Raw genomic sequence first — 72089 nt, 5'->3', positions numbered from 1 at the left:
GCCGCGGGCAGCACGAATAGTTTCGGCACTGGCCGGACTGGTGACAGCGAGAAGAGTCGCACTGGCCAACCGAGAGTTCGTGATCTTCCAACCAAAAGAAACTTACATGCACAATTTACCCGAACGGCTGACTCGCGCACTAGCGCGGATCACAGACCGATCAAGGGGGAGATGATGAGCCCTAATAAGACACGGACTAGGGACGAGGTCCCGAGAGAGAATGATCCGCGGAGGGGCTTGGAACAGCATAGAGAACATGATCTGAGGAGCAAGCTGATTGAACAGCAGAGGCAGAGAGGTAGTTCTCAGGGCAAGACCTGGGACAGTAAGGGAAAAGACAATGTTCATTCGTCACACTCACAATGTCAGGATCATGCAAGGTGGACTGATGGGGCGTCTGGTTCATGTAGTCGTGGCTCCGAAGAAAGGACTAGAGGTACGTACAGAAGGAAGCCAAGGAAAGAGTACAAGCCCACACATCAGATGCAACCCAAAATACGTTTTGAGCAGGAAAAGAAGGACCAAGTAGATGTGGGTGGCGAAGGATGATCCGGATAGGCAGACTAAGCATGAGGCGTTCTTTCACAAACGAGATGTAAAAAGTCTATTGTGTTTGAGCGCATCTCTGAAAATAATCATTCATCGGCGGACCCCGACGTGCGGGGCCGCCGGTCACCATAAATTTCTTGGCCTGGAACTGTCGAGGGTTGGGGTTGGACTCGAAAGTTGACGAATTACGGGACCTGATATGGTCATACAACCCAGCGATCGTGTTCCTTTCAGAAACGCGAGAGCGATGGAGAGACTCAAGAGGAGCCTTGGTTTTAGAAGTGGAGTGGTTGTGGATTGTCAAGATTGAGCCGCGGTCTTGCTTTGTGGTGGAGGGAAAATGTGTAGGTGAAGATCAGGCCTTGGTGCCAATATTTCATCGACGCGGAGATGGTTTGGGAGGGCAAGACCTATAGATTCACTGGATTCTATGGGGAGCCAAGGACCGAATTACAGAAGAAATCATGGGATGTGATCCGGTACCTAAGAGCAGAGGACAACCTCTTTGTGGATCTGTGTTGGCAATTATAATGAGGCTCTCTTCCAAACTGATCAGCTAGGAGGCAACCCGAGGCCATTTGCACAAATGAAAAACTTTCATGATTGTTTGGCGGATTGTGGCCTCATGGATCTAGGCTTTTTCTGAGTACCCATACACATGGGATAACAAACATGATGGTGCGGCAGGTATCCAAGTGCGCTTAGATCGTGCTACATGCACAGACAACTTCTTGGAATTATTTCCTGAGACTTGTGTAGAGCATCTTGTAACTGAAGAATCTGACCATTAGGCCATTCTTGTTCGTGCGTTGGAGATAGCTCCACGTATGGACAGCAAGGGAACAAGCCCGTTTCAGTTTGAGGAAGCGTGGACGAGACATGATCAATACGATGTTATGGTCCAGGAAGCATGGGATGCGGCAGGCTCGGGAGAAAATTCTTTGACCGCGGTTTGGAACCGGCTTAATTAGCAACATGAAGGGAAGCATGCAAAGGTGGACTCATGAGGCATTTGGCTCCATTAGGCACCAGATTGCCAAGTTAAAAACCCAACTGGTAGATGCTCATTGAAAGTGCAACTATCCCTAGGTGGTTTTGGTAATTCCAAACAACATATAGCTCATTGAGCTAATGCTATTTCAAGATAAATATTTCAGGAAAAGCTCAATGAATGGCATGGCATGGATGAGAAAAGTGGACTCCTCAAAATACTAAGGATAAAAGGATTGGCTCAAGCTCAAAGCTCAAGACTCTACATTTTATATTTCAGTGATCCAAGATCACATTGAGTCTATAGGAAAAGCCAATACTATCAAGGAGGGATGACGTGTTGCTTAATGAGGTTCTTGCTACATAGTGCTTAGTGATATGCTCCAAAACCCTCAACTACTTTCCCACATCCACATATGACCTAAACCAAAAGTCAAACTCGGCCCCACCGATTTTTTCTATCCGGCGCCACCGAGTTCAGATGTCATAGCCACTGCCACAAACCCTAGGAAAATCGGTCTCACCGATAGGGATCTCGGTCTCACCGAGATGGGATTGTAATCTTTCTGTTTCCCTTCGTAACGTTTCGGTACCACCGAGATGAGCGATCAGTCCCACCGAGATAGCAATGTAAACTCCCTGTTTCCTTTTCGTAACATTTCGGTCCCATCGAAATGAGCGAACCGGTCCCACCGACTTTACCTGACCAACTCTCTGGTTAGCTTATTACCAAAATTGGTCCCACCAAGTTTGTGTAATCGGTCTCACCGAGATTACATTATGCCCTAACCCTAACCATATCGGTCCTACCGAGTTGCATGTCGGTCCCACCGAAATCCTAACGGTCACTAGATTTGCTGAATTGGTCTGACCGAGTTTCTCAATTCGGTCCCACCGAGTTTGGCAAGTTGTGTGTAACGGTCAGATTTTGTATGGAGGCTATATATACCCCTCCACTTCCTCTTCATTTGTGGAGAGAGCCATCAGAACGAACCTATACTTCCAACTTGCTATTTCTGAGAGAGAACCACCTACTCATGTGTTGAGGCCAAGATATTCCATTCCTACCATATGAATCTTGATCTCTAGCCTTCCCCAAGTTGCTTTCCACTCAAATCTTCTTTCCACCAAATCCAAATCCTGTGAGAGAGAGTTGAGTGTTGGGAGACTATCATTTGAAGCACAAGAGCAAGAAGTTCATCATCAACACACCATTTGTTACTTCTTGGAGAGTGGTGTCTCCTAGATTGGCTAGGTGTCACTTGGGAGCCTCCGACAAGATTGTGGAGTTGAACCAAGGAGTTTGTAAGGGCAAGGAGATCGCCTACTTCGTGAAGATCTACCGCTAGTGAGGCAAGTCCTTCGTGGGCGACGGCCATGATGGGATAGACAAGGTTGCTTCTTCGTGGACCCTTTGTGGGTGGAGCCCTCCGTGGACTCGCGCAACCGTTAGCCTTCGTGGGTTGAAGTCTCCATCAATTTGGATGTACGATAGCACCACCTATCGGAACCACGACAAAAACATCCATGTCTCCAATTGCGTTTGAATTCTCCAAACCCTTCCCTTTACATTCTTGCAAGTTGCATGCTTTACTTTCTGCTGCTCATATACTCTTTGCATGCTTGCTTGAATTGTGCTAAGTTAGCTAAAATCTGCCAAAGACTAAAATTGGGAAAATGATAAGTTTTTATTTGGTCAAGTAGTCTAATCACCCCCCCTCTAGATATACTTTCGATCCTACAAGTGGTATCAGAGCTTAGGTCTTCATTTGCTTTGATTTCCATAGCGTTTGGTGGTCATAGCCTTGGTTTCACAACCTAGGAGAGTATGGCGTCTAGCAAGGGAAATTATCACCATAGAGGTCCTTACTTTGATGGTACTAATTTTGCTAGTTGGAAGCATAAGATGAAAATGCATATTCTTGGACATAACCCCGCCGTTTGGGCTATTGTGTGTATTGGCTTGCAAGGTGATTTTTGATGGGAGAGAACCGAACCGTGAAGCTAGCGCGGAAGAGTTGAAGATGCTGCAATACAACGCTCAAGCTTGTGATATCCTCTTCAGCGGATTGTGCCTCGAAGAATTTAACAAAACCAGCCGTCTTGAGAATGCAAAGGAAATTTGGGATACTTTGATTGATATGCATGAAGGTACCGACTCCGTCAAGGAATCCAAGTTGGACGTGCTTCAAAGTCAACTTGGCAAGTTCAAAATGAAGGATGGTGAAGGTGTCGCTGAAATGTACTCTAGGCTTGCTCTTATCACAAATGAGATTGCCGGCTTAGGAAGTGAAGAGATGACCGACAAATTCATCATCAAGAAGATCCTAAGAGCTTTGGATGGACAATATGATACCGTGTGCACATTGATCCAAATGATGCCCAATTACAAAGATCTCAAGCCAACGGAAGTCATTGGAAGAATTGTTGCTCATGATATGTCACTCAAGGATAAGGAGGAACTTCACAACAAGTCAAGTGGTTCTTACAAAGCCTCATGTGAAGCCCCCACATCATCAAGTGAGAAACAAACCTTCAATGAAGAATTGAGCTTAATGGTGAAGAACTTCAACAAATTCTACAAGAGTAGAAGCAAAGAGAGAAGCTCCAAGTCAAGGTCCTACAATGACAAAAGATCTTCTAGTCGAGAGCGCAATTGCTACAATTGTGGAAGACCCGGACACTATTCCAATGAGTGTACGACACCCTACAAAAGAAGAGAAGAATCACCCAAGAGGAGAAGTAGAAGAGAAGAATCACCACCAAGAGAGAGGAGGAGTAGAGATGATCGTTATGAATGAAGAACATCCCGGAGAAGCAAGGATTCGGAAAGGAAGGACAAATCATCAAGGAGCTACACAAAACAAAGACATCAAGCTCATGTTGGTGAATGGGTATCCGGCTCCGACTCCGACAATCACTCCGAGAGAAGCTGTAACTCCGACTCCGAATATACTCAAGATGAAGGTGTTGCCGGTCTAGCACTTGTGTCAACCAACTCCTACGACATATTTGATTCACCAAATGAAGGACTTGGAAGATGCTTCATGGCTAAAGGCCCAAAGGTAACACACCCCAAGTATGTTGATTTCAATAGTGATGAAGATGACTTGTTAGGTGATGATGATTTACTTGTTGACAACTCTAGTGATGAATACTATGATGAAATGTCAATTAATCATGCTAATCAAGATAAAACGAATGACAATGATAAGGAGAAGATTGAGCTTCTAACTAAAGAACTAAACACTCTTAAGTTAGCTCATGAAACTATCTTAGAAGATCATCGAGAACTTTTAAGGACTCATGAGAAGTTACGCTTTGAAAAGCTCAACCTTGAGCAAGAGCATGAGTTCTTAAAGGCAATCAATGATGATCTTCGTAAGAAAAGTTCTTCTTACATTGCCAAGCGTCTACTCTTATCTACTTGCATGCCTCAAGTCAAGTCTAGTAACAAGAACAAGAAGGATTCTTCCTCTAGTAGTAACAATAATCATGCTATGATGTTTCTTCTAGTAGTTCTCTTGATTCCACTAATGATTCTCTTAGCCAAGTTACACTTGAGCAAGAAAATAGCTTATTGAAGGGAATTATAGAGAAATGTGTTTACAAGAGCCTTGCCGGGAGTAAGCAATTTGAGGAAATAGTACGCAAGCAAGGAAGGCACCGGAAGAACCAAGGTGTTGGTTTTGAACAAAAGCTCAATGTCAATGGAGTTGAGTGGGAAGAAGATCAATACCCCAAGACGAAGTTTGTTCCTCAACAAGAGAAGTATGATCTTACTTCCTTCAAAGGGACACAAGCTCAAGATGATCTTCCACCACAAGACCACAAGCAAAAAGGCAAGGATAAGCTTCAAGAGGAGATTGATGCATTTGAAGAAGCTCCTAAGGCCTTGGTCAAGTGGGTTCCCAAGACTACGTCAAGTTCTACTTCATCAAGTACGACTACAACTCCAAGGATTCCCATCAAGATGATGTGGATCCCGAAGAAGAAGAACTAGAGAGTTCTTGAGGGTGACTCCGCCAACATATTTCACTCATATCATTTTGGCAACAACAAGTGCAATCAACTTCCACACCTTGCACTAGTTCGAGGAGTCACAAACCCACTTGTTGGTAAGACAAGGGACAAGGTAACCTAATGCTCTCATAGACATCATCTTGTGTGTGCATCACTCTATGTCTATGGATATCCTTGTTTGTTCCTTGTGGGACTAACCCGTGTAGGTATTGAAAGTGCAACTCACTCCAAAGGATTGCTCCAAATGATCTACATCAACGTTGAGCATCCACATCTTCAACACCTACATGAAGTCATCATTGACAAAACCCAAGGTTAGTTCATCCCTCTTAGGGGGGATCTCACATCTAGGGGGAGCTTTACTCTAAGAATTGAGTCAAAGCAACTCTAATGGTGTGAACACATCAATGCATTACGTAAAAGTGGTAACCCCACTTGAGCGTAAACGATGAGTATGACCTATGATCAAATGTTCTCATTTGACTCCTAAGTCAGTATACTCATATATAGATGACCTAGTCATCGCCAATTGCTTGATAGATGCTAGAATTGGTTGTGTTGGAAATATGCCCTAGAGGCAATAATAAATAAGTTATTATTATATTTCCTTGTTCATGATAATCGTTTATTATCCATGCTATAATTGTACTGATAGGAAACTCAGATACATGTGTGGATACATAGACAACACCATGTCCCTAGTAAGCCTCTAATTGACTAGCTCGTTGATCAATAGATGATTACGGTTTCCTGACCATGGACATTGGATGTCGTTGATAACGGGATCACATCATTAGGAGAATGATGTGATGGACAAGACCCAATCCTAAGCCTAGCACAAAGATCGTAGTTCGTATGCTAAAGCTTTTCTAATGTCAAGTATCATTTCCTTAGACCATGAGATTGTGCAACTCCCGGATACCGTAGGAATGCTTTGGGTGTACCAAACGTCACAACGTAACTGGGTGGCTATAAAGGTGCACTACAGGTATCTCCGAAAGTGTCTGTTGGGTTGGCACGAATCGAGACTGGGATTTGTCACTCCGGTAAACGGAGAGGTATCTCTGGGCCCACTCGGTAGGACATCATCATAATGTGCACAATGTGACCAAGGGGTTGATCACGGGATGATGTGTTACAGAACGAGTAAAGAGACTTGCCGGTAACGAGATTGAACAAGGTATCGGTATACCGACGATCGAATCTCGGGCAAGTACAATACCGCTAGACAAAGGGAATTGTATACGGGATCGATTGAGTCCTTGACATCGTGGTTCATCCGATGAGATCATCGTGGAACATGTGGGAGCCAACATGGGTATCCAGATCCCGCTATTGGTTATTGGCCGGAGAACGTCTCGGTCATGTCTGCATGGTTCCCGAACCCGTAGGGTCTACACACTTAAGGTTCGATGATGCTAGGGTTATAAAGGAAGATTGTATGTTGTTACCGAATGTTGTTCGGAGTCCCAGATGAGATCCCGGATATCACGAGGAGTTCCGGAATGGTCCGGAGGTAAAGATTTATATATGGAAAGTTGTTGTTCGGGTTCCGAGAAAAGTTCGGGTTTTTCCAGTATTGTATCGGGAAGCTTCCAGAAGGTTCCGGAGGATTCCGGAGGGCTCCGAAGGTCCGGAAATTGTTCCAGCACGTCCAATACAATAGCATGGGCTGTAGGGGGTGCCCTAGCCGTAATGGGCCAGGGGCACTAGCCCCCCCAAGGCCCATGCACATGGGAAGGGGGAAACCCTAAGGGGGAGGGCCTCCACTTGACTTGGGAGGCACTCCTCCCCCCTTGGCCGCCGCCCCAACCCTAGATGGGATCTAGGGGGGGCGGTCCCCTCTTCCCCCCTTATAAATAGTGGAGAGGTGGGAGGGCAGCCGCACCCCAAGTTCTGGCGCAGCCCTCCCCCTCTCCCAAGTACTCCTCCTCTCTCGCGGTGCTTGGCGAAGCCCTGGAGGATTTCCACGCTCCTCCACCACCACCACCATGCTGTTGTGCTGCTGCTGGATGGAGTCTTCCTCAACCTCTCCCTCTATCCTTGCTGGATCAAGGCATGGGAGACGTTACCGGGCTGTACGTGTGATGAACGCGGAGGTGCCGTCCGTTCGGCACTAGGATCTCCGGTGATTTGGATCACGACGAGTACGACTCCTTCAACCCTGTTCTCTTGAACGCTTCCACTTAGCGATCTAGAAGGGTATGTAGATGCACTCTCCTTCCCCTTGTTGCTAGTTTCTCCATAGATAGATCTTGGTGACACGTAGGAAATTTTTGAATTTCTGCTACGTTCCCCAACAGTGGCATCATGAGCTAGGTCTATTGCGTAGATTCTTTGCACGAGTAGAACACAAAGTAGTTGTGGGCGTTGATTTTGTTCAATATGCTTACCGTTACTAGTCCAATCTTGTTTCGACGGTATTGTGGGATGAAGCGGCCCGGACCGACCTTACACGTACACTTACGTGAGACAGGTTCCACCGACTGACATGCACTTGGTGCATAAGGTGGCTAGCGGGTGCCAGTCTCTCCCACTTTAGTCGGAACGGATTCGATGAAAAGGGTCCTTATGAAGGGTAAATAGCAATTGGCATATCACGTTGTGGTTTTGCGTAGGTAAGAAACGTTCTTGCTAGAAACCCATAGCAGCCACGTAAAACATGCAAACAACAATTAGAGGACGTCTAACTTGTTTTTGCAGGGTATGCTATGTGATGTGATATGGCCAAGAAGAATGTGATGAATGATATGTGATGTATGAGATTGATCATGTTCTTGTAATAGGAATCACGACTTGCATGTCGATGAGTATGACAACCGGCAGGAGCCATAGGAGTTGTCTTATTTATTGTATGACCTGCGTGTCATTGAACAACGCCATGTAATTACTTTACTTTATTGCTAACCGGTAGCCATAGTAGTAGAAGTAATAAGTTGGCGAGACAACTTCATGGAGACACGATGATGGAGATCATGATGATGGAGATCATGGTGTCATGCCGGTGACGATGATGATCATGGAGCCCCGAAGATGGAGATCAAAAGGAGCAAAATGATATTGGCCATATCATGTCACTTTTTGATTGCATGTGATGTTTATCATGTTTATGCATCTTATTTGCTTAGAATGATGGTAGTAAATAAGATGATCCCTCATTAAAATTTCAAGAAAGTGTTCCCCCTAACTGTGCACCGTTGCGAAAGTTCGTCGTTTCGAAGCACCACGTGATGATCGGGTGTGATAGATTCTAACGTTCACATACAACGGGTGTAAACCAGATTTACACACGCGAAACACTTAGGTTGACTTGACGAGCCTAGCATGTACAAACATGGCCTCGGAACACAAGAGACCGAAAGGTCGAGCATGAGTCGTATAGTAGATACGATCAACATGAAGATGTTCACCGATGATGACTAGTCCGTCTCACGTGATGATCGGACACGGCCTAGTTGACTCGGATCACGTAATCACTTAGATGACTAGAGGGATGTCTATCTGAGTGGGAGTTCATAAGATGAACTTAATTATCCTGAACATAGTCAAAAGATTCTTGCAAATTATGTCATAGCTCGCGCTTAAGTTCTACTATTTTAGATATGTTCCTAGAGAAAACTTAGTTGAAAGTTGATAGTAGCAATTATGCAGACTAGGTCTGTATACTGAGGATTGTCCTTGTTGCTTCGTAGAAGGCTTATGTCCTTAATGCACCGCTCAGTGTGCTGAACCCCAAACGTCCTTTGTGGATGTTGCGAACATCGGACATACACGTTTTGATAACTACGTGATAGTTCAGTTAAACGGTTTAGAGTTGAGGCACCAAAGACGTTTTCGAAACGTCGGGGAACATACGAGATGTTTTTGAGGGCTGAAATTGGGATTTCAGGCTCGTGCCCACGTCAAGAGGTATAAGACCTCCGACAATTTTCTTAGCCTGCAAACTAAGGGAGAAAAGCTCAATCGTTGAGCTTGTGCTCAGATTGTCTGGGTGCAACAATCACTTGAATCGAGTGGGAGTTGATCTTCCAGATGAGATAGTGATGTTTCTCCAAAGTCATTGCCACCAAGCTGCTAGAGCTTCATGATGAACTATAACATATCAGGGATAGATATGATGATCCTTGAGGTATTCACGATATTTGACACCGCGAAAGTAGAAATCAAGAAGGAGAATCAATTGTTGATGGTTGGTGAAACCACTAGTTTCAAGAAGGGCAAGGGCAAGAAGGGATACTTCATGAAACGGCAAATCAGCTGCTGCTCCAGTGAAGAAACCCAAGGTTGAACCCAAACCCGAGACTAAGTGCTTCTGTGATAAGGGGAATAGTCACTAGAGCGGAATTACCCTAGATACTTGGTAGATGAGAAGGCTGGCAAGGTCGATAGAAGTATATTGGATATACATTATGTTAATGTGTACTTTACTAGTACTCCTAGTAGCACCAGGGTATTAGATACCGGTTCGGTTGCTAAGTGTTAGTAACTCGAAATAAAAGAGCTACGGAATAAACGGAGACTAGCTAAAGGTGAGCTGACGATATGTGTTGGAAGTGTTTCCAAGTTTGATGTGATCAAACATCGCACGCTCCCTCTACCATCAAGATTAGTATTAAACCTGAATAATTGTCATTTGGTGTTTGCGTTGAGCATAGACATGATTGGATTATGTCTATCGCAATACGGTTATTCATTTAAGGAGAATAATGGTTACTCTATTTATTTGAATAATACCTTCAATGGTCTTGCACCTAAAGGAATGGTTTATTGAATCTCGATCGTAGTGATACACATTTTCATGCCAAAAGATATAAGATAGTAATGATAGTACCACTTACTTGTGGCACTGCCATGTAAGTCATATTGGTATAAAACGCATGAAGAAGCTCCATGTTGATGGATCTTTGGACTCACTCGTTTTTGAAAAGTTTGAGACATGCGAACCATGTCTATTGGTGTATACGCATGAAGAAACTCCATGCAGATGGATCGTTTGGACTCACTTGATTTTGAATCACTTGAGATATGCAAATCATACCACATGGGCAAGATGACTGAAAAGCCTCGTTTTCAGTAAGATGGAACAAGATAGCAACTTGTTGGAAGTAACACATTTTGATGTGTGCAGTCCAATGAGTGCTGAGGCATGCAGTGAATATCGTTATGTTCTTACTTCACAGATGATTCGAGTAGATGTTGAGTATATTTACTTGATGAAACACAAGTCTGAATTATTGAATGGTTCAAGTAATTTCAGAGTGAAGTTGAAGATCATTGTGACAAGAGGATAAAATGTCTATGATATGATCATAGAGATGAGTATCTGAGTTACAAGCTTTGGCACGCAATTAAGACATTGTGGAAATTGTTTCACAATTAATACCGCCTGGAACACCATAGTGTGATGGTGTGTCCGAACATCATAGTTGCACCCTATTGGATATGGTGCGTACCATGATGTCTCTTATCGAATTACCACTATCGTTCATGGGTTAGGCATTAGAGACAACCGCACTCACTTTAATAGGGCACCACGTAATTCCGTTGAGACGACACCGTTTGAACTGTGGTTTGGAGAAACCTAAGTTGTCGTTTCTTAAAAGTTTGGGGCTGCGACGCTTATGTGAAAAAGTTTCAGGTTGATAAGCTCGAACCCAAAGCGGATAAAATGCATCTTCATAGGACACCCAAAACAGTTGGGTATACCTCCTAATTCAGATCCGAAAGCAATAGGGATTGTTTCTTGAATCCGGGTCCTTTCTCGAGGAAAAGTTTGTCTCGAAAAGTTGAGTGGGAGGATGGTGGAGACTTGATATGGTTATTGAACCATCACTACAACTAGTGTGTAGCAGGGCACAGGAAGTTGTTCCTGTGGCACCTACACCAATTGAAGTAGAAGCTTATGATAGTGATCATGAAACTTCGGATCAAGTCACTACCGTACCTCGTAGGGTGACAAGGATGCGTACTGCTTCAGAGTGGTACAGTAATCCTGTCTTGAAGGTCATGTTGCTAGACAACAATGAACCTACAAGCTATGGAGAAGCAATGGTGGGCCCAAATTCCGACAAATGGTTAGAAGCCATGAAATCCGAGATAGGATCCATGTATCAGAACAAAGCATGGACTTTGGTGGACTTGCCCAATGATTGGCAAGCCATTGAGATAAATAGATCTTTAAGAAGAAGACGGACGTGGATGGTAATGTCACCATCTATGAAGCTCGACTTGTGGCGAAGAGTTTTTCACAAGTTCAAGGAGTTGACTATGATGAGATTTTCTCATCCGTAGTGATGCTTAAAGTCCGTCGGAATCATGTTAGCATTAGCTGCATTTATGAAATCTGGCAGATAGATGTCAAAACGAGTTTCCTTACCAGTTTAAGTAAGGATAGGTTGTATGTGATACAATCAGAAAGGTTTTGTCGATCCTTAGGATGCTAAAAGGTATGCTAGCTCCAGCGATCCTTCCATGGACTGGAGTAAGCATCTCGGAGTTGGAATATGCACTTTGATAAGATGATCAAAGATTTTGGGTTTATACAAAGTTTATGAGAAACTTGTATTTCCAAAGAAGTGAGTGGGAGCACTATAGAATTTCTGATGAGTATATGTTGTTGACATATTGTTGATCAGAAATGATGTAGAATTTCTGGAAAGCATATAGGGTTATTTGAAAAGTGTTTTTCAATAGAAAACCTGGATTAAGCTGCTTGAACATTGAGCATCAAGATCTATGAGGATAGATCAAAAACGCTTAATAGTACTTTCAAATGAGCACATACCTTGACATGATCTTGAAGGTGTTCAAGATGGATCAGTCAAAGAAGGAGTTCTTGCCTGAGTAGTAAGGTACTGAAGTTAAGACTTAAAGCTCGACCACGGCAGAAAAGAGAGAAAGGACGAAGGTCGTCCCCTATGCTTTAGACGTAGGCTCTACAGTATGCTATGCTAAGTACCGCACCTGATGTGTGCCTTGCCACATGTCTGGCAAGAGGGTACAAAGGTGATCAAGGAGTGGATCACCAGATAGCGGTCAAAATTATCCTTAGAGGAATAAGGATATGTTTCTCGGTTATGGAGGTGATAAAGAGTTCGACGTAAAGAGTTACGTCGATGCAAGCTTTAACACCTATCCGAATGACTCTGAGTAGCAAACCGGATACGTATAGTGGAGCAACCATTTGGAATAGCTCCAAGTGGAGCGTGGAAGCAGCATTTACAATATGACCTAGAGATTTGCGAAGTACATACGGATCTGAATGTTGCAGACCCGTTGACTAAAACCTCTCTCACAAGCAAAACATGATCAAACCCCAGAACTCATTGAGTCTTAATCACATGATGATGTGAACTAGTTTAGTGACACTAGTAAACTCTTTGGATGTTGGTCACATGGCGATGTGACCTGTGAGTGTTAATCACATGGCGATGTGAACTAGATTATTGACTCTAGTGCAAGTGGGAGACTGTTGGAAATATGCCCTAGAGGCAATAATAAATTAGTTATTATTATATTTCCTTGTTCATGATAATCGTTTATTATCCATGCTATAATTGTATTGATAGGAAACTCAGATACATGTGTGGATACATAGACAACACCATGTCCCTAGTAAGCCTCTAGTTGACTAGCTCGTTGATCAATAGATGGTTACGGTTTCCTGACCATGGACATTGGATGTCGTTGATAACGGGATCACATCATTAGGAGAATGATGTGATGGACAAGACCCAATCCTAAGCCTAGCACAAAGATCGTAGTTCGTATGCTAAAGCTTTTCTAATGTCAAGTATCATTTCCTTAGACCATGAGATTGTGCAACTCCCGGATACCGTAGGAATGCTTTGGGTGTACCAAACGTCACAACGTAACTGGGTGGCTATAAAGGTGCACTACAGGTATCTCCGAAAGTGTCTGTTGGGTTGGCACGAATCGAGACTGGGATTTGTCACTCCGTGTAAACGGAGAGGTATCTCTGGGCCCACTCGGTAGGACATCATCATAATGTGCACAATGTGACCAAGGGGTTGATCACGGGATGATGTGTTACGGAACGAGTAAAGAGACTTGCCGGTAACGAGATTGAACAAGGTATCGGTATACCGACGATCGAATCTCGGGCAAGTACAATACCGCTAGACAAAGGGAATTGTATACGGGATCGATTGAGTCCTTGACATCGTGGTTCATCCGATGAGATCATCGTGGAACATGTGGGAGCCAACATGGGTATCCAGATCCCGCTGTTGGTTATTGGCCGGAGAACGTCTCGGTCATGTCTGCATGGTTCCCGAACCCGTAGGGTCTACACACTTAAGGTTCGATGACGCTAGGGTTATAAAGGAAGTTTGTATGTGGTTACCGAATGTTGTTCGGAGTCCCGGATGAGATCCCGGACGTCACGAGGAGTTCCGGAATGGTCCGGAGGTAAAGATTTATATATGGAAAGTTGTTGTTCGGGTTCCGGGAAAAGTTCGGGTTTTTCCGGTATTGTACCGGGAAGCTTCCAGAAGGTTCCGGAGGATTCCGGAGGGGTCCGGAGGTCCGGAAATTGTTCCACCACGTCCAATACAGCAGCATGGGCTGTAGGGGGGCGCCCTAGCCTTAATGGGCCAGGGGCACCAGCCCCCCAAGGCCCATGCGCATGGGAAGGGGGAAACCCTAAGGGGGAGGGCCTCCACTTGACTTGGGAGGCACTCCTCCCCCCTTGGCCGCCGCCCCCAACCCTAGATGGGATCTAGGGGGGCCGGCCCCCTCTTCCCCCCACCTATAAATAGTGGAGGGGTGGGAGGGCAGCCGCACCCCAAGTTCTGGCGCAGCCCTCCCCCTCTCCCAAGTACTCCTCCTCTCTTGCGGTGCTTGGCGAAGCCCTGCAGGATTGCCACGCTCCTCCACCACCACCACGCCGTTGTGCTGCTGCTGGATGGAGTCTTCCTCAACCTCTCCCTCTCTCCTTGCTGGATCAAGGCATGGGAGACGTCACCGGGCTGTACGTGTGTTGAACGCGGAGGTGCCGTCCGTTCGGCACTAGGATCTCCGGTGATTTGGATCACGACGAGTACGACTCCTTCAACCCCGTTCTCTTGAACGCTTCCGCTTAGCGATCTACAAGGGTATGTAGATGCACTCTCCTTCCCCTCGTTGCTGGTTTCTCCATAGATAGATCTTGGTGACACGTAGGAAATTTTGAATTTCTGCTACGTTCCCCAACAGTGGCATCATGAGCTAGGTCTATTGCGTAGATTCTTTGCATGAGTAGAACACAAAGTAGTTGTGGGCGTTGATTTTGTTCAATATGCTTACCGTTACTAGTCCAATCTTGTTTCGACGGTATTGTGGGATGAAGCGGCCCGGACCGACCTTACACGTACACTTACGTGAGACAGGTTCCACCGACTGACATGCACTTGGTGCATAAGGTGGCTAGCGGGTGCCAGTCTCTCCCACTTTAGTCGGAACGGATTCGATGAAAAGGGTCCTTATGAAGGGTAAATAGCAATTGGCATATCACGTTGTGGTTTTGCGTAGGTAAGAAACGTTCTTGCTAGAAACCCATAGCAGCCACGTAAAACATGCAAACAACAATTAGAGGACGTCTAACTTGTTTTTGCAGGGTATGCTATGTGATGTGATATGGCCAAGAAGAATGTGATGAATGATATGTGATGTATGAGATTGATCATGTTCTTGTAATAGGAATCACGACTTGCATGTCGATGAGTATGACAACCGGCAGGAGCCATAGGAGTTGTCTTTATTTATTGTATGACCTGCGTGTCATTGAACAACGCCATGTAATTACTTTACTTTATTGCTAACCGGTAGCCATAGTAGTAGAAGTAATAAGTTGGCGAGACAACTTCATGGAGACACGATGATGGAGATCATGATGATGGAGATCATGGTGTCATGCCGGTGACGATGATGATCATGGAGCCCCGAAGATGGAGATCAAAAGGAGCAAAATGATATTGGCCATATCATGTCACTATTTGATTGCATGTGATGTTTATCATGTTTATGCATCTTATTTGCTTAGAACGACGGTAGTAAATAAGATGATCCCTCATTAAAATTTCAAGAAAGTGTTCCCCCTAACTGTGCACCGTTGCGAAAGTTCGTCGTTTCGAAGCACCACGTGATGATCGGGTGTGATAGATTCTTACGTTCACATACAACGGGTGTAAGCCAGATTTACACACGCGAAACACTTAGGTTGACTTGACGAGCCTAGCATGTACAGACATGGCCTCGGAACACAAGAGACCGAAAGGTCGAGCATGAGTCGTATAGTAGATACGATCAACATGAAGATGTTCACCGATGATGACTAGTCCGTCTCACGTGATGATCGGACACGGCCTAGTTGACTCAGATCATGTAATCACTTAGATGACTAGAGGGATGTCTATCTGAGTGGGAGTTCATAAGATGAACTTAATTATCCTGAACATAGTCAAAAGATTTTTGCAAATTATGTCATAAGCTCGCGCTTTAGTTCTACTGTTTAGATATGTTCCTAGAGAAAATTAGTTGAAAGTTGATAGTAGCAATTATGCAGACTAGGTCTGTATACTGAGGATTGTCCTCGTTGCTTCATAGAAGGCTTATGTCCTTAATGCACCGCTCAGTGTGCTGAACCCCAAACGTCGTTTGTGGATGTTGCGAACATCGGACGTACACGTTTTGATAACTACGTGATAGTTCAGTTAAACGGTTTAGAGTTGAGGCACCAAAGACGTTTTCGAAACGTCGCAAAACATATGAGATGTTTTTGAGGGCTGAAATTGGGATTTCAGGCTCGTGCCCACGTCAAGAGGTATAAGACCTCCGACAATTTTCTTAGCCAGCAAACTAAGGGAGGAAAGCTCAATCGTTGAGCTTGTGCTCAGATTGTTTGAGTGCAACAATCACTTGAATCAAGTGGGAGTTGATCTTCCAGATGAGATAGTGATGTTTCTCCAAAGTCATTGCCACCAAGCTGCTAGAGCTTCGTGATGAACTATAACATATCAGGGATAGATATGATGATCCTTGAGGTATTCACGATGTTTGACACTGCGAAAGTAGAAATCAAGAAGGAGAATAAATTGTTGATGGTTGGTGAAACCACTAGTTTCAAGAAGGGCAAGGGCAAGAAGGGATACTTCATGAAACGGAACATCAGCTGCTGCTCCAGTGAAGAAACCCAAGGTTGAACCCAAACCCGAGACTAAGTGCTTCTGTGATAAGGGGAATAGTCACTAGAGCGGAATTACCCTAGATACTTGGTAGATGAGACGGCTGGCAAGGTCGATAGAAGTATATTGGATATACATTATGTTAATGTGTACTTTACTAGTACTCCTAGTAGCACTAGGGTATTAGATACCAGTTCGGTTGCTAAATGTTAGTAACTCGAAATAAAAGAGCTACGGAATAAACGGAGACTAGCTAAAGGTGAGCTGACGATATGTGTTGGAAGTGTTTCCAAGTTTGATGTGATCAAACATCGCACGCTCCCTCTACCATCAAGATTAGTATTAAACCTGAATAATTGTCATTTGGTGTTTGCGTTGAGCATAGACATGATTGGATTATGTCTATCGCAATACGGTTATTCATTTAAGGAGAATAATGGTTACTCTATTTATTTGAATAATACCTTCAATGGTCTTGCACCTAAAGGAATGGTTTATTGAATCTCGATCGTAGTGATACACATTTTCATGCCAAAAGATATAAGATAGTAATGATAGTACCACTTACTTGTGGCACTGCCATGTAAGTCATATTGGTATAAAACGCATGAAGAAGCTCCATGTTGATGGATCTTTGGACTCACTCGTTTTTGAAAAGTTTGAGACATGCGAACCATGTCTATTGGTGTATACGCATGAAGAAACTCCATGCAGATGGATCGTTTGGACTCACTTGATTTTGAATCACTTGAGATATGCAAATCATACCACATGGGCAAGATGACTGAAAAGCCTCGTTTTCAGTAAGATGGAACAAGATAGCAACTTGTTGGAAGTAACACATTTTGATGTGTGCAGTCCAATGAGTGCTGAGGCATGCAGTGAATATCGTTATGTTCTTACTTCACAGATGATTCGAGTAGATGTTGAGTATATTTACTTGATGAAACACAAGTCTGAATTATTGAATGGTTCAAGTAATTTCAGAGTGAAGTTGAAGATCATCGTGACAAGAGGATAAAATGTCTATGATATGATCATAGAGATGAGTATCTGAGTTACGAGCTTTGGCACGCAATTAAGACATTGTGGAAATTGTTTCACAATTAATACCGCCTGGAACACCATAGTGTGATGGTGTGTCCGAACATCATAGTTGCACCCTATTGGATATGGTGCGTACCATGATGTCTCTTATCGAATTACCACTATCGTTCATGGGTTAGGCATTAGAGACAACCGCACTCACTTTAATAGGGCACCACGTAATTCCGTTGAGACGACACCGTTTGAACTATGGTTTGGAGAAACCTAAGTTGTCGTTTCTTAAAAGTTTGGGGCTGCGACGCTTATGTGAAAAAGTTTCAGGTTGATAAGCTCGAACCCAAAGCGGATAAAATGCATCTTCATAGGACACCCAAAACAGTTGGGTATACCTCCTAATTCAGATCCGAAAGCAATAGGGATTGTTTCTTGAATCGGGTCCTTTCTCGAGGAAAAGTTTGTCTCGAAAAGTTGAGTGGGAGGATGGTGGAGACTTGATATGGTTATTGAACCATCACTACAACTAGTGTGTAGCAGGGCACAGAAAGTTGTTCCTGTGGCACCTACACCAATTGAAGTAGAAGCTTATGATAGTGATCATGAAACTTCGGATCAAGTCACTACCGTACCTCGTAGGGTGACAAGGATGCGTACTGCTTCAGAGTGGTACAGTAATCCTGTCTTGAAGGTCATGTTGCTAGACAACAATGAACCTACGAGCTATGGAGAAGCGATGGTGGGCCCAAATTCCGACAAATGGTTAGAAGCCATGAAATCCGAGATAGGATCCATGTATCAGAACAAAGCATGGACTTTGGTGGACTTGCCCAATGATCGGCAAGCCATTGAGATAAATGGATCTTTAAGAAGAAGACGGACGTGGATGGTAATGTCACCATCTATGAAGCTCGACTTGTGGCGAAGAGTTTTTCACAAGTTCAAGGAGTTGACTACGATGAGATTTTCTCATCCGTAGCGATGCTTAAGTCCGTCGGAATCATGTTAGCATTAGCTGCATTTATGAAATCTGGCAGATGGATGTCAAAACGAGTTTCCTTACCAGTTTTCGTAAGGAAAGGTTGTATGTGATACAATCAGAAAGGTTTTGTCGATCCTAAGGATGCTAAAAGGTATGCTAGCTCCAGCGATCCTTCCATGGACTGGAGTAAGCATATCGGAGTTGGAATATGCACTTTGATAAGATGATCAAAGATTTTGGTTTATACAAAGTTTATGAGAAACTTGTATTTCCAAAGAAGTGAGTGGGAGCACTATAGAATTTCTGATGAGTATATGTTGTTGACATATTGTTGATCAGAAATGATGTAGAATTTCTAGAAAGCATATAGGGTTATTTGAAAAGTGTTTTTAAATAGAAAACCTGGATTAAGCTGCTTGAACATTGAGCATCAAGATCTATGAGGATAGATCAAAAACCGCTCAATAGTACTTTCAAATGAGCACATACCTTAACATGATCTTGAAGGTGTTCAAGATGGATCAGTCAAAGAATGAGTTCTTGCCTGAGTAGTAAGGTACGGAGTTAAGACTTAAAGCTCAACCATGGCAGAAAAGGGAGAAAGGACGACGGTCGTCCCCTATGCTTTAGACGTAGGCTCTACAGTATGCTATGCTAAGTACCGCACCTGATGTGTGCCTTGCCACATGTCTGGCAAGAGGGTACAAAGGTGATCAAGGAGTGGCTCACCAGATGGCGGTCAAAATTATCCTTAGAGGAATAAGGATATGTTTCTCGGTTATGGAGGTGATAAAGAGTTCGGCGTAAAGAGTTACGTCGATGCAAGCTTTAACACCTATCCGAATGACTCTGAGTAGCAAACCAGATACATATAGTGGAGCAACCATTTTGAATAGCTCCAAGTGGAGCGTGGAAGCAGCATTTACAATATGACCTAGAGATTTGCGAAGTACATACGGATCTGAATGTTGCAGACCCGTTGACTAAAACCTCTCTTACAAGCAAAACATGATCAAACCCCAGAACTCATTGAGTCTTAATCACATGATGATGTGAACTAGTTTAGTGACACTAGTAAACTCTTTGGATGTTGGTCACATGGCGATGTGACCTGTGAGTGTTAATCACATGGCGATGTGAACAAGATTATTGACTCTAGTGCAAGTGGGAGACTGTTGGAAATATGCCCTAGAGGCAATAATAAATAAGTTATTATTATATTTCCTTGTTCATGATAATCGTTTATTATCCATGCTATAATTGTATTGATAGGAAACTCAGATACATGTGTGGATACATAGACAACACCATGTCCCTAGTAAGCCTCTAGTTGACTAGCTCGTTGATCAATAGATGGTTACGGTTTCCTGACCATGGACATTGGATGTCGTTGATAACGGGATCACATCATTAGGAGAATGATGTGATGGACAAGACCCAATCCTAAGCCTAGCACAAAGATCGTAGTTCGTATGCTAAAGCTTTTCTAATGTCAAGTATCATTTCCTTAGACCATGAGATTGTGCAACTCCCGGATACCGTAGGAATGCTTTGGGTGTACCAAACGTCACAACGTAACTGGGTGGCTATAAAGGTGCACTACAGGTATCTCCGAAAGTGTCTGTTGGGTTGGCACGAATCGAGACTGGGATTTGTCACTCCGTGTAACGGAGAGGTATCTCTGGGCCCACTCGGTAGGACATCATCATAATGTGCACAATGTGACCAAGGGGTTGATCACGGGATGATGTGTTACGGAACGAGTAAAGAGACTTGCCGGTAACGAGATTGAACAAGGTATCGGTATACCGACGATCGAATCTCGGGCAAGTACAATACCGCTAGACAAAGGGAATTGTATACGGGATCGATTGAGTCCTTGACATCGTGGTTCATCCGATGAGATCATCGTGGAACATGTGGGAGCCAACATGGGTATCCAGATCCCGCTGTTGGTTATTGACCGGAGAACGTCTCGGTCATGTCTGCATGGTTCCCGAACCCGTAGGGTCTACACACTTAAGGTTCGATGACGCTAGGGTTATAAAGGAAGTTTGTATGTGGTTACCGAATGTTGTTCGGAGTCCCGGATGAGATCCCGGACGTCACGAGGAGTTCCGGAATGGTCCGGAGGTAAAGATTTATATATGGAAAGTTGTTGTTCGGGTTCCGGGAAAAGTTCGGGTTTTTCCGGTATTGTACCGGGAAGCTTCCAGAAGGTTCCGGAGGATTCTGGAGGGGTCCGGAGGTCCGGAAATTGTTCCACCACGTCCAATACAGCAGCATGGGCTGTAGGGGGGCGCCCTAGCCTTAATGGGCCAGGGGCACCAGCCCCCCCAAGGCCCATGCGCATGGGAAGGGGGAAACCCTAAGGGGGAGGGCCTCCACTTGACTTGGGAGGCACTCCTCCCCCCTTGGCCGCCGCCCCCAACCCTAGATGGGATCTAGGGGGGCCGGCCCCCTCTTCCCCCCCTATAAATAGTGGAGGGGTGGGAGGGCAGCCGCACCCCAAGTTCTGGCGCAGCCCTCCCCCTCTCCCAAGTACTCCTCCTCTCTCGCGGTGCTTGGCGAAGCCCTGCAGGATTGCCACGCTCCTCCACCACCACCACGCCGTTGTGCTGCTGCTGGATGGAGTCTTCCTCAACCTCTCCCTCTCTCCTTGCTGGATCAAGGCATGGGAGACGTCACCGGGCTGTACGTGTGTTGAACACGGAGGTGCCGTCCGTTCGGCACTAGGATCTCCGGTGATTTGGATCACGACGATTATGACTCCTTCAACCCCGTTCTCTTGAACGCTTCCGCTTAGTGATCTACAAGGGTATGTAGATGCACTCTCCTTCCCCTCGTTGCTGGTTTATCCATAGATAGATCTTGGTGACACGTAGGAAAATTTTGAATTTCTGCTACGTTCCCCAACAGGTTGTGCATGCTTTGCCACATATTTCATTTGCCATTTTATTGTGTGAGCATGTTGGTTGCATATTTCACTCATTCGAGGAAATCCACTTGTTGTTTTGATTGATTGGTTTCTTTTTCTTTTGCCAAGTGGATGGAAAAGAATGCCTAAGAACCTTTTCTAGCTATCTATGCTTTTCTTGTCTCAAACTCTATTCATGCTACATCACAAAATTTGATCAAGTCAGATTCGAACCACTCCGTGTGAGGAGCACTCGGAGTCCCCGATTCGTCATAGACTTAAACTTCCAAAACTTCTTTGTGCGTTTCGGTCTGACTGATTCTTCCATTTCGGTCATACCGAGATCACTAAGTCAATCTAGGTTTTCAATCTCGGTGCAACCGATTTGAACTTTTCGGTCACACCAAGTTGTTGTAACTGTCAGAAGTTATGCATCTCGGTGCCACCGAGTTGTTCCACTCGGTCACACCGACAGGGTCGGGCTATATATACCCACGGGCAAAATTTTGGAATTTTTCTCCGAACTCATTCGCCCGCGCTTAGCCCGCTCTGCCTCCAGGGTCTCCGGATCGTCCTCCTCGTCGCCAGCTGCCTCCAGTTGCTGGTCTCCGCCGCCGTCAACGGAAATCATCCCCGCCGTTTCTGCCGTAGTGAGTTCATCCGCGAACTAGGGTATGGACTCGATCACTGTGCTATCCCTATCTGATTCCTAGCACATTGTGTTTGCCATGAATCTTGCCACGATTGAAACTATCCTATCTAGTCAAAACACACCGTAGATTAGAGATGAATTGAAAATTTATGGTTAGGTTTCCGCCGAAACCATCTCGGAACCACTGAGTTGTAAAACTCGGTTCCACCAATTCGGCTAAGGCCATTGCACATGTGATTCTCGGTCTGACCAAGAATTGCAAATCGGTGTGACCGAGTTCAGGACTTTGTGAAACCCTAGCGGTCTCGGTGCCACCGAACTGTGACTCGGTCTGACCGAGTTCACTAGTTTAGGTTCCAAAAGCTGCTTCGGTATCATCGAGTTTACAAATCGGGAGATCCGAAATGCTTTCTGTGGAAAACTAAAACTAAGTTTTTAACTCATTCTTTTGCAAAAACCTCTGTATTTTGTGATGCTCATCCACTCTATCTCGTCTATATCTATTCATAGGGTCTGCTGTCAGTGTTTGCAATATGTCCGATCAGAGTGACAGCCAGAACAAGTCAGAGGATCAGGTTCAAGTGAGTGAGGGCACTAGTCCCTCTATCAGCTCTGATGAGGGTAGCAGGAGCACCCCAAGCAACTTACCCAAAGCTTCCACCAGGGCAAGAAAGAAGAGAACCTCGGAATCTGAGGATGAAGACTATGTGGCAGTTGAGGATGAGGCCACTTCCAAGAAGAAGGTGCTCAAGAAAGAATATGGCTCAGCTGCAGCCACTAAGCCTGGTATGAAGACCAAAGCACCTGCAAAGAGAATTCCCATGTCTAAAGCCAGAGCCTCCACTCAAGTACCTTTGGAATCTAAACCCAAAGAGGCACCTGCAAGAAGGATTCCCACTTCCAAACCTAGGAAGGTTGCCACTGGGGAAACCATGAAGTTTACCATTGAGTCAGAAGATGAAGCTGTTGGCCAAGACAAGAAGAAAAAGAGAGTCAGAACCACTACTGCCAAGGTTCTTGGAAATCTGTAGGACCTTGAAGTATGTCTAGAGGGGGGGGGGTGATTAGACTACTTGACCAATAAAAACTTAACCTTTTCCCAATTTTAGAGTTTGGCAGATTTTAGCTACTTTAGGACAAGTCAAGCAATCATCACACAATTCAAGCAAGCATGCAAAGAGTATATAGGCAGCGGAAATTAAAGCATGCAACTTGCAAGAAAGTAAAGGGAAGGGTTTGGAGGATTCAAACGCAATTGGAGACATGGATGTTTTTGGCGTGGTTCCGATAGGTGGTGCTATCGTACATCCACGTTGATGGAGACTTCAACCCACGAAGGGTAACGGCTGCGCGAGTCCATAGAGGGCTCCACCCAAGAAGGGTCCACGAAGAAGCAACCTTGTCTATCCACCATGACCGTCGCCCACGAAGGACTTGCCTCACTAGCGGTAGATCTTCACGAAGTAGGCGATCTCCTTGCCCTTACAAACTCCTTGGTTCAACTCCACAATCTTGTCGGAGGCTCCCAAGTGACACCTAGCCAATCTAGGAGACACCACTCTCCAAGAAGTAACAAATGGTGCGTTGATGATGAACTCCTTGCTCTTGTGCTTCAAATGATAGTCTCCCCAACACTCAACTCTCTCTCATAGGTTTTGGATCTGGTGGAAAGAAGATTTGAGTGGAAAGCAACTTGGGGAAGGCTAGAGATCAAGATTCATATGGTAGGAATGGAATATCTTGGTCTCAACACATGAGTAGGTGGTTCTCTCTCAGAAATGGTAAGTTGGAAGTGTAGGTTCGTTCTGATGGCTCTCTCCACGAATGAAGAGGAGGTGGAGGGGTATATATAGCCTCCACACAAAATCTAACCGTTACACACAATTTACCAAACTCGGTGGGACCGAATCGTTAAACTCGGTCGGACCGATTTAGTAAACCTAGTGACCGTTAGTGATTTTCGGTGGGACTGACATGCATCTCGGTGAGACCGATTCGGTTAGGGTTAGGGCATAACGTAATCTCGGTAAGACCGATTACACAAACTCGGTGAGACCGATTTGGTAATAAGCTTTCCAGAGAGTTGGTCAGGTAAACTCGGTGGGACCGATTTGCTCTTTTCGGTGAGACCGAAATGTTACAAAAAGGAAACAGAGAGTTTACATTGCAATCTCGGTGGGACCGATCGCTCACTTCGGTTAGACCGAAACATTACGAAGGGAAACAGAGAGATTACAACCCCATCTCGGTGAGACCGAGATCCCTATCGGTAAGACCGATTTGCTTAGGGTTTGTGGCAGTGGCTATGACTTTTGGAATCGGTGGCGCCGGATAGGAAGAATCGGTGTGACCGATTTTGGCTTTGGGTTTAGGTCATTTGTGGATGTGGGAAAGTAGTTGAGGGTTTTGGAGCATATCACAAAGCACATGAAGCAAGAGGATCATTAAGCAACACCTCATCCCTCCTTGATAGTATTGGCTTTTCCTATAGACTCAATGTAATCTTGGATTACTAAAATATAAAATGAAGAGTCTTGAGCTTTTGAGCTTGAGCCAATCCTTTGTCCTTAGTATTTTGAGGGATCCACTTTCATCATCCATGCCATGCCATTCATTGAGCTTTCCTGAAATAATAGTCTTGGAATAGCATTAGCTCAATGAGCTATATGTTGTTATGAATTACCAAAACCACCTAGGGATAGTTGCACTTTCAATCTCCCCTTTTTGGTAATTGATGACAACATATAGATCAAAGCTTCGACAAATGATAATAAGATTGAATAACATCGTCGCTTTGAGAAGTATGTGATAAGCAAGAGCTCCCCCTAAATTTGTGCATAGTTTAAGATTTGCTTTGGACTGCAAATGCACAATGAATTAGGCTCATGGGTCACTCTTCCATGTCACATACATCTTGGTGGAGCGCTCAAAATAATAAACATTGAATACATGCACTCATCACCAAGCATAGTGAATGATCACATAAGATAGATAGGATAATATCAAACATGCATAAGTGTAGCTTATGATCAAACACATGATCATCAATGTCTCACAAGCATAGTATCTCAACCAAAAGCAAACAAAGTTTGAAAAACCACTAAATAAAGCAAGAGAGAATAAAAGCAACACACTCTCTCTCTCGAAGCCTATGATCTATACATTTTTCTCCCCCTTTGGCAACAAGTTACCAAAAAGTTCATAGAAAATGCATAGTGCTAGATCGTCTCTCAGGCTTGATCTTCTGGTGGTGGTGTCCTGATAACTCCAAGGATGAAGGCTTCAGTTGAAGTAGAGGGTGCTGGAGTGGATGCTGGAGCTGGTTGCACTGGAACTGTAGGTGCTGTGGCTGGTGCTGAAGTTGTTGCTCTAGTGTCTGTCACTGGCACTGCAACTGACCTCTGGGATCTGGGCACTCTGGCAAACACATTTGTGGTAGACTTGCCCTGCCTCTCCTGCATATCATCCTGCAGCTGCTCTACAACTGACTGAATCTCAGTTACTTTAACATCAAGGTCATGAAACTTGAGTTCCATGATTCTCTCAAGGCTCTCCTGATTCTGAGTGAGGGTGGCCAGTCCCTTCTCAATCCTCAGTGTAGATGCTATCAAGTAACCAAGCTGCTCTTGTTTGGTCTTCAAGAAATATTCAGATGCCTCCTCTTGAGTTGGCATCTTGGCAGCCTTCTCCTTCTTTGCCTTCTCCTTCTTCTCCTGAGCTTGAACTGATTGTGGATCATTTTCATTCATGACAACCTCATTGTCCTCAAAGTCTGGATAAAGTGGAAAATGTTCCTTATCCAACTGATATCTCCCTGTGCTCATCTTTGAGTTGATCAATTCCCGAATCTGAGGTGCATATCCACAGCTCCTCTTCTGATCTGCTGCAGTCCTCTTGATTGTTTCAATCATAAGGCTCATGACTTTGAACTTCTGTGGCACATCAAACACATGCAGCATGTTGATGGCATGCCCTCTAATCATGTTATGGTCACCAGACTTGGGCAACAAAGTGTGCCTCAGGATCCAATTGATGGTTGGCAACCCTGACAGCAGAAAGTGAACTGATCCAAACTTGTGAGTCTCTACTGCCTTGTCTGGGATCTCCTTGTACATGTGAGCCATTGAATTATGACCCAACTTCTTCTTTGCATAAATGTCCAGGTCATCCTCATTTTCTTTGGGGGCATTTATCAGACTTGCCCATTCTTCAACAGTGGATTGGTACCTTGTACCTTCAGACATCCAAACAATTCTACCATCTGGGTAAAAATGTGCTGTGGAGTAGAACTGCATGATAAGCTCATCATTCCAGTGGGTGAACTTCTGTCCAACATAATCAGCAACTCCACAAGCAATAAAGCTCTCTTGCACTCCAAGATAGTGCTGTTCATTTTCCTTGATGTAGGTCCAGTCGACCCACCTCATGTCACAAACTATGGGCTTCTTGTCCAACAGAATTGTTTCATAGAAGTCCTGCTGTTCCTTTGTATGGAACCTGTAGTCAACAACAATTCTTCTTCTTGAAGCATATGGATCTTCCATCCTCCACAGTCTCAGCCCTGAATCCTTCCTGATTCTCATGTCCTCAGCCACAGGATGGGCATCATTGTGGTCTGGTATCTTGGGCTTGACCTTTCTTAAGACTTGACCTTCTTCATCTTCTTTTCAGCAACATTGGGCATTGGGGCCTTGTTCTTCTCAGTAGCTGGAATACTCCTAGTATTCCTCTTTGGAACTTGCTTGGCCTTGGAGGCAGCTTTGGGCGCATCCTTGGGCTTAGATGTTGCAGCCCCTGATCTGATTGCATCACCCATAAGCTTAGGTGCCTTGGGTGCTGGTGCAGCATCCTCTTCCTCTTCTTCAGAATCTCTTCTCATTGAGGGCTTTCCAAGGACCTTGGCAATTGTGGTTCTAGCTCTCTTCTTTTTCTTGTCTTGAGCCCCATCATCCTCTGACTCAATTGTGAATTTCATAGTCTCTCCAGTAGGAACTTTCCGAGGTTTGGATGATGTATCTTTCCTTGCAGGTGCCTCTTTGGGTTGAGCCTGAGCTGGCACTTGAGTGGACTTTCTGGCCTTTGGCATTGGTGTCCTCTTGGCAGGAACTTTCTTCTTCAGACCTGGTTTAGTGCTCTGTGCAGAGCCATATTCTTTCTTGAGCACTACTTTCTTGGAAGTAGCCTCATCTTCCTCAGCTTTGTAATCTTCATCCTCTGAATCTGAAGTTCTTTTCCTCCTTTGCCTAGTAGCAGCCTTAGGCAAATTGCTAGGAGTACTTCTGCTCCCTTCATCTGTAGTTGAGGGACTAGTGCCCTCACTCAAGTCCATCTGCTCTTCTGACCTGTTCTGGCTGTCACTCTGATCTGACATACTGCAAAAGCTGACTGCTGACCCTGTGAAGAGTTATAGATGAGATAGAATAGATGAGCATCACAAAATGCAGAGATTTTTGCAAAAGAATGATTCAAAAGTTCAGTTTTAGTTTTCCACAGAAAGCATTTCGGATCAACCGATTTTCAAACTCGGTGATACCGAAGCAGTTTTGGAACCTAAACTGATGATCTCGGTTGGACCGAGTCTCAGTTCGGTGGCACCGAGACTGCTAGGGTTTCACAGAATCCTCAAATCGGTCGCACCGATTAGTAATTCTCGGTCAGACCGAGAGTCACTAGTGCAATGGCATAAGCCAAATCGGTGAGACCGAGTTTTTCAACTCGGTGGGTCCGAGATGGTTTCGGCGGAAACCTAACCCTAAAAATTTGAATCTCATCTAATCTATGGATTACTTTGGCTGGATAGAAGAGTCTCAATCGTGGCAAGAATCAATAAGAGTACAATGTGCTAGGAATCAGACGTGGATAGCACAAAGATTGAGTCCATACCCTAACTTGGCGGTGGACTCGCTACGGCGGCAACGGTGGGGACAAAATCCGTTGACGGCGGCGGAGACCAGCGACAGGAGGCTGCTGGCGACGAGGAGACGATCCGGAGACCTCCGATGGCAGAGCGAGCTATTGCGCGGGCGAAGGGTTTCGGAGAAATTTCCAAAATTTTGCCCGTGGCTATATATAGCCTGACCCTGTCGGTGTGACCGAGTGGAACAACTCGGTGGCACCGAGATGCATAACTGTGTACAGTTATAGCAAATCGGTGTGACCGAAAAGTTCAAATCGGTTGCACCGAGATTGAAAACTCAGATCAACTTAGTGATCTCGGTAGGACCGAAATGGAGGAATCGGTCAGACCGAGAGTCACAAAGAGGTTTTGGAAGTTTAAGTCTATGACGAATCGGGGACTCCGAGTGCTCCTCACACAGAGTGGTTCGAATCTGACTTGATCAAATTTTGTGATGTAGCATGAATAGAGTTTGAGATGAGAAAAGCATAGATAGCTAAAGAAGGTTCTTAGGCATTCATGTCCATCCACTTGGCAAAAAGAAAAGACACTAAACAATCAAAACAACAAGTGGATGTCCTTGAATGAGTAACATATGCACCAACATGCTCACACAATAAGATGGCAAATGAAATATGTGGCAAAGCATGCACAACCAATTCTAGCATCTATCAAACAATTGGCGATGACTAGGTCATCTATATATGAGTATATTGACTTAGGAGTCAAATGATAACATTTGATCATAGGTCATACTCATTGTTTAAGCTCAAGTGGGGTTACCACTTTTACATAATGCATTGATGTGTTCACACCATTAGGGTTGCTTTGACTCAATTCTTAGAGTTAAGCTCCCCCTAGATGTGAGATCCCCCCTTAGAGGGATGAACTAACCTTGGGTTTTGTCGATGATGACTTCATGTAGGTGTTGAAGATGTAGATGCTCAATGTTGATGTAGATCATTTGGAGCAATCCTTTGGAGTGAGTTGCACTTTCAACTTACCTACATGGGTTAGTCCCACAAGGAACAAACAAGAATATCCATAGACATAGAGTGATGCACACACAAGATGATGTCCATGAAATCATTAGGTTACCTTGTCCCTTGCCTTACCAACATGAGGGTTTGTGACTCCTTGAACTAGTGCAAGATGTGGAAGTTGATTGCACTTGTTCTTGCCATAATGATATGAGTGAAGAATGTTGGCGGAGTCACCCTCAAGAACTCTCTAGTTCTTCTTCTTCGGGATCCACATCATCTTGATGGGAATCCTTGGAGTTGTAGTTGTACTTGATGAAGTAGAACTTGATGTAGTCTTGGGAACCCACTTGAACGAGGCTTTAGGTGCTTCTTCAAATGCATCAATCTCTTCTTGAAGCTTGTCCTTGCCTTTGTTCTTGTGGTCTTGTGGTGGAAGATCATCTTGAGCTTGTGTTCCCTTGAAGGAAGTAGGATCATACTTCTCTTGTTGAGGAACAAACTTTGTCTTGGGGTATTGATCTTCTTCCCACTCAACTCCATTGGCATTGAACTTTCGTTCAAAACCAACACCTTGATTCTTCCGGTGCCTTCCTTGCTTGCGTACAATTTCCTCGAATTGCTTACTCCCGGCAAGGCTCTTGTAAACACCCTTCTCTATAATTCCCTTCAATAAGCTATTTTCTTGCTCAAGTGTAACTTGGCTAAGAGAATCATTAGTGGAATCAAGAGAACTACTAGAAGCAACAATATTGGATTTGACATTATTATTGTTACTACTAGAGGAAGTATCTTTCTTGTACTTGTTACTAGACTTGACTTGAGGCATGTAAGTAGATAAGAGTAAACGCTTGGCAATATAAGAAGAACTTTTCTTGCGGAGATCATCATTGATTGCTTTTAAGAACTCATGCTCTTGCTCAAGATTGAGCTTTTCAAAGCGTAACTTCTCATGAGCCCTTAAAAGTTCTCGATGATCTTCGAAGATAGTTTCATGAGCCAACTTAAGAGTGTTTAGTTCTTTAGTTAGAAGCTCAATCTTCTCCTTATCATTGTCATTCGTTTTATCTTGATTAGCATGATTAATTGACGTTTCATCATAGTATTCATCACTAGAGTTGTCAACAAGTAAATCATCATCCACAAGCAAGTCATCTTCATCACTATTGAAATCAACATACTCAGGATGTGTTACCTTTGGACCTTTGGCCATGAAGCATCTTCCAACACCTTCATTTGGTGAATCAAATATGTCGTAGGAGTTGGTTGACACAAGTGCTAGACCGGCAACACCTTCATCTTGAGTATATTCGGAGTCGGAGTGATAGCTTCTCTCGGAGTGATTGTCGGAGTCGGAGCCGGAAACCCATTCACCAACATGAGCTTGATGTCTTCGTTTTGTGTAGCTCCTTGATGACTTGTCCTTCCTTTCCGAATCCTTGCTTCTCCGTGAGGGTCTTCGTTCATAACGATCATCTCTACTCCTCCTCTCTCTTGGTGGTGATTCTTCTCTTTTGCTTCTTCTTCTTGGAGAATCTTCTCTTCTTTTGTAGGGTGCCGTACACTCATTGGAATAGTGTCCGGGTCTCCCACAATTGTAGCAATTGCGCTCTCGACTAGAAGATCTCTTGTCATTGTAAGACCTTGACTTGGAGCTTCTTTCTTTGCTTCTACTCTTGTAGAATTTGTTGAAGTTCTTCACCATTAAGCTCAATTCTTCATTGAAGGTTTGTTTCTCACTTGATGATGTGGGGGCTTCACTTGAGGCTTTGTAAGCACCACTTGACTTGTTGTGAAGTTCCTCCTTATCCTTGAGTGACATCTCATGAGCAACAATTCTTCCAATGACTTCCGTTGGCTTGAGATCTTTGTAGTTTGGCATCATTTGAATCAATGTGCACACGGTATCATACTTTCCATCCAATGCTCTTAGGATTTTCTTGATGATGAATTTGTCGGTCATCTCTTCACTCCCTAAGCCGGCAATCTCATTTGTGATAAGAGCAAGCCTAGAGTACATTTCAGCGACACCTTCACCATCCTTCATTTTGAACTTGTCAAGCTGACTTTGGAGCACATCCAACTTGGATTCCTTGACGGACTCGGTACCTTCATGCATATCAATCAAAGTATCCCAAATTTCCTTTGCATTCTCAAGACGGCTGATTTTGTTGAATTCTTCGGGGCACAATCCGTTGAAGATGATATCGCATGCTTGAGCGTTGTATTGCAGCATCTTCAATTCTTCCGCATTAGCTTCACGGTTCGGTTCTCTCCCATCGAAAAATTCACCTTGCAAGCCAATACAAATAATTGCCCAAACGGCGGGGTTATGTCCAAGAATATGCATTTTCATCTTATGCTTCCAACTAGCAAAATTAGTACCATCAAAGTAAGGACCTCTACGGTGATAATTTCCCTCGCTAGACGCCATACTCTCCTAGGTTGTGAAACCAAGGCTATGACCACCAAAAGCTATGGAAATCAAAGCAAATGGAGACCAAAGCTCTGATACCACTTGTAGGACCTTGAAGTATGTCTAGAGGGGGGTGATTAGACTACTTGACCAATAAAAACTTAACCTTTTCCCAATTTTAGAGTTTGGCAGATTTTAGCTACTTTAGGACAAGTCAAGCAATCATCACACAATTCAAGCAAGCATGCAAAGAGTATATAGGCAGCGGAAATTAAAGCATGCAACTTGCAAGAAAGTAAAGGGAAGGGTTTGGAGGATTCAAACGCAATTGGAGACACGGATGTTTTTGGCGTGGTTCCGATAGGTGGTGCTATCGTACATCCACGTTGATGGAGACTTCAACCCACGAAGGGTAACGGCTGCGCGAGTCCACGGAGGGCTCCACCCACGAAGGGTCCACGAAGTAGCAACCTTGTCTATCCCACCATGGCCATCGCCCACGAAGGACTTGCCTCACTAGCGGTAGATCTTCACGAAGTAGGCGATCTCCTTGCCCTTACAAACTCCTTGGTTCAACTCCACAATCTTGTCGGAGGCTCCCAAGTGACACCTAGCCAATCTAGGAGACACCACTCTCCAAGAAGTAACAAATGGTGCGTTGATGATGAACTCCTTGCTCTTGTGCTTCAAATGATAGTCTCCCCAACACTCAACTCTCTCTCATAGGTTTTGGATCTGGTGGAAAGAAGATTTGAGTGGAAAGCAACTTGGGGAAGGCTAGAGATCAAGATTCATATGGTAGGAATGGAATATCTTGGTCTCAACACATGAGTAGGTGGTTCTCTCTCAGAAATGGTAAGTTGGAAGTGTAGGTTCGTTCTGATGGCTCTCTCCACGAATGAAGAGGAGGTGGAGGGGTATATATAGCCTCCACACAAAATCTAACCGTTACACACAATTTACCAAACTCGGTGGGACCGAATCGTTAAACTCGGTCGGACCGATTTAGTAAACCTAGTGACCGTTAGTGATTTTCGGTGGGACTGACATGCATCTCGGTGAGACCGATTCGGTTAGGGTTAGGGCATAACGTAATCTCGGTAAGACCGATTACACAAACTCGGTGAGACCGATTTGGTAATAAGCTTTCCAGAGAGTTGGTCAGGTAAACTCGGTGGGACCGATTTGCTCTTTTCGGTGAGACCGAAATGTTACAAAAAGGAAACAGAGAGTTTACATTGCAATCTCGGTGGGACCGATCGCTCACTTCGGTTAGACCGAAACGTTACGAAGGGAAACAGAGAGATTACAACCCCATCTCGGTGAGACCGAGATCCCTATCGGTAAGACCGATTTGCTTAGGGTTTGTGGCAGTGGCTATGACTTTTGGAATCGGTGGAGCCGGATAGGAAGAATCGGTGTGACCGATTTTGGCTTTGGGTTTAAGTCATTTGTGGATGTGGGAAAGTAGTTGAGGGTTTTGGAGCATATCACAAAGCACATGAAGCAAGAGGCTCATTAAGCAACACCTCATCCCTCCTTGATAGTATTGGCTTTTCCTATAGACTCAATGTGATCTTGGATCACTAAAATATAAAATGAAGAGTCTTGAGCTTTTGAGCTTGAGCCAATCCTTTGTCCTTAGTATTTTGAGGGATCCACTTTCATCATCCATGCCATGCCATTCATTGAGCTTTCCTGAAATAATAGTCTTGGAATAGCATTAGCTCAATGAGCTATATGTTGTTATGAATTACCAAAACCACCTAGGGATAGTTGCACTTTCAAAACCCCTCTATGAGGAGAGACTCTAAAGAGGAGGAAGAAGAAGAGGTTGCTGCACCAGCACCCAAAGCACAGAAGCTTATGGGTGATGCTATCAGGTCAGGGGCTGCTTCATCAAAGCCCAAGGAAGCACCCAAGACCGCTTCCAAGCCCAATACTGCACCTAAGAGGAATACCAGGAACATATCTGCTGCTGAGAAGAACAAGGCCCCAGTGCGTGAAACTGTTGCTAAAGAAGAAGATGATGAAGAGCATGTCTTGAGGAAATTGAAGCCAAAAATTCCAGATCATAATGATGCCCATCCTGTGGCTGAGAACATGAAGCCGAGAAAGGATGCAGGACCCAGACAATGGAGGTTGACTGATCCTTATGCAGTCAGGAGGAGAACTGCTGTTGACTATAGGTTCCATACAAAGGAACAACAAGATTTCTATGAGACAGTGCTGCTGGACAAGAAGCCAATAGTGTGTGACATGAGGTGGGTTGGCTGGACCTACATGAAGGAGAATGAAGAACACTATCCTGGTGTGTATGACAGCTTTAGTGCTTGTGGAGTAGCAGACTTTGTTGGGCAGAAGCTCACAAAGTGGAATGACGAGCTCATAATGCAATTCTACTCCACAACACACTTCTATCCAGATGGCATGATAGTATGGATGTCTGGAGGTACTAGGTACCAATCAACAATTGAAGAATGGGCTAATCTGATCAATGCACCTAAGGAGAAAGAGGATGACTTGGATGTCTATGCCAAGAAGAAGATGTATCACAACAGTATGGCACATATGTACAAGGAGATCCCAGATGCTGCTGTTGAAACACACAAGTTTGGATCAGTACATTATCTTCTGTCAGGACTGCCAACCATCAACTGGATCCTCAGGCACACTCTATTTCCCAAGTCAGGTGATCACAACATGATCAGAGGCCATGCAATAAATCTGCTACACTTATTTGATGTGCCACAAAAGTTCAAGGTCATGAGCCTTATAGTTGAAACTATCAAGAGGACAGCTGCTGACCAAAAGAGAAGTTGTGGGTATGCCCCACAGATCCAGGAGCTGATTAACTCTAAGATGGGCACTGGCACATACTTGTTGGACAAGGATCACACACCTATCTATCCAGACTTTGAGGACAACCAAGTGGTTATGGATGAGGATGAACCATCTTCTGTGCATGCTCAAGCAAAGAAGGATAAGGTGGATACGTCTCCGTCGTATCTATAATTTTTGATTGTTCCATGCCAATATTCTACAACTTTTATATACTTTTGGCAACTTTTTATACTATTTTTTGGGACTAACATATTGATCAAGTGCCCAGTGCCAGTTCCTGTCTGTTGCATGTTTTTTGTTTCGCAGAAACCCAATATCAAATGGAGTCCAAATGGGATAAAAACGGACGGAGAATTATTTTGGAATATTTGTGATTTTTTGGAGGAAGAATCAACGCGAGACGGTGTCCGGGGTGGCCACGAGACAGGGGGGCGCGCCCTCCCCTGGGCGCGGCCTGGGCTCTCGTGGGCCACCCATAAGGCGGTTGACGCTCTTCTTTTGGCACAAGAAAGCTAATTTTATGAGAAAGATCTGGGTGAAAGATTCACCCCAATCGAAGTTACGGATCTCCAGATATTTAAGAAACGTTGAAGGGGCAGAATCTGAGAACGCAGAAACATAGAGATAGATCCAATCTTGGAGGGGCTCTCGCCCCTCCCAAGCCATGGGAGCCAAGGACCAGAGGGGAAACTCTTCTCCCACCTAGGAAGGAGGTCAAGGAAGAAGAACAAGAAGGGGGGCTCTCTCCCCTTTGCTTCCGGTGGCGTCGGAACGCCGCCGGGGGCCATCATCATCACCGCGATCTTCACCAACACCGCCGTCATCTTCACCAACATCTCCATCACCTTCCCCCCTCTATCTACAGCGGTCCACTCTCCTGCAACCCGCTATACCCTCTACTTGAACATGGTGCTTTATACTTCATATTATTATCCAATCATGTGTTGCCATCCTATGATGTCTGAGTAGATTTCCATTGTCCTATCGGTGATTGATGAGTTTCTCTGATTGGTTTGAGTTGCATGTTTTATTATTGGTGCTGTCCTATTGTGCCCTCCATGTCGTGCAAGCGTGAGGGATTCCCGTTGTAGGGTTTGCAATATGTTTATGATTTTCTTATGGTGGGTTGCGTGAGTGACTGAAACACAAACCCGAGTAAGTAGGTTGTTTGCGTATGGGATAAAAGGGGACTTGATACTTTAATGCTATGGTTGGGTTTTACCTTAATGAATCTTTAGTATTTGAGGATGCTTGCTAGAGTTCCAATCATAAGTGCATATGATCCAAGTAGAGAAAGTATGTTAGCTTATGCCTCTCCCTCAAATAGAATTGCAATAGTGATTACCGGTCTAGTAACATAGTCAATTGCTTAGGGATAATTCCACAACTCCTACCACCACTTTTCCACACTCGTTATATTTACTTTATTGCATCTTTATCTAAACAGCCCCTACTTATTATTTACGTGTTCTTTATTATCTTGCAAACCTATCCAACGACACCTACAAAGTACTTCTAGTTTCATACTTGTTCTAGGTAAAGCGAACGTCAAGCGTGCGTAGAGTCATATCAGTGGCCGGTAGGACTTGAGAGAGTATTTGTTCTACCTTTAGCTCCTCGTTGGGTTTGACATTCTTACTTATCGAAAGAGGCTACAACTATCCCATATACTTGCGGGTCATCAAGACCTTTTTCTGGCGCCGTTGGCGGGGAGTCATAGCACGGGGTGAATATTCTCGTGTGTGCTTGTTTGCTTTATCACTAAGTAATTTATATTTGCTGTTCTAAGTTGTTCTCTATCTTTAGTTATGGATATGGAACGCAAAATACCAAAAAAATTAGGTGTACTTGCTACTCATGGAGATGGGCTAACTCCTAAAACCCTCAATTCTCATTATGCGAAAGATATTATGTACTACTTTGATAATCCTGAGAAAACCCCATTCAACTTTATAGTGGGAGACACTTTGGATCAATGTGAATACTTTAGGGATTATCGGTCGACACAAAAAGTGAAACTATTATGGGATCAATTTATTATGTTGCGTTGGTATGCCTGGAATCTATGCTTGAGATATGATATTACTTGTTGCTCTAAGATGGAGGCTCCACACCTTCCCTTTTCATGCAAATTTAATGATAATGAAACCTTAGCTTCTTATGCTAATGGTATATATGATTACTATGATGTGGAACAAATAGAAGAATTTGTTGCTTTTAAGGCTGCTTATGAAATTGAATCTTTGTTTGAAAAGTATGAAGCTTTAGATGATGATGCTTATAGGCCTGAAAATCTTGCTATACTTAGATATTGCTATGAAAATTATGAATACAATTACTATATTAATGCATTTATTGAGAAAGTCTCCGCTGTCCAAGAAGAGACTAATATTTTGCAGGAAGCTATGGAAGAAGAAATTGATGAAACAGTGAGCTCATTGGATGAAAAAGATGATGAGGAGAGCGAAGAACAAAAGGAGGAAGAGCGGATTAGCTACCCGTGCCCACCTTCTAATGAGAGTAACCCTCCAACTCATACATTATTTAATTCCCCTTCGTGCTTACCGAAGGATGATTGCTATGATGATTGCTATGATCCCTTGAATTTGTTTGAAATATCCCTTTTTGATGATGCTTGCTATGCTTGTGGCCAAGATGCCAATATGAATTATTCTTATGGAGATGAACTGGCTATAGTTCCTTATGTTAAACATGAAATTGTTGCTATTGCACCCACGCATGATAGTCCTATTATCTTTTTGAATTCTCCAACTACACTATATCGGAGAAGTTTGTGCTTATTAAGGATTATATTGATGGGTTGCCTTTTACCATTGCACATGATGATTTTGATGAATATAATATGCATGTGCTTGCTTCTTCCACTTGCAATTATTATGAGAGAGGAACTTTATCTCCGCCTCTTTATGTTTCCAACACGATAGAATTGCAAGAAACTGTTTATACTATGCATTGGCCTTTACTATGTGTGCATGAATTGTTCTTTTATGACATGCAGATGCATAGGAAGAGAGTTAGACTTCGTTGTTGCTTGATATATGTTACTTTGTGCTCACTACTAAATTACAAATCATTGTTAATTAAAATTGGCTTTGATATATCTTGGGATCCGGGTGGATTCATTACTTGAGCACTATATGCCTAGCTTAATGGCTTTAAAGAAAGCGCTGCCAGGGAGACAACCCGGAAGTTTTAGAGAGTCATTTATTTCTGTTGAGTGCTTTCATATAGTTTAAAAACAAAAAAAATAAAGAGGGGAACCTAAAAACTTTTCAAAAAGGAAAGTGAAAGTGAGAGAGACAAGCATTGTTGAAGTGGGAGAGCTCCTTGAACTTTGTTCATGCTCACGGAAACTTTGTGAATCTTGATTACAGAAACTTTTCATCAAAAATAATTATCCCCTTGTACAATTCCATTGTATTATAAAAATAATGTGCTAAGGTTTGCCTTTAGGATGTTTACAATGCTTGTTGGTTTGTACGGTGCAGGACAGAAACTTTGGCTGTAGTGCGCGATTTTACATTTTTAACTGGAACGTCAATTGGTTCTGATTCCTTTTGCACTGTCTTGATATACAACTTGTTTATTTTTCCTAATTTTGGTAGAATTTTGGGGTACCAGAAGTATGGTGGATGTTCAGATTGCTACAGACTGTTCTGTTTTTGACAGATTCTGTTTTTGATGCATAGTTTGCTTGTTTTGATGAATCTATCAATTTATATTAGTGGATTAAGCCATGGAAAAGCTATATTACAGTAGACACAATGCAAAAACAAAATATGAATTGGTTTGCAACAGTACTTAGAGTGGTGATTTGCTTTATTATACTAACGGATCTTACCGAGTTTTCTGTTGAAGTTTTGTGTGGATGTAGTGTCTAATCGAGGATGTCTCGATATGAGGAAAAGGAAGAGAGGCAAGAGCTCAAGCTTGGGGATGCCCGAGGCACCCCAAGTAAATATTCAAGGAGACTCAAGCGTCTAAGCTTGGGGATGCCCCGGAAGGCATCCCCTCTTTCTTCAACAAGTATCGGTATGTTTTCGAATTCGTTTCGTTCATGCATTATGTGCAAGTCTTGGAGCGTCTTTTGCATTTAGTTTTCATTTTTCTTTTATGCACCATGCTGGTATGAGATAGTCCTTGGTTGATTTATAGAATGCTCATTGCACTTCACTTAAATCTTTTGAGTGTGGCTTTATAGAATGCTTCATGTGCTTCACTTATATCATTTGAAGTTTGGATTGCCTGTTTCTCTTCACATAGAAAACCGCCATTTGTAGAATGCTCTTTTGCTTCACTTATATTTGTTAGAGCGTGGGCATATCTTTTGTAGAAAGAATTAAACTCTCTTGCTTCACTTATATCTATTTAGAGAGATGACAGGAATTGGTCATTCACATGGTTAGTCATAAAATCCTACATAAACTTGTAGATCGCTGAATATGATATGTTTGATTCCTTGCAATAGTTTTGCGATATAAAGGTGGTGATATTAGAGTCATGCTAGTGGGTGGTTGTGGATTGTAGAGACACTTGTGTTGAGGTTTGCAAGTCCCGTAGCATGCACGTATGGTAACCGTTGTGTGACAAATTTGAAGCATGGGGTGTTTCTTTGATTGTCTTCCTTATGAGTGGCGGTCGGGGACGAGCGATGGTCTTTTCCTACCAATCTATCCCCCTAGGGGCATGCGTAGTAGTACTTTGCTTCGAGGGCTAATAAACTTTTGCAATAAGTATATGAGTTCTTTATGACTAATGTGAGTCCATGGATTATACGCACTTTTACCTTTCCATCATTGCTAGCCTCTTCGGTACCGTGCATTGCCCTTTCTCACCTCGAGAGTTGGTGCAAACTTCGCCGGTGCATCCAAACCCCGTGATATGATATGCTCTATCACACATAAGCCTCATTATATCTTCCTCAAAACAGCCACCATACCTACCTATCATGGCATTTCCATAGCCATTCCGAGATATATTGCCATGCAACTTCCATCATCATCATATTCATGACTTGAGCATTCATTGTCATATTGCTTTGCATGATCGTAAGATAGCTAGCATGATGTTTTCATGGCTTGTCCGTTTTTTGATGTCATTGCTACGCTAGATCATTGCACATCCCGGTACACCGCCGGAAGCATTCATATAGAGTCATATCTTTGTTCCAGTATCGAGTTGTAATATCGAGTTGTAAGTAAATAAAAGTGTGATGATCATCATTATTAGAGCATTGTCCCCAAAAAGAAAAAAAAGGAAAGGCCAAAAAAAGGCCAAAGAAAAAAAGAAAAAGAAAAAAAAGAAAAAGAAAAAAAGAAAATAATAAAAAGGGGCAATGTTACTATCTCTTTTTCCACACTTGTGCTTCAAAGTAGCACCATGTTCTTCATGTAGTGAGTCTCATATCTTGTGCTTCAAAGTAGCACCATGTTCTTCATATAGATTGTCTCCTATGTTGTCACTTTCATATACTAGTGGGAATTTTCATTATAGAACTTGGCTTGTATATTCCAACGATGGGCTTCCTCAAATGCCCTAGGTCTTCATGAGCAAGCAAGTTGGATGCACACCCACTTAGTTTGTTTTGTTGAGCTTTCATACACTTATAGCTCTTAGTGCATCCATTGCATGGAAGTCCCTACTCCTCGCATTGACATCAATTGATGGGCATCTCCATAGCCCGTTGATTAGCCGCGTCGATGTGAGACTTTCTCCTTTTTTGTCTTCTCCACATAACCTCCATCATTATATTCTATTCCACCTATAGTGCTATATCCATGGCTTGCGCTCATGTATTGCGTGAGGGTTGAAAAAGCTGAAGCGCGTTAAAAAGTATGAACCAATTGCTCGGCTTGTCATCGGGGTTGTGCATGATGGGGGCATTTTGTTTGAGAAAATGAAGCATGGCCAAACTGTATGATTTTGTAGGGATAAGCTTGCTTTGGCCTTGTTGTTTTGAAAAGACATGATTGCTTTATTGGTACGCTCGAAGTATTATTGTTTTTATGTCAAATGATAGACTATTGCTTTGAATCACTCGTGTCTTAATATTCATGCCATGATTAGACATATGATCAAGATTATGCTAGGTAGCATTCCACATCAAAAATTATCTTTTTTATCATTTACCTACTCGAGGACGAGCAGGAATTAAGCTTGGGGATGCTGATACGTCTCCGTCGTATCTATAATTTTTGATTGTTCCATGCCAATATTCTACAACTTTTATATACTTTTGGCAACTTTTTATACTATTTTTTGGGACTAACATATTGATCCAGTGCCCAGTGCCAGTTCCTGTCTGTTGCATGTTTTTTGTTTCGCAGAAACCCAATATCAAACGGAGTCCAAACGGGATAAAAACGGACGGAGATTTTTTTGGAATATTTATGATTTTTTGGAAGGAAAATCAACGCGAAACGGTGTCCGGGGTGGCCACGAGACAGGGGGGCGTGCCCTCCCCCCTAGGCGCGGCCTGGGATCTCGTGGGCCACTCATAAGGCGGTTGACACTCTTCTTTTGGTGCAAGAAATCTAACTTTATGATAAAGATCTGGGCGAAAGATTCACCCCAATCGGAGTTACGGATCTCCGGATATTTAAGAAACGGTGAAGGGGTAGAATCTGAGAACGCAGAAACAGAGAGATAGATCCAATCTCGGAGGGGCTCTCGCCCCTCCCAAGCCATGGGAGCCAAGGACCAGAGGGGAAACCCTTCTCCCATCTAGGGAGGAGGTCAAGGAAGAAGAAGAAGAAGGGGGGCTCTCTCCCCCTTGCTTCCGGTGGCGCCAGAACACCGCCGGGGCCCTCATCATCACCGCGATCTTCACCAACACCTGCCGTCATCTTCACCAACATCTCCATCACCTTCCCCCTCTATCTACAGCGGTCCACTCTCCCGCAACCCGCTGTACCCTCTACTTGAACATGGTGCTTTATGCTTCATATTATTATCCAATGATGTGTTGCCATCCTATGATGTCTGAGTAGATTTCTATTGTCCTATCGGTGATTGATGAATTGCTATGATTGGTTTGAGTTGCATGTTTTATTATTGGTGCTGTCCTATTGTGCCCTCCGTGTCGTGCAAGCGTGAGGGATTCCCGCTATAGGGTTTGCAATATGTTTATGATTTGCTTATGGTGGGTTGCGTGAGTGACCGAAACACAAACCCGAGTAAGTAGGTTGTTTGCGTATGGGATAAAAGGGGACTTGATACTTTAATGCCATGGTTGGGTTTTACCTCAATGAATCTTTAGTATTTGCGGATGCTTGCTAGAGTTCCAATCATAAGTGCATATGATCCAAGTAGAGAAAGTATGTTAGCTTATGCCTCTCCCTCAAATAGAATTGCAATAGTGATTACCGGTCTAGTAACATAGTCAATTGCTTAGGGATAATTCCACAACTCCTACCACCACTTTTCCACACTCGTTATATTTACTTTATTGCATCTTTATCTAAACAGCCCCTACTTATTATTTACGTGTTCTTTATTATCTTGCAAACCTATCCAACGACACCTACAAAGTACTTCTAGTTTCATACTTGTTCTAGGTAAAGCGAACGTCAAGCGTGCGTAGATTCATATCAGTGGCCGATAGGACTTGAGAGAGTATTTTTTCTACCTTTAGCTCCTCATTGGGTTAGACACTCTTACTTATCGAAAGAGGCTACAACTATCACGTATACTTGCGGGTCATCAAAGGCAAGGACAGAGAAGGCTACCAAGATGCCAACAATGCAAGAGGCATCTCAGTACTTTTTGAAGAGCAAACAGGATCAGCTTGGCTACTTGATTGCATCCACTCTGAGGATTGAGAAGGGGCTGGCCACCTTGACTCAAAACCAGGAGAGCCTGGAGAGGATCATGGAGCAGAAGTTCTATGACTTGGATGTGAAGGTAACTAAGATCCAGTCTGTTGTTGAGCAACTTAAGGATGATATGTAGGAGAGGAAGGGCAAGACAGCCACTGAGGCATTTGCCAGGGTGCATAGAGCTCAGAGATCAGCTGTAGTGCCAGTGGCAGACACCAGAGCCACTTCATCTGCACCAGCTACAGCCCCAGTGCAACCAGCTCCAGCACCTACTCCTTCAGCTCCATCCACATCTACTGAAGTCTTCGTCCAAGGAGCCATCTCTACACCACCACATGAAGATCAAGCCTGAGAGACGATTTAGTGCTATGCATTTTCTATGAACTTTTTGGTAACTTGTTGCCAAAGGGGGAGAAAAATGTATAGATCATAGGCTTCGAGAGAGAGTGTTGCTTTTTATTCTCTCTTGCTTTGGTGGTTGAACTTTATTTGCTTGTTTGAGATACTTTATGTCTGTGTGATACTTGGATGATCATGTGTTTGATCATATGCTACCTTAATGCTTGTTGGATGACATTATCCTTTTATCTTATATGATCATTCACTTTGCTTGGTGATGAGTGCATGTATTCAATTATTATCATTTTGAGCACTCCACTAAGATGTATGTGACATGGAAGAGTAACCCATGAGCCTAATTCTTTGTGCATTTGCAGTCCAAAGCAAATCTTAAACTATGCACAAATTTAGGGGGAGCTCTTGCTTATCACATACTTCTCAAAGCGACAATGTTTTTCACTCTTATTATCACTTGTCGAAGCTTTGATCTATATGTTGTCATCAATTACCAAAAAGGGGGACATTGAAAATGCAACTATCCCTAGGTGGTTTTGGTAGTTCCTAACAACATATAGCTCATTGAGCTAATGCTATTTCAAGATAAATCTTTCAGGAAAAGCTCAATGAATGGCATGGCATGGACGAGAAAAGTGGACCCCTCAAAATACTAAGGATAAAAGGATTGGCTCAAGCTCAAAGCTCAAGACTCTACATTTTATATTTTAGTGATACAAGATCACATTGAGTCTATAGGAAAAGCCAATACTATCAAGGAGGGATGTGGTGTTGCTTAATGAGGTTCTTGCTACATAGTGCTTAGTGATATGCTCCAAAACCCTCAACTACTTTCTCACATCCACATATGACCTAAACCAAAAGTCAAACTTGTCCCCACCGATTCTTTCTATCCGGCGCCACCGAGTTCAGATGTCATAGCCACTCCCACAAACCATAGGCAAATCGGTCTCACCAATAGGGATCTCGGTCTCACCGAGATGGGATTGTAATCTCTCTGTTTCCCTTCGTAATGTTTCGGTACCACCGAGATGAGCGATCGGTCCCACCGAGATTGCAATGTAAACTCCCTGTTTCCTTTTCGTAACATTTCGGTTCCACCGAAATGAGCGAACCGGTCCCACCGAGTTTACCTAACCAACTCTCTGGTTAGCTTATTACCAAAATCATTCCCACCAAGTTTGTGTAATCGGTCTCCCCGAGATTACGTTATGCCTTAACCCTAACCATATCGGTCCTACCGAGTTGCATGTCTGTCCCACCGAAAATCCTAACGGTCACTAGATTTGCTGAATCGGTCTGACCGAGTTTCTCAATTCGGTCCCACCGAGTTTGGCAAGTTGTGTGTAACGGTTAGATTTTGTGTGGAGGCTATATATAACCCTCCACCTCCTCTTCATTCGTGGAGAGAGCCATCAGAACGAACCTACACTTCCAATTTGCTATTTCTGAGAGAGAACCACTTACTCATGTGTTGAGGCCAAGATATTCCATTCCTACCATATGAATCTTGATCTCTAGCCTTCCCCAAGTTGCTTTCCACTCAAATCTTCTTTCCACTAAATCCAAATCCTGTGAGAGAGAGTTGAGTGTTGGGGAGACTATCATTTGTAGCACAAGAGCAAGGAGTTCATCATCAACACACCATTTATTACTTCTTGGAGAGTGGTGTCTCCTAGATTGGCTAGGTGTCACTTGGGAGCCTCCGACAAGATTGTGGAGTTGAACCAAGGAGTTTGTAAGGGCAAGGAGACCGCCTACTTCGTGAAGATCTACCGCTAGTGAGGCAAGTCCTTCGTGGGCGACGACCATGGTGGGATAGACAAAGTTGCTTCTTCGTGGACCCTTCGTGGGTGGAGCCCTCCGTGGACTCGCGCAACCGTAACCCTTCGTGGGTTGAAGTCTCCATCAACGTGGATGTACGATAGCACCACCTATCGGAACCACGACAAAAACATCCATGTCTCCAATTGCGTTTGAATTCTCCAAACCCTTCCCTTTACATTCTTGCAAGTTGCATGCTTTACTTTCGGCTGCTCATATACTCTTTGCATGCTTGCTTGAATTGTGTTAAGATTGCTTGAATTGTGCTAAGTTAGCTAAGCCAAAGACTAAAATTGGGAAAAGGATAAGTTTTTATTTGGTCAAGTAGTCTAATCACCCCCCCTCTAGACATACTTTTGATCCTACACTCATACAAGGGTTGCAGTTACCGGATGCTCATTGGAGATCCGAAAGATCGAGGAGCATGTGGCACCCTGGCTTAGAGGAACTGGAACACCCTGTATTCTAGCCCAGAGATCAAGTCTTCTGGAATACGACACTGCTTGGCATAGAGTAAGTTAGATCTTTATTACAATTACTCGGGCTGCAGTTACCAGATGCTCACTGGAGATCCTAGAGATCGAGGAGCAGCTGAAAGCTATTTATGCGAGGAAGAGGTGTTATACAGGCAGAGATCAAGGGTAGACTGGATACAAGCTGGAGATCAAAATACAAAGTGTTATTAGAACCGGGCTTCCTGGAGGAGGAATAATACGATCAGGGCACTACGGAGAGAGGATGGGACGAAGTGCACCGTTGATGAGGAGGTGAGAGAAATGGCAGGTAGATTTTATGAGCAACTTTTCACGTTAGAAGACACCCAAGATTTGTTGGAAAACATAGATCAGGTGGTCTCTGATGATAAAATGTTAAATTAACAACTCCTATTTTCGATGAGGAGATCGAAGCTACTCTCTTCCAAATGGGGCAAACAAAAGTGTTAGGACCAAATGGGCTTGCTGCCCTTTTTTACCAACGACACTAGTCGCTGGTTAGAGGCGCTGTATCCGGGCTGTCCAGACGCTTTTAATGCAACAACCATTGTTATGATTCCTGAAGTAAACTCACCGGAGTTACTTTTGCAATTTCGACTTGTTAGTCTTTGTAACGTGATGTACAAGATCACTACTAAGGTGCTTGCAAATCATCTAAAGGGCATCCTCCCTATTCTTATTTCTGAGGAACAGAGTGCATTCATTCCGAGATGGTTGATGATAGATAATGCCTTGGTAGCATATGAGTGTGTACATGCAATACGAACCAGGGAAAGAAGAAGAGCTTGTGCGTGGTGAAGTTGGACATGATGAAGGCATATGAGAGGATGGAGTGGATCTTTCTGGAACATATGATGGCTCAGTTTGGTTTTGGTCCCTAGCGGGTCTCCATGATCATGCGATGTGTTACGTCGGTGAGATTTTTCTGTTAAGTTTAATGAGGGTTGCTAGAGGTGCTTCTCAGCTTCTCGTGGACTCAGGCAGTGTGATCCCTTGTTACCATATCTTTTTTTATTTTGTCTGGAGGGTTTTTCGGCATTGTTAAAGAAAGCACATCAAGACAAGCAAATAAAAGATGTTAAGTTTGGGAGCACTGGGCCCCATGTAACTCATCTTTTGTTTGCAGATGATAGCATTGTTTTCCTCGAAGGTTTAAGGGGGAACATGGAGACTCTCAAATAGATGAGAAAGCTATAAGACAAAAAGTAAACTTGCAGAAGTCTTCTATATTTTTTTGGAAGGGGAGCCAGAGTGGAATGAAGGAGCAAGTGAAGCAGGTGGTTGGTATTCAGTTTCAAGCTCTCAATGAGCGTTATTCTGGACTTCCAAAACTGGTTGGGACTTGGGATGTCCAAGGATGGCACTTTCAAGCATGTTACTGAATGCTTCAAAGGAAAAGTAAGCGGATGGAAGGGACAAGGGTTGTCTAAAGCAGCCAGAGAAGTTCTAATTAAATCTGTCCTCCAGGCGATACTGACCTACACCATGAGCGGTTTTCACCTCTCTAAGAAGATGTGCCGGAATCTGACTTCAATCTTTTTGAAATTCTGGTGGGGTGCAATGAATGGTGAAAGGAAGGTTCATTGGATCACCTGGCAGAAGATATGTGCTAGCAAGTGTGATGGTGGAATGGGGTTTTGGGACCGGAAGCGTTCAACCAAGCCTTTTGGCTAATACGTCTCCAACATATCTATAATTTATGAAGTATTCATGCCATGTTTACAACAATTATATGGTTTTGGTATGATTAGCATGGAACTAACCGGACTGATGTAGTTTTCAGCAAACTACCGTGGTGTTGTTTTTTGTGCAGAAATAAAAGTTCTCCAAATGCAATGAAACTTTTTGACGATTTTTTTGGAAGAAAAGCGGCACTAGAAGCTTCGTTGGAGGACCAAAAGGTGAAGGAGGTGAGCACAAGACACCTCGGCGTGCTAGGAGGCCCAAGCGCGCCCAGGTGGGTTGTGCCCACCTTGAGGCCCATCTTTGCATGATTCCAACACTGAAAAATCCTATAAATAGAGAAACCATCAGACTAGATCAGAAGTTCCGCTGCCGCAAGCCTTTGTAGCCATGAAAAACCAATCTAGACCCCATTCTGGCACCCTGCCGGAGGGGGAAATCATCACCGGTGTCCATCTTCATCATCTCGGCGCCCACCATGATGAGGAGGGAGTAGTCCACCCTCGGGGCTGAGGGTTTGTACCAGTAGCTATGTGTTTAATCTCTCTCTCTCTCTCATGTTCTTGAGATGTCACGATCTTGATGTATCACGGGCTTTGTTAATATAGTTGGATCACATGGTGTTTTCCCCTCTCTATCTTGTTGTGATGAATTGAGTTTTCCCTTTGAGATTTCACTTTTATCGGATTGAATACTTTGTTGGATTTGAGAGCACTTAATCTATGTCTTGGCACTCAACTCACGGATTCCCGAGATGACATTGGGGTAATCTATGCATAGGGGTTGATGCATGTTTTCTTCCTTTGTTTCCACGGTAGAAATCTTGGGGCACTCTTTGAGGTTCTTTGTGTTGGATCTTATATTATGAATCTGAAATTGTTTGATGCATATCGTATAATCAACTAACAGATACTCGTGGTGACATTGGAGTATCTAGGTGAAAATAGAGTTGGTTGATGTGTATTATATGGTGTTATTTTAGTAAGAACTCTAGGATAGATTGATCGGAAATAATAGCTTTGAGGTGGTTTCGTACCCTACAAATAATTTCTTCTTATGTTCTCTACTAGATAAGAACTTTGGAGTGATTCTTCATTGCACACTGAGGGATGTGTTATATGATTCAATTATATTAGCATTGTTGAGAGGTTGGACTAGTGAAAGTACGAACCCTAGGCCTCATTTTCAAGCATTGCAATACTGTTTGTGCTCACTTTTGTTACTCGTTACCTTGCTGGTTTTTATTATTACTGTTACAAAAATCAATATCTACTATCCATATTACACTTGTATCATCATCTATTTGCCAAACTAGTGCACCTATACAATTTACCATTGTATTTGGTGTGTTGGGGACACAAGAGACTTTTTATTATTTGGTTGCAGGGCTATTTGAGAGAGACCATCTTCAACCTACACCTCCCATGGATTGATAAACCTTAGGTCATCCACTTGAGGGGAATTGCTACTGTCCTACAAATCTCTGTGCTTGGAGGCCCAACACAAGTCTACAAGAACAAGTTGTGTAGTAGACATCATTGGCTAAGCAAGCATGGCGCATTTTGCAAGTCCCTACTTCTCTATGTGCCATAGTGCTAAAAGCACGATATTTCAAGGATGATACAATCATGTCTGCCACTTGTCTATCGTCGGGGTCATATACTTTTCAGAGTATTTTTCATGGGCATGATTTTCTTAGGGAAGGAATGATCTGGAGCATTGGGATGGAGTGAACATCAACATTCACCATGATTCATGGATAACTCACAGTGGAAGCTTGCAACCTTCGGGTCAGATATACGTGTAGGGAATTACCAAGGTCGCTCACCTTCTGAGTGATGATGGAACAAGATAGAACGAGGAAAAAGTGGACGCCATGTTCACCCCCTATTGCAGCAGATATCAAATAATTTGCTATTGGGGGGCCGGGAGCTGAGGAGTTTTTAGCTTGGAACTTTACGAAAAACGACATCTTCATAGTAAAATCTGCCTATCATTTGAGGCTGAACAAAGCTAGAACCGGACAGCCGGAGGCATCTAGCTCAGTATCCAAACATAAAGGGTACATGGTATTGTGGGAAACTAGTGCACTCATACGTCTCCAACGTATCTATAATTTTTGATTGCTCCATGCTACTTTATCTACTGTTTTGAACTATATTGGGCTTTATTTTCCACTTTTATATTACTTTTGGGACTAACCTATTAACCGGAGGCCCAACCCAAAATTGCTGTTTTTTTGCCTATTTTAGTGTTTCGAAGAAACAGAATATCAAATGGAGTCCAAACGGAATGAAACCTTCGGGAACGTGTGATTTTCCAACCGAACGTGATCCAGGAGACTTGGACCCTACTCCAAGCAGTGCCAGAGGCGGTCACGAGGGTGGAGGGCGTGCCCCCTGGGCGCGCCCCCCTACCTCGTGGGCCCCCTGACGCTCCACCGACGTACTCCTTCCTCCTATATATACCTACGTATCCCTGAACGATCAGAACAGGAGCCAAAAACCTAATTCCACTGCCGCAACCTTCTGTATTCATGAGATCCCATCTTGGGGCCTGTTCCGGAGCTCCACCGGAGGGGGAATCCACCATGGAGGGCTTCTACATCATCACCATAGCCCCTCCAATGAAGTGTGAGTAGTTTACTTCAGACCTTCGGGTCCATAGCTAGTAGCTAGATGGCTTCTTCTCTCTTTTTGGATCTCAATACAATGTTCTCCCCCTCTCTCGTGGAGATCTATTCGATGTAATCTTCTTTTTGCGGTGTGTTTGTTGAGACCGATGAATTGTGGGTTTATGATCCAGTATTATCTATGGAAAATATTTGATTCTTCTCTGAATTCTTTTATGTATGATTGAGTTATCTTTGCAAGTCTCTTCGAATTATCCTTTTTGGTTTGGCCAACTAGATTGGTAGTTCTTGCAATGGGAGAAGTGCTTAGCTTTGGGTTCAATCTTGCGGTGTCCTTACCCAGTGACAGAAAGGGTTGCAAGGCACATATTGTATTGTTGCCATCGAGGATAACAACATGGTTTTTTTATCATATTGCATGAATTTATCCCTCTACATCATGTCATCTTGCTTAAGGCGTTACTCTGTTTTTAACTTAATACTCTAGATGCATGCTGGATAGCGGTCCATGAGTGGAGTAATAGTAGTAGATGAAGAATCATTTCGATCTACTTGTTTTGGACGTGATGCCTATATACATGATCATTGCCTAGATATACTCATATCTATGCTCAATTCTGTCAATTGCTCAACAGTAATTTGTTCACCCACCGTAGAAAATCTATGCTCTTGAGAGAAGCCACTAGTGAAACCTATGGCCCCCGGGTCTATTCTCATCATATCAATCTCTATTACTTTATTTACTTGCTTTGTTTTTACTTTGCCTTTTACTTTTTACTTTGCATCTATCTATCAAAAATACCAAAAATATTATTTATCATCTCTATCAGATCTCACTATCATCAGTGACCGTGAAGGGATTGACAACCCCTAATCGCGTTGGTTGCGAGTTGCTATCGTTTTGTGTAGGTACGAGGGACTTGTGCGTGGTCTCCTACTGGATTGATACCTTGGTTCTCAAAAACTGAGGGAAATACTTACGCTACTTTGCTGCATCATCCTCTCCTCTTCGGGGAAATCCAACGCAGTGCTCAAGAGGTAGCAAGAAGAATTTCTGGCGCCGTTGCCGGGGAGGCTCACGCAAGCAAGTCAACCATACCAAGTACCCATCGCAATCCCTATCTCTCGCATTACATTATTTGCCATTTGCCTCTCGTTTTCCTCTCCCCCACTTCCCCTTGCCGTTTTATTTGCCCTCTCTTTCCCAATCTCCTCCTCTCTTTCCTGTTTGCCTTTTTCTCATTGCCTTTCTGTTTGCTTGTGTGTTGGATTACTTGTTGCCATGGCGCAAGATAATACCAAATTGTGTGATTTCTCGAATACCAATAATAATGATTTCCTTAGTACTCCGATTGCTCCTCTTAATAATGATGAGTCTTGTGAAATCAATACTGCTTTGTTGAATCTTGTTATGAAAGATCAATTCGCCGGCCTTCCTAGTGAAGATGCCGCTACTCATCTAAACAATTTTGTTGATTTGTGTGATATGCAAAAGAAGAAAGATACGGATAACAGTATTTCAAATTGAAGTTGTTTCCGTTTTCACTTAGAGATCGTGCTAAAGTTTGGTTTTCATCTTTGCCTAAAAATAGTATTGATTCTTGGAACAAGTGCAAGGATGCTTTTATCTCTAAGTATTTCCTCCCGCTAAGATTATCACTCTTAGGAACGATATCATGAATTTTAAACAACTTGATCATGAGCATGTTGCCCAATCTTGGGAAAGAATGAAATTAATGCTTCGCAATTGCCCTACTCATGCTTTGAATTTATGGATGATCATACAAAATTTTTATGCCAGATTGAATTTTGCTTCTAGAAATCTTTTAGATGCGGCCGCGGGAGGCACGTTTATGGAAATTACGTTAGGGGATGCTACCAAATTGCTTGATAATATTATGGCTAATTATTCTCAATGGCACACCGAAAGATCTTCTAGTAAAAAAGTGCATGCTATAGAAGAAATCAATGTTTTGAGTGAAAAGATGGACGAACCTATGAAGATGTTTGCTCCTAAAAATACTCCTCTTGATCCCAATGATATGCCTTTGTCTACTTTGCTTGAGAATAATAATGAATCTATGGATGTGAATTTTGTTGGTAGGAATAGTTTTGGAAATAATGCTTATAGAGGGAATTTTAATCCTAGGCCTTATCCTAGTAATCCTTCTAATAATTATGGAAATTCCTACAACAACTCTTATGGAAATTTTAATAAGATGCCCTCTGAATTTGAGAGTAGTATTAAAGAGTTTATGAATTCACAAAAGAATTTTAATGCCTTGCTTGAAGAGAAATTGCTTAAAGTTGATGATTTGGCTAGGAACGTTGATAGAATTTCTCTTGAAATTGATTCCTTAAAGCTTAGATCTATTCCTCCTAAGCATGATATCAATGAGTCTCTCAAAGCCATGAGAATTTCCATTGATGAGTGCAAAGAGAGAACCGCTAGGATGCGTGCTTCCAAAGATGCCTTTATTAAAGTGTGTTCTTCCAATTCCTATGAAAATCAAGATGAAGATCTAAAAGTTATTGATGTGTCCCCCATTAAATCTTTGTTTTGCAATATGAATCTTGATGAATCTGATTATGATCTTCCTTTACCTAGAAGGCGTTCTAAGAATTCGGAGTTTCTAGATCTTGATGATGAATTTGATGATAGTGGGATTGAAATAAATAAAAACCGTGATGTTGCTAAACCCACTATTTTGGATCTCAAGGAATTTAATTGTGAAAATTGCTCTTTGATTGGTTGTATCTCCTTGTTGCAATCCGTGCTAGATTCTCCTCATGCTTATAGTCAAAATAAGGCCTTTACCGAACACATTGTTGATGCCTTGATGCAATCTTATGAAGAAAAACTTGAGTTGAAAGTTTCTGTCCCTAGAAAACTCTATGACGAGTGGGAACCTACTATTAAAATTAAAATTAAAGATTTTGAGTTTCATGCCTTGTGTGATTTGGGTGCTAGTGTCTCTACTATTCCCAAAACTTTATGCGATTTGCTAGATTTCCGTGATTTTGATGATTGCTCTCTAAACTTGCATCTTGCGGATTCCACTATTAAAAAACCTATGGGAAGAATTAATGATGTGCTTATTGTTGCAAATAGGAATTATGTGCCCGTAGATTTTATCGTTCTTGATATAGATTGCAATCCTTCATGTCCTATTATTCTTGGTAGACCTTTCCTTAGAACGATTGGTGCAATTATTGATATGAAGGAAGGGAATATTCGATTTCCCTTAAAGAAGGGCATGGAACACTTCCCTAGAAACAAAATAAAATTACCAAATGAATCTATCATGAGAGCCACTTATGGATTGCCTACCAAAGATGGCAATACCTAGATCTATCCTTGCTTTTATGCCTAGCTAGGGGCGTTAAAGGATAGCGCTTGTTGAGAGGCAACCCAATTTTATTTTGTGTTTTTTGTTTTTGCTTCTGTTTAGGAATAAATAATCCATCTACCTTCTGTTTGGATGTGGTTTTATGTTTTAATTAGTGTTTGTGCCAAGTAGAACCTATAGGATAACCTACGATGATAGTTGATTTGATTCTGCTGAAAAACAGAAACTTTGCGCGCACGAATATAATTTTGTTAAATCACAGGAATGGGCGTTTGCATTGATTATTTTTGCTGCTGTTCAATACACAAATTTTCCAGGACTTCCTATTTTGTTAGAATTTTTAGAGTTCCAGAAGTTTGCGTTAGTTACAGATTGCTACAGACTGTTCTGTTTTTGACAGATTCTGTTTTTCATGTGTTGTTTGCTTATTTTGATGAATCTATGGCTAGTAAAATAGTTTATAAACCATAGAGAAGTTGGAATACAGTAGGTTTAACACCAATATAAATAAATAATGAGTTCATTACAGTACCTTAAGTAGTTCTTTATTTTCTTTCTCTAACGGAGCTCACGAGATTCCTGTTGAGTTTTGTGTTGTGAAGTTTTCAAGCTTTGGGTGAATTCTTTTGATGGATTATGGAACAAGGAGTGGCAAGAGCCTAAGCTTGGGGATGCCCATGTCACCCCCAAGATAATCCAAGGACACAAAAAGTCAAAGCTTGGGGATGCCCCGGAGGGCATCCCCTCTTTCGTCCACTTCCATCGGTAATTTACTTGGAGCTATATTTTTATTCACCACAAGATATGTGTTTTGCTTGGAGCGTCTTGTATTATTTATGTCTTTACTTGTTAGTTTACCACAATCATCCTTGCCGTACACACTTTTTGAGAGAGCCGTATATGATTGGAATTTGTTAGAATACTCTATGTGCTTCACTTATATCTTTTGAGCTTGATAGTTTTGCTCATAGTGCTTCACTTATACCTTTTGAGCATGATAATTTTTGCTCTAGTGCTTCACTTAGATCTTTTAGAGCACGGTGGTGGATTTGTTTTAAAGAAACTATTGATCTCTCATGCTTCACTTAGATTATTTTGAGAGTCATTAATAGCATGGTAATTTGCTTAATGTTAATATACTTAGTGTTCAAGATATGTGAAACTTTCTTTTGAGTGAATTGAATACTAAGATAAGTTTGATGCTTGATAATTGTTTTGAGACATGGAGGTGATAATATCAAAGTCGTGCTAGTTGATAATTGTGAATTTGATAAATACTTGTGTTGAAGTTTGCAAGTCCCGTAACATGCACGTATGGTTAAAGTTGTGTAACAAATTTGAAACATGAAGTGTACCTGGCTTGTGCATCCTTATGAGTGGCGGTCGGGGACGAGCGATGGTCTTTTCCTACCAATCTATCCCCCTAGGAGCATGCACGTAGTACTTGAATTTTTGATGGCTTCTAAATTTTTGCAATAAGTATATGAGTTCTTTTTACTAATGTTGAGTCCATGGATTATACGCACTCTCACCTTTCCACCTTTGCTAGCCTCTTCGGTACCATGCATTGCCCTTTCTCACCTTGAGAGTTGGTGCAAACTTCGCTGGTGCATCCAAACCCTGTGATACGATACGCTCTATCACACATAAACCTCCTTATATCTTCCTCAAAACAGCCACCATACCTACCTATCATGGCATTTCCATAGCCATTCCGAGATATATTGCCATGCAACTTCCATCATCATTATTATGACATACATTACTTTTGTCATATTGCCATTGCATGATCATGTAGTTGACATCGTATTTGTGGTAAAGCCACCATGCATTATTTTCCATACATGTCACTCTTGATTCATTGCACCATCCCGGTACACCGCCGGAGGCATTCATATAGAGTCATATCTTGTTCTAGTATCGAGTTGTAATTCATATGTTGTAATGAAAGTGTGATGATCATCATTAGAGCATTGCCCAAAAAAAGGCCAAAAAAAGAAAGGCCCAAAAAATAAAAGGGGAAAGGCCAAAAAAAAGAAAGGCCCAAAAAATAATATAAAAAGGGCAATGCTACTATCTCTTTTTCCACACTTGTGCTTCAAAGTAGCACCTTGTTCTTCATGTAGTGAGTCTCATTATTTGTTCTAAGTTTCGAGTTGTAATTGTTGAGTTGTAAGAAAAATAAAAGTGTGATGATCACCATTATTAGAGCATTGTCCCAAGTGAGGAAAGGATGATGGAGACTATGATTCCCCCATAAGTCGGGATGAGACTCCGGACGAAAAAAAGGAGAAAATAAAAAAAAGCAAGGCCAAGAAAAAGAGAGAAAGGCCCAAAAAAAGAGAGAAAAAGAGAGAAGGGACAATGCTACTATCCTTTTACCACACTTGTGCTTCAAAGTAGCACCTCATCCTTCATGTAGTGAGTCTCATATATTGTGCTTCAAAGTAGCACCAAGATCTTCATAATAGAGAGTCTCTCATTTTGTCACTTTCATATACTAGTGGGAATTTTTCATTATAGAACTTGGCTTGTATATTCCAATGATGGGCTTCCTCAAAATGCCCTAGGTCTTCGTGAGAAAGCGAGTTGGATGCACACACACTAGTTTTCTTTTGTTGAGCATTCATAGCTCTAGAGCATCCGTTGCATGGCAATCCCTACTCCTCAAGTTGACATCAATTGATGGGCATGTCCATAGCCCGTTGATTAGCCTCATCAATGCGAGACTTTCTCCTTTTTTGTCTTCTCCACACAATCCCCATCATCATATTCTATTCCACCCATAGTGCTATATCCATGGCTCGCGCTCATGTATTGCGTGAAGGTTGAAAAAGTTTGAGATTATTTGAGTATGAAACAATTGCTTGGCTTGTCATCGGGGGTATAGAAGTTGGGAACATCTTTGTGTGATGAAAATGAAGCATAGCCTAACTATATGATTTTGTAGGGATGAACTTTCTTTTGCCATGTTATTTTGAGAAGACATGATTGCTTTGATTAGTATGCTTGAAGTATTATTATTTTTGTGTCAATATGAACTTTTGTCTTGAATCTTTCGGATCTGAATATTCATATCACAAGTAAGAAGATTTATATTGAAATTATGCCAAAGTATCACTCCGCATCAAAAATTCTTTTTTATCATTTACCTACTGGAGGATGAGCAGGAATTAAGCTTGGGGATGCCTGATACGTCTCCAACGTATCTATAATTTTTGGTTGCTCCATGCTACTTTATCTACTGTTTTGGACTATATTGGGCTTTATTTTCCACTTTTATATTACTTTTGGGACTAACCTGCTAACCGGAGGCCCAGCCCAGAATTGCTGTTTTTTGCCTCTTTTAGTGTTTCGAAGAAACGGAATATCAAATGGAGTCCAAACGGAATGAAACCTTCGGGAACGTGATTTTCCAACCGAACGTGATCCAGGAGACTTGGACCCTACTCCAAGCAGTGCCAGAGGCGGTCACGAGGGTGGAGGGCGTGCCCCCCTAGGTGCCCCCTACCTCATGGGCCCCCTGACGCTCCACCGACATACTCCTTCCTCCTATATATACCTATGTATCCCCGAACGAACAGAACAGGAGCCAAAAACCTAATTCCACCGCCGCAACCTTCTGTATTCACGAGATCCCATCTTGGGGCCTATTCCGAAGCTCCGCCGGAGGGGGCATCCACCATGGAGGGCTTCTACATCATCACCATAGCCCCTCCAATGAAGTGTGAGTAGTTTACTTCAGACCTTCGGATCCATAGCTAGTAGCTAGATGGCTTCTTCTCTCTTTTTGGATATCAATACAATGTTCTCCCCCTCTCTCGTGGAGATCTATTCGATGTAATCTTCTTTTTGCGGTGTGTTTGTTGAGATCGATGAATTGTGGGTTTATGATCTAGTATTATCTATGGAAAATATTTGATTCTTCTCTGAATTCTTTTATGTATGATTGCGTTATCTTTGCAAGTCTCTTCGAATTGTCCTTTTTGGTTTGGCCAACTAGATTGGTAGTTCTTGCAATGGGAGAAGTGCTTAGCTTTGGGTTCAATCTTGCGGTGTGCTTACCCAATGACAGAAAGGGTTGCAAGGCACGTATTGTATTGTTGCCATCGAGGATAACAAGATGGGGTTTTTATCATATTGCATGAATTTATCCCTCTACATCATGTCATCTTGCTTAAGGCGTTACTCTATTTTTAACTTAATACTCTAGATGCATGCTGGATAGCGGTCGATGAGTGGAGTGATAGTAGTAGATGCAGAATTGTTTCGATCTACTTGTTTTGGACGTGATGCCTATATAGATGATCATTGCCTAGATATACTCATAGCTATGCTCAATTCTGTCAATTTCTCAACATTAATTTGTTCACCCACCGTAGAAAATCTATGCTCTTGAGAGAAGCCACTAGTGAAACCTATGGCCCCTGGGTCTATTCTCATCATATCAATCTCTTTTACGTTATTTACTTGCTTTGTTTTTACTTTGCCTTTTACTTTTTACTTTGCATCTATCTATCAAAAATAACAAAAATATTATTTATCATCTCTATCAGATCTCACTATCGTAAGTGACCGTGAAGGGATTGACAACCCCTAATCGCGTTGGTTGCGAGTTGCTATCGTTTTGTGTAGGTACGAGGGACTTGTGCATGGTCTCCTACTGGATTGATACCTTGGTTCTCAAAAACTGAGGGAAATACTTACGCTACTTTGCTGCATCATCCTCTCCTATTCGGGGAAATCCAACGCAGTGCTCAAGAGGTAGCATGCACCAGCTAAATTCAAGATTCATATGTGGCGAATGATACGAAATGGTCTAGCCATGGGAGCGGAGCTCCATCATCACCGAATAAAGTTGGGTGTTTTTTGTGTTGCATGTAGCAGAGAGGAAACCATGGTTCACCAATTCCGGGATGCCAACATTCAGTCCTGTTCTGACAGTTGTTGCACACAGAGCTGGGAGTAATGGTGGCGATCTCACCAAGTCACTTGAGCTCTTAGGGCGCTCTAACTACATGGTTGCTGGAATGGTTCGCCAGGGCCTCCGAGGACGAGAAGGAGATCATGCTACATGTGGCATATGGACTCTGGCTTGCTAGAAATGATGAAAGGGAGGAAAGAAAGATATCGCAACCACATGAAATATTAGCTACAGTGAAGGTGAAGTTGACAGATTGCAAACTTGCACATGAGATGAGGGTGCCACAACTGGAGCCAAAAAACCATCCAAAAATAGAGATGGATGGGTGAATATCAACTCCGATGGAGCGGTCTCGAAGCATGGAGATAATGGTGGTGGGGGTGCAGTGTTTAGGGATCACAATGCTGCTTTCTTGGCCAGAGTAAGCCATTTCTTTCCAAGTATTGTTGATCCTGAGTTTGTGGAAGTTTTGGCCTGCAGAAGGGCACTCCAGGTGGCGATCGATCTTCAGATTCAACTAGCACATCTAGAGCTGGACAGCAAGGCACTGGTGCTGATGGTCAATCAACCCGGAAAGAACTTGTCCGTTGTTGTGCCTTGGGTGTAGGATATCAAGGAGATTCTCAATTCGCCGAAGGAGTTTAAAGTGACTTGGATTCGTCGGACTAGAAATGTAGACACACATAAACTGTTGGGGAACGTAGCATGCAATTTCAAAAAATTTCCTACGATCACACAAGATCTATCTAGGAGATGCATAGCAATGAGAGGGGGACAGTGTGTCCATGTACCCTCGTAGACCAAAAGCAGAAGCTTTAGTTAACGCGGTTGATGTAGTCGAACGTCTCACGATCCAAGTACCGAACGTACGACACCTCCGCGTTCAGCACACGTTCAGCCCAATGATGTCCCTCGAACTCTTGATCCAGTAGAGGGTCATGGGAGAGTTCCGTCAGCACGATGGCGTGGTGACGGTGATGATGAAGTTACCGGCGCAGGGCTTTGCCTAAGCACTACGACAATATGATTGAGGTATTAAACTATGGAGGGGGGCACTGCACATGGCTAAGAGATTGTCTGTTGTGCTTTGGGGTGCCCCCCTGCCCCCGTATATAAAGGAGGAGAGGGGGAGCCGGTCGGCCCTATAGGGCGCGCCAAGAGGGAGGAGTCCTACTAGGACTCCAAGTCCTAGTAGGATTCCCCTTGGTGGAAGGGGGAAGAAGGAAGGGAGAGGGAGAGGGAGAGGGAAATGGGGCCGTGCCCCCTCCCTAGTCCTATTCGGACTCCACCTTATGGGCTGTCCTCTCTCTCCCCTATGGCCCATGTTGGCCCATTGCTTCCCCGGGGGGTTTCGGTAACCCCTCTGCACACTCCGTTTTTACCCGGTACCTCTCAGAACTCTTCCGGTGTCTGAATAACATCGTCCAATATATCAATCTTTATGTATCGACCATTTCGAGACTCCTCGTCACGTTCGTGATCTCATCTGGGACTCCGAACAAACTTCAATCATCAAAACACATAACTCTTAATACAAATCGTTATCGAACGTTAAGCATGCGGATCCTACGGGTTCGAGAACTATGTAGACATGATCGAGACATATCTCCGATCAATAACCAATAGCGTAACCTGGATGCTCATATTGGCTCCTACATATTCTACGAAGATCTTTATCGGTCAAACCGCACAACAACATACGTTGTTTCCTTTGTCATCAGTATGTTACTTGCTCGAGATTCGATCGTCGGTATCATCATACCTAGTTCAATCGCGTTACCGGCAAGTCTCTTTACTCGTTCCGTAATGCTTCATACTGCAACTAAATTATTAGTCACATTGCTTGCAAGGCTTATAGTGATGAACATTACCGAGAGGGCCCAGAGATACCTCTCTGATACACAGAGTGACAAATCCTATTCTTGATATATGCCAACCCAATAAACACCTTCGGAGACACCTGTAGAGAATCTTTATGATCACCCAGTTACGTTGTGACATGTGCTAGAACACAAGGTGTTCCTCCGGTATTCGGGAGTTGCATAATCTCAAAGCCAGAGGAACATGTATAAGTCATGAAGAGAGCAGTAGCAACAAAACTGTAACGATCATAATGCTAAGCTAATGGATTGGTCTTGTCCATCACATCATTCTCCTAATGATGTGATCACGTTCATCAAATGACAACACATGTCTATGGTTAGGAAACATAACCATCTTTGATTCACGAGCTAGTTAAGTAGAGGCATACTAGGGACACTTTGTATTGTCTATGTATTCACACATGTACTAAGTTTCTGGTTAATACAATTCTAGCATGAATAATAAACATTTTTCATGATATAAGGAAATATAAGACTACAAAAAAAAGACACATCCGTGACATTTTGGGCCAAACGAATTTTTTTCCTGTCATACATATGACACTTCTATGATGATAATTGTGACAAAACCCGGTATCATCATAGATGTGGTGGGCTCCTACTTCTATGACAAAAAATCATGACAGAAAATGGGCTTTTCGTCCTGGGCGGGCCGGAGACGCAGCTGCATGACATTCTTTGGGCCGTCCATGACGGAAAAAACCGTGATAGAAGCGAGGGGAAGGAAAATTTCGAGGAGTTGCCGGTTACGGTGGGAGAGCGATGCATGTTTCTCTCATACAGGTACGCACGTGTGTGCGAGGCGTTGGCTCTAAATGAACCCGAGCGAGGCGTTGGGCTCTAACTGAACCCGAGCGATTGCACTGCAGGCTACGCATTACTGAACCCGAGCGATCGGTCGATGGCTGTTAACTGAACCCGATGGAGCAATTCCTTCGCTACTGCTGCTAAGTGAAGCCGATCGATTGGATGAACAGTGAGCGTTGCAGGGGGGGTGTTGGATGAACAGTGAGCGGTGGCGTTGCCTCTGGATGAAAAGGAACCCATGGTGTGGAGGGCTGGATGAACAGTAGACGGTGGAGGGGTGGCCGTGGAGGGGTGGTTGAATAGGACCCCGTGGTGTGGAGGGCTGGATGAACAGTAGATGGTGGAGGGATGGATGAACAATAGACGGTGGAGGGGTGGTTGAACAGTAGCCGGTGGAGTAGCGCACGGTGGAGGCTGGATGAACAGGAGCCCGTGGTGGCTGGAGGAGGTCGACTGTAGCCCGTGGAGGTTGGAGGAGGTCGACGGTGGAGATGAACAGTATCCCGTGGAGTCCTGTTTTGCGGTATGCCACACCCCTCCCGATGAACAGGACCCCCGCTTCGACCGTAGCGCTCCAACACAAGTCTGTTTTGTACGTTTTGCGGTACGCCACACCCCTCCCGATCAACAGGACCCCCGTTTCGACCGTAGGAGGTCTGTTTCGTCCGTTTTGTGGTACGCCACACCCCTCCCGATCAATAGGACCCCCGTTTCGACCGTAGGAGCTCCGTTTCATCCGTTTTGCGGTACGCCACTCCCCTCCCGATCAACAGGACCCTGTTCCGAACGTAGGAGGTCCGTTTCCTCCGTTCTGCGGTACGCCAGGCCTCGTTTCCATCGCCTGTTCCGTCCAAGCCCTCCCGATGAACACGACCACGCATTCCGTTCCGACCCAGTCGGTTGGCTCCCCATGAACACGACGACGATGCTGTTTCTCCGTTCTGACCGAGCCATGTACATATGCGCGAATAGGTGTTCGAGACCCCGCCCGTATGTACACATACGCGGCCGTATTTTCTTTCTTGCACCCTGGCCGCTGTACGTACGTGTACATGCTACGTGCGCGCCTCTACTACGGCACATGCGCGGCTCTACAACGACCAGTATGTACGTACATGTTCGCGACCAGAATGACAACGCTACGTACGCTTCGACCAGGTGGGTCCCGACTATCACGCACTTCCTTGCGTGCGAAAATGTAGCTGGTGGGTCCCAGCAGTCAGAGGGGCGAATCATTTTTTTTGCCCGGACGCACTTCCTTGCGTGCGAAGGTGTAGCTGGTGGGTCCCAGCAGTCAGGGGGAAACGTTTTTTTCGCAAAATATGGTGGCCCGTCCGGTGGGTCCCCGCTGTCAGGTGGAGGAATAATTATTTTCCACTTAATAAGGAGGCACTTCCTTGCTGCGGCCGTGGACCCAGCTATCAGCCTCTCCACATACAGTCCACGTCCGATGGAAATCGTTCCTTGACCACGTTGACCAGGCCGCACCGAGAGCACCAGGGCGATGGACGATGGCGAGGCCTAGGAATGGGACGACGGGGAGCCGGGGAAGACGCGGCAGTGGAAGCTCGCGCCGAGAGGAGTATGAGGGTTCACTGGTTCGGCTGCGGTGTGAGGCTGCCGTCGCCGCAGGGCCTGGCCAGCGGTGGGAATAGTAGGGGGCGGTGAGGCCTCCGCAGTAGCACATCCGGCCACGGGAGGCAGGAGCATGCGGCACGACCAGCGCTGCTTTGGGCGGCTGGAGCAAGAAGACCAGAGGTTGAAGAAGCACTACGGCCGTTGGATGGACATCGTACGGTCGCTGGAGCTAGAATCGTTTATATTGACTAAGTTGACAAAGCCCTCCGTCCCCCTCAACTTAGTAGGCCCACAAGTCAGCCTCCCAACAAGGTGGGTCCCAGCTAGCAGGGAGGGTATTCATTTTTTGTGCGTAATAAGGAGGCACTTCCGGTGGGTCCGAGCTGACAGCAGGGGGAACGTTTTTTTTCGCGAAATACAGTGGCCCGTCGGGTGGGTCCCAGCAGTCAGGGGCAAACGTTTTTTCGCGAAATACTGGTGGCCCGTCCGGTGGGTCCCTGTTGTCAGGTGGAGGAATAATTATTTTCCACGTAATAAGGAGGCACTTCCTTGCAGCTGCCGTGGACCCAGCTGTCAGCCTCTTCACGTACAGTATTCTTCCGATGGAATTTGGTCGTTGACCACATTGACCACGCCGCGCCGAGAGCACCATGGTGGTGGACGACGGTGAGGCCTAGGAAGGGGACGACGCGGAGCCGTGGAAGACGAGACAGTGGATGCCCACGCGGAGAGGAGTACGAGGGTTCACTGGTTCGGCTGCGCTGCCGTCGCCGCAGAATAACAGGGGGTGTGGGTGAGTGGAGTGGAGGGATGGCCTGGCCAGCGGTGGGAGTAGTATGGAGGCGGTGAGGCCTCCACGGCAGCACAGCCGGCCACGGGAGGCAGGAGCGGGCGGCACGACCGGCGCTGCTTTGGGCGGCTGGAGCAAGAAGATCAGAGGTTGAAGAAGCACTACGGCCATTGGATGGACATCGTACGGTCACTGGAGCTAGAATTGTTCATATTGACTAAGTTGACAAAGCCCTCCGTCCCTGTCAACTTAGTAGGCCCACAAGTCAGCTTCCCACCAAGGTGAGTCCCAGCTAGTAGGGGGAGTATTCATTTTTTTGTGCGTAATAAAGAGGCACTTCCGGTGGGTCCGAGCTGACAGCGGGGGGAACGTTTTTTTCGCAAAATACGGTGGCCCGTCCGGTGGGTACCAGCAGTCAGGGGGGAAACATTTTTTTCGTGAAATAAGGTGGCCCGTCCGGTGGGTCCCTGCTGTCAGGTGGAGGAATAATTATTTTGCGTGTAATAAGGAGGCACTTCCTTGAGGCCACCGTGGACCCAGCTGTCAGCCTCTCCACGTACAGTACTCTTCCGATGGAAGTCGGTCATTGACCACGTTGACCATGCCGCGCCGAGAGCACCAGGGTGGTGGACGATGGCGACGCCTAGGAAGGGGATGACGCGGAGCCGGGGAAGACGCAGCAGCGGAAGCCCGCGCGGAGAGGAGTATGAGGGTTCACTGGTTCGGCTGCGGTGTGAGGCTGCCGTCGCCGCAGAATAATAGGGGGTGTGGGTGAGTGGAGGCATGGCCTGGCCAGCGGTGGGAGTAGTATGGGGGCGGTGAGGCTTCCGCGGCAGCATAACTGGCCACGGGTGGCAGGAGCAGGCGACACGATCGGCGCTGCTTTGGGCAGCTGGACCAAGAAGACCAGAGGTTGAAGAAGCACTTAGGCCGTTGGATGGACATCGTACGGTCACTAAAGCTAGAATCGTTTATATTGACTAAGTTGACAAAGCCCTTGGTACGCTCCAACTTAGTAGGCCCACAGGTCAGCCTTCGAAACGGTGCGCCCCAGATGTCAGGGGGAGGAATCATTTTTTGGGCGGCCGAAGCTAAGAATATCCGAGATTGAAGAAGAAGCACGACATCTGTTGGATAGACATCCAACAGCCACTGCTGCTAGAACCGTGTGTTGACTATAATAAGTTGACAAAGCCTGGCATACACGTCAACTTATTTTTTTAGGGGACGTGTAACTTAGTAGGCCCACAAGTGTGTGGCAGAGAACTTATAGCGCATTTGCGTTTTGTAAGAATTTACAGCCCATTTTTGAGTTCTAATGGAATTTACAAGAGCCCATTTACATTTTGTTAAAAGTACAACCCATTTTCTAGCTAGGACAACGATTAATAATTTGAACCAACCGTTGAAGACAGAATTCAATAAAATTTCCCACATTTTGATGGGATCTGAAATATTTTTAATCTGAAATTTCTAGTCAGATTAAATATAAATTTGTATTACGTAAAAATCCAACGAAACATTGCGCGCGCAACAATGAAAATTTAAGATTTTCAAAATCCATAAATAATATTTTATAAGCTAATTTCGTGTTTGGTGCATTTTTTATAGTTACTGCCCAGTTTTTATAATTACATCCCATTTATTATTTTTAAAGCCCATTTTCCTGTTAAGCCTAATGCATTCCTCCTAGGAAAGATTTGCAGCCCAGCGGGGTGGAGAATAACAAGTTGACCTTGCCTGGGTATTCCTCAAAAAGACGTATAGCTGGGCTAGCCATTTTCATCTTGAAAAAAGCAGTATCTGGGCTGGATATCTGGCCTGGGCTAGACGGGCCACAGCCCGCCCAGTTAATACCCTGCTCTCCTCTGAACAACAACGAAATCATCGCCAAGAAAAACTCTGCAGTGCTCATCCCTCGAAAACACAAATACTGCTCGAGCTACTTGGTCCCAGCTGTCGGCCGCACCTTGTGCAATTCTCTCGTTTATATTGACTACATAGGTTGACAATGGTGTGGGACCGTGATGTCAGGAAACCAGGAGAAAGCAAAAAAAAATATAGTTGTACATAATAAGGAGGCGCTTGCGTACGTACGGCTATGGCCCTAGTGGGTCCCTAGTGTCATCCAGTCAAAATAAAGTCATCTCCTGAATCCTCATGTTCGTTGACCATGTTAACAATGCTCGGCGCCACGGTGAGCGCAACAACTCGAAGGACAACGGAGAGGGCCTCGCGGGCCCTACGGAGGTCTGATACAGCGCCCGCTGCTCATTCAGGAAGCCAGGATCATCGGACACCTATGAGCACCTTCGAGAAACTTAGACGACATGAAACGGTAAGGCCGCGCTTGGGAGCTCCGATTTATTTCAAACCTGTATTAACATACAAGTGTAGTTTACTCGTCATCGGAAGGCCCGAGGTCTGTAACTAAAACCGGCGGGTTACGCGTGTAATTTGAGAGACCAGTGTATATTTTACGAGCATTGCTATATGGACGACATTACCAGACGATACATGCACGACGTGCGTATCATGCCATCCATGGGCAAGGCTGAAACAGCAGCTAACGGCTGGATTAGCAATCGCCCGAGTGTTGTTCAGCGTTTTTATCGTGTGTGAAGTACTTCCGATATTTTACTAGTCGAAATCGACCAACCAAGCGCCTTCGCCCGAGACCATCTGCTTTAATTTACAAGTGTCAGTTTTAAAAGCGGTTTTGGTTGGAAAACGACGATCCAATCACGGCCTAATATCATGAGTTGGTTGGAAGATCATATGGTTTCATGTCTAACCTACCCGACATGTCGTATAGGCTATGAATGAAGCATCAGACGATGAACTTCTTACGCACGGAAACAACAGAAGAGGATGATCTTCTTAACAAGCAAATCACTGGCATTAGATCGACATGCAAAACAATATGAAGCATTATTCTCAGGAGGCACGGTGAACAGCTCGTGATGCCGCATGCCACAACATTCCAAGCTCAACTTTGCAATCAAACACAAGGCCTGGCATTACATAGACAATATTCAGAACAAACTCTTAACACAGGAATATCTCAGCAGAGTGACTATTTACTTCTAAACTGAACACAGGAATAGGAAAAAACACTCGACGCTGCTCACAGCAAGGGCGTCCCACTCAAAAATATCAAATGCATGTCTTCTGGCTAACATCAATGAGCAAATTTTGACAAGGTTTTCCAATTCCAATATATTAAACTAACGTCTTCTAGCTAACATCAATGAGCAAATTTTGACAAGGTTTTCCAATTCCAATATATTAAACTAATGTCTTCTTGCTAACATCAATGATTAAACTTTGACAAGCTTTTCCCATTCAAAATATGTAATGCCTATGATCGTGTCCTGTCTTAGCTTCTTGTACTTGTTTGGGCACTTTTTGCCCAGGGCACTCCACGTGTTGTTAAATTGCCAATGGTCTATGCAGACTAGTCATTTCACCGGTGTGTAATAGTACTCTGTAAAGCTTCTCGGTCATTCCTTCTGTAATGTACCACATCTAGTGATTGCTTCTTTCTGCAAAGTGGAACAACCAACTGGACCCAGTAACGCAATAGTTTGCCTTGGACACATTGCCTCCTTTTGTGTAGTTCAACTAAAATTGAAGTCGGAATAAAACCGAGCTTTAATTTTGATATCCTTGTAAGCGACAATAGGTATAAGGGAAATAATTACTGAGAAATAACGGTTGATGACTTGTCTTAATGGGAAACAAAGCAGGAGAGGAGCAATTCTCCATCAGTGTGATTCATTCATATTGACTGAGACATTATCTTAACAATGCCTTGGTTCAACATGTATAAAGAACAACAAAGCAGAAAAGTACCATTCCTAAAACAATGCAACTGATTCATTTTTAAAGAGACATTATCTTAACAATACCTTGGTTAAACATGTAGAAAGAACTACAAAGCAGGATAGTCCTAACAAGTGTTGCAGTTTTGAACTAAGATTCAGTAGTTAATTAATTCTGGGAGTGGCATTGCTTAATTTTAACAGCGACATTAGATTAACGAAAAGCATAAACAGTTCCGGGGGAGAGTGGGCGCAACAACAATATGTGCTTCCATCTACTTATAAAGGGGGTGATGCAAAGTTTGTTGTAACAAAGCAACAAGCATCATGTCTTGGTTGGTCCCATTTTTGTTCACTACTTAATGGGAAAAGACAACAGTACAATAGCTTCAATTCAACATTTATTTAAAACAGTACCAATACAAGTAGCACAACATCTCAAAGCACACTGCACAATCATGTGGATGAAGGCCTGTACTGACCTTTCATGAGAACACCAGGATAAAATACGAATCTGCTAACATGAATAAGAAATCCAATCTCATTTTGTGCAGTTGCACTGAAATCAAGCAAAGTGTTTCGCGTAGCGAAGCAAAATGTCACAATAGCAACAAGTTGAATAGATATCATGTGGTTGAGACCAAGATTTGAAACAACTCGACAGGAACACTCGAAACAAATCTCGATCTCCTTTTGTGCAGTTCCACCAAAATTAAGCAAAGTCACTGGTGTGACATTCAAGTTGAACTACACAAAACACTCTTAAAACATAAGTGTTTCGAGTAGCGAAGCAAAATGTCGCAATAGCAACAAGTTGAATCGATACCCCTATTTTAACAGAGGCAAAAAAGGAAACAATTACTTGCCAATAAATGGGGATGAAACAAACGGTGACAGAAAGAAGCATCTAACTTATCTTGGATGGAAAACAAAGTAGGATAGTAGCATTTCTAAAATGGTTGCATTGATTCATATTAACAGAGACACTCTCTTGAAACAACATTCGTTAAAAAAATGTAATTTACTTTTAACAGTGGCATTGCTTCAATTTTCTGGCGGCATTCTTAGATTAACAACAGCAAAATAGCTGTATGGGACATGCTAGCACCATGTGCGTCCACACGTATAAATGGGTGATGCAGAGTATGTAGCCAAGCAGCATATCTGTGTTGGTCCCATATTTGTTCTCTTTGAACTTTTTTCCTATGTGAGGGCAGCAAATCTAGTCCTGCACAAACTACCCGACCCCCCTAGTTTCTTTCCCTTTTCAACAAAGAGATCGGTTCCTTACAGATGTGTGTACTGGGTTACCCCCTTTTTCCCTTTTCAACCAACAAAGCGGCTAGATATTCATTCTATACTACTTTTCCTCCCTCCTTTCCTTATTGAACCACGTCCTAGATTCATGCTCCACCCCACCACACCTTTCTTTCCTCTTTGAACCAAGACCTAGATTCGACTACAGATCAAAAAAGATCCACATGCAACTAGAGCAACGCCGGTTTCAAAGAAACTTATCCCTTAGGGTCGTCGGGATGTGGCAAGGCGTGCGGCGGGAGGCCGGATCTGCCCACACTATGTACGACAGCAAGGAAGAAGGGGTCGGTGGCCCTCCCGCACATGCGCTGGGTGAAAGAGAACAGCGCAGCCGGCAGTGGATTGCCTCCCTCACCGAAGGCGATAGAGTTAATGCTGCACCTCCTCCCCTTCCCGGTGCGACGGGATACGGATGCCTCCTTCACCAGCTGTGAGGGGGGAGAGAGAGACAAGAGGCCAACGCAATCTTGTTTAGATCTGGTGAAGAGAGGGTGAGAGACTGTGACTATAGCAAACCCTAGCAAATGAACGCTGAGCCTCCAGCGTGTAGCATATATGTATTGCGGCGAGCGTGTGGAGAGTGCAAACCTAGCGAACAAGCGCTGAGGCTCCCGCTTATATATATACTAATGTAGTACGGATTGAGCTCCGGTGCCTTCACTCCATCTGCTTTTGGCTGTATGACAGGTGAGCCAGCCACATTTTGGGCCCACCTGTCATAAACCCAAAGGTAGGTGCACTAAGTCAATGAAGCTACGTCCATATAGTACTCTCGTGTGTATACGACTAATATATAGTGGAGTGGTTTTCTTATTCTCTCCATAACAATCGTTTTAAATTGTGTAAGTACGAAACGAAACTCTTTATTTAATGTACAGTGAAGAAAACTAGTACTACTTCCGATGAACTAACGATCCACGCCCACGTGTCCTGGTCGCACTTCCTGTCCTTCACGTGTGGTACACTACCCTCCCTTAAGTGAACAACCACACATGCGCCAAATTATCAGAAACGTTTGAGAGTGTGTACAAATAAAGAATTTTAATTTCAATTATCGGAAAGGTTTGAGAGTATTACAAAGTTTGACTTTAGTCAAATCTAATATGTGGAGTAAATAAAAATGGAGGGCTACTACGTCCATCCGGGTTTTTAGTCCACACCATTTTTTAAATCGAAGTTAATAGCTGGACAAATAAAATTACAGGGGAGCTGGAGACAAAGTTGTGAGAAGGCTTAGAAATCAATACAAAACTTATGCTCTTAGTACCAACGTCGATCCTTCTTCGAGGAAACATTTGGTTCATAGCCAATTGTGTGATAAAATTGCACCAACGTGAAAGACGATGCGTCTCCAACGCAACCGAGGTGAACTGACGAAGGATATCATCTTTGTGCGTAACAAGCAAAGAGCACTGATGGAAGATAACTTGTTTTTCATTGAAAATCGATCAGCTTCACCAGCCGACGCAACCATGAGGCGCGACCATGAGCATCGATAGGTCATCGTGGTGATGCATCATCCATTTGGCATCAAGTTTGGGTGAGGCACCTATGAAGTTCGACAAATCCTCACTGTGGTCTGTTTCTTCTCAGTAATCAAGCTCGAGGAAGGAAGAACCACGTGGCAGAGGACAGTGAGGCAGAACAACAATGGCCATCCAATTTTGTGCAGTTCCACTAAAAATTGAGGAAGACATGCATCGCTGTTTCCAAAAATATAAAAAAGGGTTAATGAAAAGTACACCAACAAACAGAAGCATCATAATTATATCTTGATGGGAACTAAACCAAGATACCCGAGAAAAAAAGCATTTCTTCATTTAACCAGTGATAGTACTACCACCATATGGACAATGACCGCACAACCACCATGTACTTTTTGTCGAAACAACATGTATACCTCCACTGAGGCACAAATCAGGACAACTTTTCGAGTGGCATTTCCTCTATAATAGTACTAGTAGGTGATGTTGGACCAGCTGACGAACCGTAGCTACTATGCATGGGGAGCTGGGGAGTAGTCGCATAGAAGAAAACCCGCACGCAGCGACCTGGGGGCTGGACTAGTACAAGAAGTTATACCTCAGGTGGGCGAGATGTCATTTAGGCGGGCGGGCGGGATCTGCCCACATGACGGCATCGAACAAGGGCGCGGAGGATCTTCGTCCGCGCCAGCGCCGGCTCTGAGAGGACGGTGCGCATCGGCTCCCCCCGTCACCGACGATGAAAACGTCAATGCTGCACCTCCTCACCTCCCGCAGCGGACGGGATTCGGCCGGATCTGTGACCACCGATGAGGAGAGAGATAGACTGGACACTTTCATCTTGTTTTGATATGGAGAGGGTGAGAGAGCGAGACGCGAGAAACTCTATCAAACAAGAGGCTATAATGGAGTAGAAAAATCTCTCCATAGCAGTGGTTTTAAATAGAACACGCGCATTCCCGAAAAAAATAAACGAAAGCTGGCGGACAATTTTTTAAGGGTCTGTCTTGGACACATCTAGATGTGACATAGTTATGTCACATCTAAATTGATGTCCACTCTGTTTGTGGTCTATTTTTTTGTCCTAGTTTTTTTCTTGTTGCTACATTATATACTTGTGGGAGCTTAGATGTGATATCCTTAAATAACATCTAGATGTGAATTAGACAAACTGATTTTCTAACGTACAAAGAAAGAAAACTCGATCAAAAACACGCCCCTACTACCAGGTCGCGAGAGTCGTCGCGCACACACACATAGACATTGACATGCATATCCGTGTTTACGTACAATTACATTTCCATCTCCATCTCCAATCATATTTGTCCAACTGGCATATAATTTATATATGAAAAATTATCAGAAAAATCCAATCTATCCATCTGTACCATTTTCATGCATGTTAGAACAACTTATAGCTGCTGTTTAGGACAATTCAATTAAATGGCATTTAAATAATCACATGTGGAGTTTGAATTTGAACCTAGGGTTCAAACCAACTCCATTTAACTTGCTGCTAGTTGCATTAGCTCAAATCACATCATATTGCCATGTCACACATGCATCATATTGTCGCATTGCATTGATTGTGTTCTTCCTTGTTTGCCGGTAATTGTCCCCTCTCGATAGACGTGTACCGGCGATGTGATCGATGACACCGATGAAGAACTATATTATCTTCAGAAGTGCCAGGCAAGCAAAACCCCCTTGTTCATTCCGATAAAATCCCACTCTCTCGCTCCTGCTCTCTTTTACTGCATTAGGACAACAACGATTCATCTGTTACTTGCTGCGGTAGTTGAACCCCTTTATCCTCTGCATGACCTGTCATTGCCACAGTAAATAGATGAAACCGACTAGCATGAGTAGGAGTTGTTTGAGCCCTATTGTGCCTACTCATTCATGTTTGTTTGTCATGCCTGCTACTGCTTAGAGTTGAGTCAGGTCGGATTCATCGGGGATGAATCAGAGGTGTGTGAACATGTCCTACCATTGAGAGCTAAGTGTGTGAACACGATTTGGTAAAGGTAGCGGTGAGAGGCCATGTAGGAGTACATGGTGGGTTGTCTCATTGCAGCCGTCCTCAGGAACTGAGTTCTGTGTTTGTGATCCATGATCAGTTACTACCACACATTGGGCTCCGGGCGCTCCAAGCTCTCTCGACTTATTAATCAACCTGATCTCTGTCCAGGAGTTGGAACTAGTTTCTGGTGTTTGTAGGTAGTGTTAGTAGTCTACCAAGTGGCACCCGGTACAGGTGGGCTTGGGACAGACTAGGCACAGTGGCACGGTGTACCAAGTGGCACCCGGATGGTGGGCTTGGGAACCCTGCTCACATCGTTTGGGGCCGTGAGTGACACCCCGGCCGGATCTCCTTGCGGATGGAACCCGAATAGGTGATAAACCTGGACTAGAGACTTGTTCGGTTAGTCAGGTCGTGGCCGACTCCCTCGCCCGGCTTCCGCTTGAAGGTTGCCGAGGTACATGACGTGTACAGGGCGATAAGTGGCGAAAGCGTGTGTGAAGAAGTACACCCCTGCAGGGTTATCATTATCTATTCGAATAGCCGGATTCCTTGGATATGGAAACTTGGACCCCTTGCATAGTTCATAGACAAGTGAAAGTGGATACTCTAAAATACGCAAGATAAGCGTGAGTGCTATGGATGGCGTTCTCGTAGGGAGACGGGAGCGGATCCATAGTGGTGTATTGATATGGTGAATATGTGGACTCGTGTGCGCCACCTCAAAAGAGTTACTTGCAGTCGTAGTTCAGGATAGCCACCGTGTCAAAGCTGGCTTGCTGCAGTTAAACCCCACCATCCCCTTGGTTGA

Source organism: Triticum aestivum, chromosome 4B (genome assembly GCF_018294505.1).
Source record: "Triticum aestivum cultivar Chinese Spring chromosome 4B, IWGSC CS RefSeq v2.1, whole genome shotgun sequence".
In the NCBI taxonomy this organism is placed as follows: Eukaryota; Viridiplantae; Streptophyta; class Magnoliopsida; order Poales; family Poaceae; genus Triticum; species Triticum aestivum.
The sequence above is the reverse complement of the archived record's forward strand: the minus strand, read 5'-3'. Positions refer to the sequence as shown.